Below are 72,089 nucleotides of genomic sequence, written 5' to 3' on the forward strand. Positions count from 1 at the left end.
AAAGATGCTGTGTGAGTCTCCAAGAGAAGGAAATACTGTGCAGGTTTTTGGATACTGCATATATAAGATGGAGTAGAAGAGTTAAGAATTTAAAGATTTTTGAGACATTTGGGGAGTTTCTTCTATGAGTTAAGAAGCACTGTGACAGTTTTCTTTAAATTGGGCCTAGTTTAAGCCTCACTCTGTGAAATAATGTCCCCATTTCTAGATGATGAAACTGACTCTTGCAGTCAAAATGCCCTTCTTGATAGATTACATTAGGGATCCACTTCCAATCAATAGAGCAAAAAGGTAAAAATATAAAATTCAATAATCAGGATATGGCATATTTTCATAATAAAATTTTTCCCTCACATGTCAAAGAACTCTAATCATTTGCCTCATCTGAAAGACTTCTAGCCTATGCTTATGTTGCCACCTCTATGCTCAGATTTATCTAATTGTGCTTCTTGTATCAGAATATAACATCACATTGCTGAGATTTGGTAAGCAAGAAGTGCTGTCAGCAGCCAATATACTGCTAAGGGAGCTCTACTCAAAGCCTCTTCGAGGTGGTAGATGTACAAGTCTCAGACAGAAGGTAATTTCTTTTTTAACATAGAAGGAATTAGGTTGCATTTTGCTAAATTCTCTTTGAGATCCTCTGAGAAAAGGGGCGGGTGGTTATTAGAGCTAAACAGATGTAGGAAGTGGGGAAGCTATGCGAGGTAAGTTCTGGGGTGGAAGTCTGACTCTTTTAGCAGGCCTGAGCCTCAGGCTTAGACCAAGTTTTCACTGCCATCATTTTATTCGTTTGGGGACATATTTTCCAGTGACATATTGGATCCTTTCTCTGCCAACTAGTGATAATGATATTTAAAATCCTGTAGAGAATAGCAGACATCTCTAGAGAAGCAGTCCTTTTCTTCCAAAATGTCTTGCCTTCTGGAATTGTTAAAAAGAGTCATCATATTTCTTCTTCCATTTTGAAAAATTGGGACTATCCATAGAGCTAACCTCATTTGAACTTTGAAAGTAGACATATTGGGGCGCCTGGGTGGCTCAGTCGGTTAAGCGTCTGACTTCGGCTCAGGTCATGATCTCGCGGTCCGTGAGTTTGAGCCCTGCGTGGGGCTCTGTGCTGACAGCTCAGAGCCTGGAGCCTGTTTCAGATTCTGTGTCTCCCTCTCTCTCTGACCCTCCCCTGTTCATGCTCTGTCTCTCCCTGTCTCAAAAATAAATAAACGTTAAAAAACAAAATTAAAAAAAAAAGAAAGTAGACATATGGTTTTGTACTTTTATCGTGTGTTTAAAACTTTTTTTTAAAATATGTTGTTTACTTTTCAAATTCAGGTGAATTACTGTTAAGCAGGTGTGGTAATAAAAGACTAAGCTGATATGTATTGCAGACATAATTTTGTTTTGTTTGTTTTTGGTGTTTTGTTGCTCTAGCCTTTCTACAATCCCTCATTTGAAAAAAAAAGATATTATAACATGATAATAAAAATTTAGGAAAGCGGAAGAAGAGGATCACTTATAGTTTCACTACTATAACAGTAAAGCTATTTTCACTTTTGCAGATTTCCATCTGTTGGTCTCTGAGGGGAGCCAATAAATGGCACTCTTCTTTTCTGCCTGGGCTTTGAATAATTTGAGAAGTAAAACAAAAGAGTGGCAGATGGAGCCAAAATATTACCTCTATTACTGATAAAGCTCAGGTTGGAATATGGAGCTTTTTATGAGAACCAAATGGTCTGCTAACTAATCCTTGGAATTAGCCAGACTCCTTCCCCTCGCTACCCCCTCCCAGTTGCACCAGAAATGAACCATGCCTAACCTCAGTAGTGACAAAGATTATACTCTTGGGGAAGAGGTGCCTTCTGTGGCCCATTTCCTCCCCAAAGGAAGAAGGGTACAGATGGGCCCCACATGCCCAGTTTATATTTTACCAAAACTGATAGGTCAGCCATCCTTCTTCCCCATTCAGGATAGAGTGAATTAATAGGCAGAGAAAGGCCAGAGTTTTATCAATTAGGATCTTACCACAAGAGCAATAATCTTGCATGGGGAAGAAGTTATGTTCCATTTGGTTAAATTTTGTAAAAATATAATTAAATGGTTATAAATATCTTCATGAAAATAGTAGTCTTTTTTAGATTTCATTTTTAGGAGATATTCTGAGAAATGGGACTCCTGGAAATGAGTCTTTTTTTGTTCCTTGGAAAATATTAAGAAATTACTCCTCTGATGAGTTATATATACACTTTACCTTGTCAAATTCCTGGTTCATAGAGAAGAGATAGAGTAGTGTGTTTAGGTTAGAAGCCAGCGAACTGGACTTCTCTGATGGTGCCATAAAGATTGTGATTGTATTCAGTGTAACCCCTCATCAATAATTAGTTAATGAGTGTTTTCTTCTAATACTCTGGGGTTATAGAAAAAGGTTAAGATAAGAATTCTGACCCCAAGGAGCTTTCAGTTTAATCAGAGGAATAAATATCATGCCTAGGAAACTATAGAACCAATTATAATTGTGAAATTGTGCCAAGTATATCAGATAGTCTCAAGACAGTTAATATTTATAAGTAAAACCCACTCACAAAAGTGTACATTATAAGGATAACTTGAATCCTCTTAATTTTTGGGAAGGGCAAATCATCTATCCTGTAGGCAGTTATAGTAGGAGGAGACGTAAAAGTTAGTAGGCAATTATGATTCAGTATGATGAAGAATAAGCACAGGGGGTGTAGTAGCACAACATGAGAGACATCTAACACATTCTTGTGGTGTGAGGGACAGCTTTGCACTGGGTATTATATCCAACAAAAACTGGAGATACAAATAAGAGCTTCTAGTTAAACAAGAGGGCTGAAGCAGAGTAACAGCATGTGCATTGAAGTCCAGAGTAGATAGAACAAGCAACATTTAGAAAATTGCATAGTTTAGTATAGTCCCTAGTACAATGCCTGGAATATGCTCAGTGTTCATTAAAAATATTCTGAATATATAACTTCCTCACTGAACTTTGATTTTGATTTTAAAACATTAGTCACCAATGAGTATGTGTTAACTGGTAGAAGGAAGGGTAAACAATATTGGAGATAGTGTTTGAAAAAATTGAATACTCATTTTCATTCTGTAGTGAACCAATACTTTAAATGAATTTTCCACTAAAAATTGAGCTTTTATATTTATAAAATGCTTATTTATTTATTTATTGAGAGAGAGAGAGAGAGAGAGAGAGAGAGAGAGTAGGGAAGGGTCAGAGAGAAAGGGAGAGAGAAGAATCCCAAGCAGGCTTCATGCTGTCAGCGTAGAGTCTAATATGGGGCTTGATCCCACAAACTGAGTTTATGACCTGAGCCAAAGTGAGATTGTGACTGGAGACAAAATCAAGAGTTGGACACTTAACCCACTGAGCCACCCAGGTGCCCCCTAAAAATAGAGCTTTTAAAATCAGATTTGAAAAATTATTTTAAAGTATTTTATTAAAAACTACTCAATCCTTTGTGACATTTCTAATGTTTGTTTTTGTCATTGGCAGGGAATTGTAAAAAAAAAAGCCTAACATTTTTTGCTGTGCTAAAGGTATATAAACTGGAATTAAAGGACCATACATCTAAACAACATTTCACATGTCTACATACAGTTCATTTTACTTTTAAAGTAATTTATTGTGGATCTTCTTTTGTTATATATTTATGATGATGTTGTCTTCTTTGTGAATTTGATTTAATACATTGAATGGGTTAAACTGTGACAATAATCACAATAATTATTTGGTCAAGTTTTCCCATCTAACTCTCTTGTGAGTGATGTTAAAGACCAAAATATAGAGATAGAAATAATGATAGCGATACAGAGAGAGTGAGAGTGAGAAAGAGAAAGATATTTATAACAGTATATGTATAATGCTTTACAATGGTTAATAACTCTAATGTTCAATAAGAAGGGAATGATTAAATAAATTAGAGAAATCTATTAGGAATAAAGTCATAGTTTTGAAAAGACTGATAAAATAGAAAAAGACTTATGATGTGATGTCAGGTTTTAAAAACCGAATATGAAAATATGCGTTTATGGGGTACCTGGGTGGTTCAGTTGGTTAAGCATCCATCTTCATTTTTTTTCGACATTTATTTATTTATTTATTTATTATTTTTTTAATACGAAATCTATTGTCAAATTGGTTTCCATACAACACCCAGTGCTCATCCCAACAGGTGCCCTCCTCAATGCCCATCACCCACTTTCCCCTCCCTCCCACCCCCCATCAACCTTCAGTTTATTCTCAGCTTTTAAGAGTCTCTTATGGTTAAGAATACAACTTCAGCTCATGTCATGATCTCATGGTTCATGTTTTCAGGCCCTGTGTCTGGCTCTGTGCTGACAGCTTGGAGCCTGGAACCTGCTTTGGATTCTATGTCTCCCTCTCTCTCTCTGCCCCTCCCCCACTCGTGCTCTGTCTCTGTCTCCAAATAAATAAACATTAAAAAATTAAAAAATATGTGTTTTATATGGTTTCAGTTATTTTACAGAAAGTTCTATGTATAGAAAACATAAAAGAAATATACTAAACATCAAAAATGTATAAAAATATGATTTTGCAGTGGAGATATGGTTATTTTCCTTCTTTTCTGCTTTCTAAAATGTCTTCCATAAATACCTTATTTGAAGCATGTGCATTTTTTTTAGTTTTTATTTAAATTCCAGTTAGTTAACATTGTGTAATATTAGTTTCAGGTGTACAATATAGTGATTCAACGCTTCCATACATTACCTGGTGTTCATCACAAGTGCCGTCCTTAATCCCCATCACATATTTCACCCATCCCCTTACCCACCTTCCTTCTGTTCTCTATAGTTAAGAGTCTATTTCTTAGTTTGCCTCTCTCTGTCTCTTTTATTTCCCTTTGCTCATTTGTTTTGTTTCTTAAATTCCACATATGAATGAAGTCATATGGCATTTTTCTGAGTTACTTATTTCATGTAGCATTATGCTCTCTAGCTCCATCCACATTATTGCAAATGGCAAGATTTCATTCTTTCTTATGGCTGAGAAATAGTCCATTAAATATATATATATATATATATATATATATATATATATATATGTATATGTATATACACACCACCTCTTTATTCATTCATCAGTCAATGAACACTTTGGCGGCTGTTTCCATAATTTTGTTATTGTTAGATAATGTTGCTGTAAACATCAGGATGCATGTATACCTTTGAGTTAGCACTTTTGTATTATTTGGGTAAATACCTAGTAGTGTAATTTCTGGATTGTAGGGTAGCTCTATTTTTAACTTTTTGAGGAACCTCCATACTGTTTTTCAGGGTGGCTGTACCAGTTTGCATTCCCACCAACAGTGCAAGAGGGTTCCTTCTCTACTCCTTGCCAACACCTGTTGTTTCTTGTGTTGTTGATTTTTGCCATTCTGACAGGAGTGAGATGATATCTTATTGTAGTTTTGATTTGTGTTTCCCTGATGAGTAATGTTGAGTGTCTTTTCATGTGTGTGTCCCTATGTGTCTGTCTTCTTTGGGAAAATGTCTATTCATGTCTTCTGTCCATTTTTAATTGAATTATTCATTTTTGGGGTGTTGGATTTTGGAAGCATTTACATGTTTTTACTTTTTATTTTATTTATTTATTAAAAGTTTTTTTGTAATGTTTATTTATTTTTGAGAGAGAGAGAGAGAGAGAGCAAGCAGGAGAGGGCCAGAGAGCGAGGGAGACACAGAATCCAAAGCAGGCTCCAGGCTCTCAGCTGTCCGCACAGAGCCCAATCCAGGACTCAAACCCACAAACCGTGAGATCATGACCTGAGCCGAAGTTGACTCCTTACCTGACTGATAAGAAGTTGGATCCTTACCTGGATCTACCCTTCCTGGGTGCCCCTGAAGCGTGTAAATTTTTAATCAACTTTGAATCTATCTTTAAACTACTTAGCAATCTAATTGGGATGATAAATATTTGCATACAGAAAGATATTTAAATATATAGTATATGACAGATTTCTTGTAATAATATGATCAATTCATTGACTTTACTACCTACCTTAATAAAAAAAAAGCCATAAAATACCTGTAATTTACAAGTACCCCATGTGTGTCAAGCATTTTTTTTTCCTAGAGATTCAGATGCCTTATTGAATCCTTTGTCAGTTCTTCTTGTATTATACTAGGGTATTAGTCAGAGAGGGAAGTCCTGCTCTTCCACTTATAACCTACATAACCTTATGCAGTTCACTTAACCCATTTAAAGCTTTAGTTTCCACTAGAACAGAAAATTGGGTTGTTATGAGGATTAATTCAGATAACCTATTTAAATAATTTAACATAATGCCTAGCACAACGTAAATTCCAAGTAAATATTAACAACTTTTAAAACAACAGTTTGAAGTTCCCAGAACTTGCTCATAGTTTCTCTTTTCAACGTATTTCTTCCTTGGGAAATTTCATTTATTTTCATGGGCAACAATTTTTTTTTATGTTTATCTATGTTCTGAGAGAGAGAGAGAGAGAGATGGAGTGTGAGTTGGGGGAGGGTCAGAGAGAGAGGGAGACACAGATTCTAAGTTGGGCTTCAGGCTCTCAGCTGTCAGCACAGAGCCTGATGTGGGCTTGAACTCACAAACAGTGAGATCAGACCTGAGCCGAAGCTTGACGTTCAACTGACTGAGCCACCCAGGTACCGTCCAACAATTCGTAAACATATGTATCTAGTGGAGATCTTTATCTCTTTTGAGCTTCAAACCCATATATCCAGTGGCCTATTTGCCATTACCCCATGATTGGCTCAAACCTAATGGGTCCCTAACTGAATTCTTAGTCTGACTCTCCCTCCTTACTTTTGCCCATGACACCTGCTCTTTCTTCAGTCCTCCTAGTGTTAGTAACTGGTAGCTTCATTTACCTATGTCAGAAACTGAGGCCTTCTTTTCTTTTCCCTATCCCTAACTTGCTACACTCAGTTTATCACTAAATGTTGTTGATTCTACAACCAAATGTCCAACTGAATATCTATTCATTTCACCCTCCAGCTTAATTGCCATAACCCTTCTGCAAATCAGCATCATCTTTCACTGAGACCACTTATCTTTAAATCTGACTCTTCATTTCCTGTATTATTCCTCTTGAATACATTTTCTCTGTGGCAGCTCAGAGTGATTTTTTAAAATGCAAAGCTGATCATGTCAGTCTCCTGCTTGAAACTCTCCACTGCCTTGTTTAATCCTCACAACAACTCCATGAGGTTGACATGACTTTTTTGTATTTTTTGGTGAGTAAAATAAAGCTGAGAGTCAGAGTGCCATGTCCACTGGATTGCATTAGTGACAGTTAGTCAGATAGGCTGATGGGACAGAAACTTGGAAATATAAAATCCAGCAATGAAGAAGCATTTATTTTCATAATGCATATCTTCTCCTTACAATGAAATCTAATCAGTTGTCACATCTTGAAGAGTTTGGATCTTTTTACAAGTTTTAATACCTCTCCTACTACACCGTTGTTACACCAAGAAAGTCTTTTAAACCCCCAAAGTTCTACATAAAGACACAGTTAATTTTAGCAAGATAATATTAAGTAATTAAGAAACACTAGGTAAACACAAAATAAAATTAGGGATATAGAATTGCGTGGATGAAAAGACCACCCCTAGCCCTGAAATGTAGGCTATGAAATAGAGAGAAAGCACAATAAATAAGAACCCATACCTGGTCTCTATTACTGCTGGAAAGTTGTAGTCAAGTTTTAAATTTTCTCTCCCTCTCTCTCAGTTCCCTTATCTGCAAAATAGGGATAATAGTGGTATCTACCTAATTGTACTAACTAGGTTTCATGCACTGTACTTAGGACTTTTATAATCCTCTTAGCAAGTTTGTATGCTGAGAGGAAAGATACAATGGAGATTGAAAAAATAAGGATTAAATGAGTCAAAATATGTAAAGTACTTAGAGTAGTTCTGACACTAGTACTTCTATGTTTTCTGAGACACAGCCTGTATATTCTCTTCTTAACAGCTATCAGTCACAAGATTCATAGTGTCCATACCACAGTAAGTTTATAAAAGTTCACGAGGCAGAGCAACAGCTTTGAGATGTGTTGAATAAGCTTTATAGCTAGAAGTATCTGCCAGTTGCTACTCATGTTAGGAGGTTTTCCTCCAGAGAAAGCATCACTCTCTGGACACCCTCTAAAATGCTCTTTTGACAAAATTGTTGTATTGCAAAATTATCATCATGTCATGAATAGATATCCTGGTTTGAACCATACAGTCAGATGTGACTTTTATTTCAGTCTTGCAGTGAGCATAACATCATATTACATGGTGCAATGGGCAATGAAATAGGTATTTGTGTTATGTTTGTGTTGTGTACATTTGTTTGTGTTGGTTCACTGTTTTTTGAATTGAGTATGTTACAAGAAGTGGTTAAAAAGTATATTAACATTGACCTTTTTAGGAGAATTTAATCATTCTTTTCATCCTTGATAGATTTCAAAGGGAAAATTCTACCCAGTTTTTGAGAATTAATCTATTATAGGTTTAGAATTTACGAATTTTTTTTTCAAGTAAAATGACCCAGGAACTGCAATGGATTTCAGAACTACAAGAACACACAATTATAGAGCACATTTTGGATTTGAGGTATATAGCAAAATTCTGCCATGAAATTCTGATTCAGCTGCTTTTCCCCTTTCCCATCCCTTTCCTCAGGTGTTCTTGCCATCTTCCAAAAGAGGGAATTCATTCAAAAAAAAGATGAATTTTTCTTGTTCTTTGAACTGCTCAAGGTGAATTAGTTGTCTGCAAGAATTCACTCATTCAGCATTTACTCACTGCCTACCAGGTTCCAGGCAGTATGCTAGATGCTGAAGAAACAAAGTTACATACCCTTCAAGGAGATTATAGTATGTTGATAAGTTCAGATGATTAGGAAACCCACATATTTGTATTTTTTCCCATTTTTACCACTCTTTGATGTAACATCTCTTTCTTATGCTAATTTATACATCATCATCATAATGGTTGACATTAATTTAATCTTACAGTGCTACAGACCTCATGCTTAGAGCTTTGTTATATATTTTACTTCATTTAATCTTCCTAAAAACCTCCAAGAGATAGATGCTATTAATATCCCTCTTATATAGATAAGAAACCAAGGCTTAGAAATGGTAAGTGAGCTACATTTATACCATTAAGGAATGGTAGAAAAGGAATTAAAGCCCAAGATCTTGTTCATAATAACAATGCTATATTGCTTCATATTTGGATGTAACTAGTAAAGAACTATTTTTGTCATTTGGCTGGTGCTGATCAATTACCTAAACTGTATATAAGACACTATAGATTAATTGTGAGTAATGGCAAACTTTGGAAGAATCATGGCATTTGAGTGTTTAAAAAGGTTTTTTTTTTTTTTTAATGTTTATTTACTTATGAGAGAAAGAGCGCAAGTAGGGAGGGGCAGAAAGAGAGACACACACATAGAATCTGAAGCAGGCTCCAGGCTCCAAGCTGTCAGCACAGAGCCTGACACAGAGCTCAAACCCATGAACTGTGAGATCATGACCTGAGCCAAAGTCAGATGTTTAACCAACTGAGCTCCCCAGGCACCCCTGGGCAGAACTTGTTTAAGGATAAAAATGGGTCTTTGGCTGTGGTTTTGAATGTCCCTAAAGGTTGTGGAGGAGTACCAATCATTGTAGGAAAAGCCCTGTGCCAAGACCCTGTTGCTCTGAATACTAAAACATGACAGATGCGTTAACCAAAAATTCCAACAATTTGGGACAAAAAATATCAGACTACTATTAGAATGTGAAATGATTATTTCAAAATCACTTTACGAGTGATGTTAAGAGTGGTAAATAAGACCAAAGTATATATATCTAAGCTTATTTTTTTTTACAGTAATATTATCAAAGTAAAAAGTACTGATTGTCAAGTTCCATACAATCCCCAGATGTGCCAGGATGTGTTGGGCAAAGCAAATGCTGTTTTTAAAAATTGTATCAAGCTCTGTTGTTTTAACCGAAAGGAAACACTAGACCCTGCATTGGTTTCTAACCATCTGGCAGGTGTCTAATTTAATTGGACATTGTCCGAGTAGGATCCACAACTTTTGTTCAACCTGAAATTTATAGACCAACAGCATCTACTTTGTAGAAACTCAACATAGTTCTCTTGTTGCTTTCTTTACATTTTTACCTCATTGACACATTCTTTTTGAGATATTAGGGAACTGTTTTAAATTAATTAAAGCAATACTTAAAAGTGACAGTGTCCCCAAGCAATATCTGTATCTATCTATATCTACATTTGTATCTATATCTATACCTATCTATATCTATATCATCTATATCTATATCTATCTACATCATCTATATATATATAGAGAGAGAAGGGTTGGGGGGAGAGGGATGCAGTAATTATAGATAATGCATAATTTAGAAACATGATGTGGAAAAAGACACAAGTGGATATAAATCTTCATTCTTTTTTCTATAAATATATCAGAGTCTCAGTTGCCCTACCTCTAAACTGAACCTAGCAATACTATGCTCACAAGGTTGTCATGAGGCTTACATGAAATTATCTGAGTGAATATGTGCACACAATCCAGAAATAGTCAGCAACTACTATTTATACTAATTATAATATCTTTCTTTGAAAATGTTTTTCTTCTATGACAAAAATTGGGATTAAGTGATTTTATATAAATTACATCAAGGATCTTCACAAAGACAAGGTCCAGTATTCCTGCAGCTCTCTAAATGGTCAGTAGATATCACTTTTCCTTTTTATGTGTATCTTTACTCTTCTTTAAGATGTGGCTGATGGCTAGCCTGGATTCCCAGGCTGTTCCAAGTGTGAACTGAATTGGGTCTGGAATACTTACATCTCATGAGCATTCCTGTTCTTGAATTTGCCTCTGTCATTAATATGAAAACTCTCTATATAAAATATTTACCTGCTTTGGCATGATCTTTCACAAGCAAGTAAGAGAACCGAGCTTCCTCTTTGGAGGGGTTTGTATCAGAGCCGTGAGGTTTTGTTTCATGTATGTTTGCTATCTGAGAACCTGGTTTGACTCATTAACCAGATTATATCCAATATGCCATATACCCAGAGAATGACCCATATTATTGTTTGACATTTTCAAATCTATTATGTATTTAGAAAGAAATGTACAATCTATATTAATGAACAAGGTTAACATGTCTTGACTTATTTTAGAAACTCCTCTCCCTCACCCCTAAATTTAGGTTAATTTTAAGATTCTCACATATTTTAAACTGGGTTAAAGTTATTTTTCCAAACTGCTTTTGTCAGGAATGAATGAACTTCTTTAAATAAGTGCCCAAAATAAGGCATTTTAATTTTAACAGTTAAAGATGGCTTTAAATTTTAAGATACCACCTCAGTTAGTTTTTCCTGCATGTGCTGTTCAAATAGTACTTGTATAATAAGACCTCGTGCTAATAGTTTCATGTTGTCATCATACTTTCCTGAGGTCACGTCCATACAGATGAATCTTTTTCTGAAGCAGTGGGAAAGCACCTGACAAGGTTCACCCCATTAAATTTAAGTCAGCCATCAGACCCTTGTTTAATACCTACAGCCCCTGAGTTAAGCATTTTAATCCCCAATTTACAGAGGAGGAAATTGACTCTCAGAAAGGTTAAAACTTTTATTGGTGGTCAGGTACATGATGGAGCTGGTACTCAAATCCAGGTCTGCCTAACTACAAACTCTGTTCATTTTTCACCACACCAGGATTCTGGAGACCTGGTGGAATTTAATGGCTTATCCAGTGAATGCAGCAGGGCAGCAAAGGTCAGGAGTTGGTAGCATGCTAAAACCATCATGTGAATTGGCTGATAGTAAAACCAATCTTTTCTCCTAGCTCTAAAGGGCTACTAACATCGTCCAGAGTTGTTGGCAGTCATGCACTCCTCTGCTTTAAGCCTTCCATTTAGTAAGAAATTGAGTGTTTACCACATGCCATGTGTTAGTTGAGTCCCGGGGGATACTTCTGTGAACAAACAGAAAAGAGCCTTTGTGGAGTTTGTATTATTGTCATCCTTCTCTCCTATCCTGTCACATGTCACTATCTTGTAGCTGATCAACACTTCCTCCTCTCCAGAAAATGAAATAGTTTGGTACATCCTTCTGTTAGATTGCTGAGCCTGGTTGTAGGCAATCAGAACAGAAAATGAGGCCAACGTGGAACTTCTGTTTTATATAAGCCATGTAGAGAACAAGGAATGCTATTTCAACAAATTCTTTGTTTGAGAAGAAAGATATTATGCTGTATACAGAGTAGGCACAACATACTCTCTGAATAAATGAATGAATGAATGAATAATAAATGCATGAGAATATTTATAGAACTAGTTTTATGTAATGAAAACTGTACAACTATACTTTGTTTCTGAAGTTGCTACTGGTTATTATAAGCATTTGTTTTTCTTCATTTATGCTGTGTGGTAGAACTTTATAGAAATATAGTATTTCTACATGTGGCCTGTCACTTGATGAAAAATATAATATTTATAATTATCAATAGCTTATATTTGATTGCTTACTATGCTCGACGACTGTGTTAGGTACTTCTCACGTTATTTCACTTACTTAATACATTCAACCAGAAGGTATTTATTGAGATGATGTGCTAAGCATAATCTTACTCTAGGGCTATGGCAATGAACAGATAGATGAAGTTCCTAGTGCTTACCTTCTGGTTGCCAGTAGTGAGGAGACAGAAAACAAATAAGTAAATATGTATAATGTGAATGTTACAGAGAAAAATAAAGCCAGAAAGAGGCTAGGAAGCACAGGTGTAATTTTAAGTGGGACAATAAAGAAAAACTTCATTTAGAAGGTAACATTTGACTAAAGACCTGAAAGAAAAGAGAGAGTCACTTGCGGATATCAAGGAAAAGAAACTTCCAGGCAAATGGACAGACAGCACTTTGAGGTAAGTGCCATTCTTCTCTTTCATTTTATGGGTAAAAAAGCTGAATCTAGGTAATTTTCTTCAGGTCATACAACTAGAAAAGGGCAGAAAGGTGCTTTGAGATAGTAACCTGACACATATTTGGAAGCCAGATATGTATGGAAGGGAGGAAGGGCTTAGCACAATTCAAGATACACCTATTGCTTGTTAGCTTAACCAAAGCCATTGAGCTGACAGTAGCCTCATCGAACCCAACCAAAAAATTTTTATGATGATGACCACTTTGAGGTTTGCAGGTCCTGACTGACTTTCTAAGGACAATCTATGCAAACTGCTAAAGAGCATGTTTGCGTAGGGTGGTTGGTTAGTGACATTTGTGAAGTAATAATACTCTTTCAAAGGGTTAGCAGTAAGCTTCCCTTCTCCACCTTCTACATGCTATCCCATATTTGTAAGGGTTTAACATATTTCTAAGAGTCTAAACAGAAATAACATCAATCAGGCTAGCCAAGTATTCTAAACAGGTCAGGTCAAACAATTGTTGGGTTGCCTGACATTGGCTGAAGCATCAGACAAAGCCAAAGGGCCAGGATTACAGGAAGAAACAGAGATACCACTATTGTAAAGCAGCCTTTGTGTTTTGTGGGGACGAAAAGGAAACTATCATATCAAAAGAGAGCCTTCTGTTATTGTTTATCTAGTGGCAAGAGCACTGAGGTTGAGATTTTGGCTTGGGGCCCAGAATTTTACCTTAACTCAAGTACAGATGTTCCAATATATGTAGAGTTCCAATGATAATAAGAAATAAACTTATGGATAGCAGAGGAAAATGAATGGTTAATCAGAGACGGGAAGTCCTTTCCAAAGATACTGCAAGGGATATTTCTGCTTTAGCTTGGAAGTAGGAGTATATTGATGGACATAAAAATCACCATAAGACAGCTCTGCAAAGAGGAACCAGAGGGTGCAGATCATGAGGAAGCTCAGAAAAAATTATACTGTATTGCTGTCAGCTGTGTTAATCTTTCCCCAGACACCATTCCTCTCCATGCTCAAGCACAGACTTAGGTTTTCACGAAAAACTCCTCTCAGTTCTTATGCTGGAGAATGAATTCCTTAGGAATTCTGTCAGGCCTTGACTTCTTTTTGTTTTCAAAATACCTGTTTCTGCCTAGACTTCCTTATTAAAAATGCCCCTGATATTTCATCTTGGTATATCTTTCTCATCTACCACATTTTTATTTGGTAATGAGGCTCCAGACTGTTTACCTCAGTATAAGGACCTGAAAACTCTAGAGTATTTGCTTCTGATAATCATCTTCAGCTCTATACCTAAAACTAAGGACATCAGATACTCTCAGGACATCATTATCTGGATCCCATAACTTTCTCCTGTGCGTGGAGATGGAAAACTCCCAAATCCTTCACATAAAGTAGACTAAAACTGGTGAAAACTAAAATCTCTGATGGAATGGGAATTAGAATTTCATGCCCCTGTAAAATATATCTGATTTTTTTGAGGAAAAAAACCTTACTGCTATCTAATGAAGAAAAAAAAAGATTCTTATATTTCAGTGAAATAATACATCATTTAAGCATCAGATACTCACTAAAGGTTGCTTTAAACTTACATTCTTGTTTTCCATATATTCCTCTCTCAAGCAAAATATTTCAAATGGTTTTCCTCTCTTTATTTCTCTGATATACCATTGCGAACAGAGACTCCCAATGCTTTGTTTTAATCATGGGAAATCTTTTGGAAATTAAATCTCAGGTTTTACAAAGTTATTTACTATTCTTTACCCTTCCAAGATGCTTGTATGAATCTTTTTCTAGGATCCACCATTTGAAATGCGGTAAGGACCACATACTTCCCTTATTTCCTGGGTCAATGTCTCTGACTATGAATGATTTTCAAAGGATATTCTCTATAGTTTCAGCACAGTCTTCAAATGAAATCTTTTAATGAGAAACTTGCCTCCCTCATTTGAAAAGATTAAAATTTAAAGGAGCTGTATTTCTTTACAATAATAAAGTAGCTAACCTCAACTGTTTGTAAATTTTATAATTTTATTCACAGCATAGTCACTGTTTATCTGTTGGGGAATTTGTACACTGAAATGCACATAAATAGTATTTAATTCTTTTTGTTGTTTTTGCATTTGCAAGATTGGGTATGATTTGCTTTCCATTTGGCATGCAATCTGTAGAATTTAGAAAGCTTTCTTTTCTCAATTATTGGCATATTTGGTAGGGCATGAGATGCCAGATGCTCTTAAGGCATTAGAAATAGCCTTGTGAGGAGTTTGAACCTGAGGAGGCTGTTGAGGCATCTCTGCCACCCATCATTTTCTGAATTCAAGTCATTTCTGGATACAATTTATTAGTAGAGGCTGCCTCCTTCTGACTGTTTTCACTTGGTAAGTTGCACATTGTGTGGTCTCCATCCAGTTTTTCTTTTCATCTTTCTTTTCTCTAAATTCAGTTTTTAAATACATTCACATAGGTGGTTAAAACTAGAAATGGTGAAGTAAGATTTATTTTCATCACTTAAGTGGATAACTAATAATAGTAACTCCGATGAAATGAGTATAATAATTTCATGCCTCTTTAAAATATGTTTAAACTCTTGGGGGCACCTGGGTGGCTCAGTCATTTAAACATCTGACTCTTGGTTTTCGGCTCAGGTTATGATCTCACAGTTCATGGGTTCAAGCCCCATATACATCATACTCTGCACTGATAGTGCAGAGCCTGCTTGGGATTCTTTCTTTCTTTCTTTCTTTCTTTCCTTCTTTCTTTCTTTCTTTCTTTCTTTCTTTCTTTCTTTCTTTCTTTCTTTCTTTTTCTTTCTCTCCCTCTCTCTCTCTCTCTCCCCTCCCCTGTGTTCTCTCTCGCTCTCTCTCTCTCCCTTTCTCTCAAAAATAAATATGCTTAAAAATATGTTTACACTTTTGAATAGACATTCTTTATAAAATGGAAAAAATAGAAAAATCCTAATACTCTAGTGAAATAAAACATAACCTGAGCATTAAATTGTCATTGAGTATTGCTTTAATAATACATTCTTATTTGCCACGTATTCAAATTCTTTCAAGCAAGATATTTGAAATGATATTCCTGTTTTCAGAAGTTATAACTTGCAAAAAGATGAAACATTGGCTTTGTAAAAATTATTTATAATTCTTCTCTCTTTATAGTTAAGGGAAAATACTCAGCAAATGCATAAAACATGGCAGACAAAAACAAGTAAAATGTTTGGGTACAAATGACTGATGAGCTGAAAATTTTCAAAGAAATTGTCTGGAATATTCTTTTGTGCCGTCGCCTGGATTATTACTGTTGGGACAAAAATGAATAAATATTGGTAAAGAAGTTAGGCTTTATTTCAACATTGGTGAACTTTGAAGGCATTTCTTAAAACTATAGCAATTTTTGAAATCATATCTTAATTTCAGAAGTATATGTAGCTACAGGATTTGCTTCAAGTATTTCTCAGGCATTAAAATATAGAGACTCCAATTCTAAATTATTTTAGCAAAATGAGAGTTTGGTGGGAATGGGCTGAAAGAATAATAATAATCAGTAATGGAATGGTGTGGTTATTATTTTTTTGTGACTATAGGTTAATACTTGAATGAGATGTATGGCAAAATTCCTAGACTACTATGGAGGATGGAAGGAATCTTGAGAATAAGAAACAAAAGCAAGGAAGCAGAATATAGAAAAAAAATAAAAATAGTATATGTAATATGAGAAAAATAAAACTGTCATATGTTATAAAAATTAATATGAGTAGGTTGAGTACCCTCCGCAAAGACAGGCTAAAAAATAAAATGCACTGATGTACTGTTGTTCATAAATAAATGTATCTAAATCAAAGTGATAAATTATCCCCTCCACAACAAAAGTGCGGGCAAATACCATATCAGGCAAAAGCAAGCTACATGAAAGCAGAGGAAGCAATATTAGTATCTGATCAATTAGATTTCAAGGCCAAAAGAAAAAGCAAAATAAGCAAAACTAAATAATGAAAAGGCCAACAAAGAAATAGAGAGGCTTAGGCATTTGGTAACAACACTCTTTTAAATAGCCACTGTATATAAAAAGGAAACATCTGCAATGCTAGATTGCCCAGAAATCAATAAGAAGTAGGGTGCTTCATATAGAAACTTAAGGGTACAGCTAAAACTGCATTCAGAGGAGAGTATAGACGAAAATGCTTTTTAAAATTATTTCCAATGTTTATTTATTTTTGACAGGAGACAGAGTGAGAGAGCACAAGCTGGGGAGGGACAGAGAGCAAGACAGAGAATTCAAAGCAGGATCTGTGCTGGCAGATCTCACCAACCACGAGATCATGACCTGAGCCAAAGTCAGATGCTTAACTGACTGAGCCACCTAGGTGGTCCTAGACAAAAATGCTTTTATTGTTAAAAAATAAAAATGGAAAATAAAATGAAGTCAAACTGAAGGAATTACAAAGGAAAATGACAATAACATGAATCAAAAGAAAATATGAGGAAAATTAGTAAATATCAATGCAAGGTAAAATTAAGAAAAAATGGAAAAAGTAAAAAAAAATATAACACATCATAAAATATAAATAATAAAACTGGTAAGTTTCTTGGAAAAATATGTAAAATATAAAACTGCTAGCAAATCTTACAGGATAATAATAATAATGTATACTATTAAGGACAAGAAAAGTGAAATAACTACACATTGAATATATTAAAAGAGCAAAAAAAAAAGACCCATTTGTGATTTTTAAAAAATCTGATGTACTATAGGATTAAATGAAACATTTGGACTCGATAAAGACTATCTAAACACAATAACTAACAATAGAATCGACAGTAAAACTTTTAGAGCATTAACAGTAAAATCTGAAAGAAATAAGTTGACCACTACCCTTACTATTATTAATCAGCAGTACTTTGATGATTCTAACAAATGGAGTAAGACATAATAATGGCATAAGCAGTATAACTTTTTAATAAGATAGGAAATTTAGCAGTATTCATTATAGAATACTAGAAATACAAAGAAAAGCAAAGTAATTCACTGAGACTAGTGAGATGGCTGGATGAGTCAATAAAAATCAGTAGAAATGTAAAATCAAACAAATAAGCAAAAAGAAAAAATCCAGCGTGCTCCATTATTGACATAGTAAACCTATGAAAAAATTTAAAAAAAAACAAATAAGCAAACAAAAAACTCTTCAACCTCCTTGAACCACTAACTGCATCTTTAAAAAGAATCCAATGAGAAGATGAAAATACATCAACAGCACAGTGCCTCACACATTGGTGAAGCCCAATAAATGTTGGTAACTTAAATTTCATTTCTGATATTTTCTAATGCTTAGTCTGCTGAATCTCCTATTTAGACAATTCTATTTTGTTTTGGAATATGTCTAACAATTTAATAGACTACTGTCATCTTACCATTTAGACCAAAAAAGAAAAAAATGTATTGGAGGTTTGAGTACTCCTGTCTGTGTTTCTACCTCCCATTGCCAGACATGAAATGTGAACACATTGTAGGACCTGCATTTTTTTGCCTGAGATATTGAACAGGTACTGATTCATACATTTTTGAATCATCTGTCTCTTTGACAGACATTACAAGAGTTCTGGCTTTAGCCATGGCACTTCACAGAGAGTGTTTCCTCAATGTAAAGTTATCTCAAAATTGTCTTGCACTTCATAAAAAATTAGTGGTAACTTGGTGAATTCCAGTTATCCCAAGCTTCTTTTCCTAGTAAATGTTTATTTCTCCAACAAATTGAAAGTTATTAAAACTAGTTGCTTTGTACCTTCATATGCTGTGCCGCCAACTCTCTGAGAATTTAAAAACCTTTTAGCAAATACTAATGTATTTGCCGCCCCTATTAGGCTGGAAGAGTAAACATTAATACCTTCATGTTACATTGTAGTCTACGGCGTCTAGATGAAGAATAAAGAAAAATAAATATATGACAACTCAATACTTGGACATTACTAGTGTTAATCTATTAATTAAATTCTTTTTGATATATGTGTATATCATTTGTGTAATCAAATTCTATACAGTTTTGTATCCTAGCTCTTTACTAAATATACTTTTAGCCAAAAAAATAATAATAACATAAGATCACACTGGATATGCTATTCTATAACTTTTGTTCATATATTTTTTAATAGCATGGACTTCTAAGTAAATAGTTCTATTGGTTTCTTTTAGCGGCAGCTACATATTATTTTATAATATGGACAAACTAAAGTTTGTTCAACCATTTCTCTACTAGTGAAATTATTTATAATTATAAATTATTATTTATAATGCTATGCTCTTTGAAATATTGTATTGAACATTTTTAGAATTAAAGCTCTGTGCTCATAGACAAATATTTCAGAAAGCAGATTCCTAAGAGCAAAATTGCAAGGTTGGAGTGTGTTTATTTTAAATATTAAAAGATGCTATCAGATTGTCCTTCGGGAAGATTTTAACAATACATATTCCCACCAAAACTCCATGAAATTTTCATTTCTGTACATTTCTCAGAGTGCTAGATATTATTGTTTTTAAGATTTTTGTTAAGTATGGGAAATAGTATCATAGTATTTTGATGTGTTCATAATCTTTGTCTCTTTTTCTAAGTTGTCCTTTTTTTTAAACTTTTTTTTTTCAGCATTTATTCATTTTTTTGAGAGACAGAGCATGAGTGAGGGAGGGGCAGAAAGAGAGGGAGACACAGAATCCAAAGCAGGCTCTAGGCGCTGAGCTGTCAGCACAGAGCCTAACATGGGTCTCAAATTCACAGACCTTGAGATCATGACCTGACCTGAAGTTCAATGCTTAACCAAGTGAGCCACCCAGGTGCCCCTCAACTGTCCTTTTGTATTTTGTCTTTTTCGTAGTAATTTTCACGACTCTCCCTATTTGAGACCCTTTTGTCTACTATAAGTTTGATAAATATTTTATTCCAGTTTATTATTTATAGTTTGATTTACTTTTACTGCCTTTTATTTTTAATTAAAAAAGATTAAATTGTATGTAGTCAACTTTATAAACTCTATATTTATTTTAGCTTCTGGTTGCTAAATTATGTTTAAGAAGGTATTCTTTGCCACCAAGGTTATCAAAATATGTTCAGGTATTTATCCCTGAATAAATAATTATTAATTATATTGTCTTATTGTTTGCATTTAGAACACTAAGACATCTAAAATTTGTTTTTGTGTAAAGTGGGAATCTAATTGTATCTAACACCAATTAGATAGCCATTTATCTTTAAAACATTTACTGATTAATCCATCATTTTCCCTTTATTTATTTTTTTTTTAATTTTTTTTTTTTCAACGTTTATTTATTTTTGGGACAGACAGAGACAGAGCATGAACGGGGGAGGGGCAGAGAGAGGGAGACACAGAATCGGAAACAGGCTCCAGGCTCTGAGCCGTCAGCACAGAGCCCAACGCGGGGCTCGAACTCACCGACCGCGAGATCGTGACCTGGCTGAAGTCGGACGCTTAACCGACTGCGCCACCCAGGCGCCCCAATCATTTTCCCTTTAAAGTGGAATGTTAGATTTATCATATATTGAGTTCTGATGTATTTTTCGAACTATTTCTAAACTTTGTTCCATAGGTGTGCTCATTTCATACTAGTTTAATTAAGATGACTTTTGAGTGAGATTTAATATCTGAATGGGCAAAGCCTTCTTCTTTGTCTACTTTTACAGAATTCCTCTGCAATTACAATAGAGTTATTCTTCTAATGAATTTTAAATTAATTTTGTCCAACATTTTTGTGATTCCAATTAGAATTGCATTAACTTTTATTATTAATAAAAATGTTAAAATTATTAATGTGAAATTGGGGATGATGGACATTTTAATTATATTAATTGTTATTATATAAGAACATATCTTTATGTATTTTGTGTCCTTCAATGAAGTTTTATGGTTTTCTTCATTCAGAGGAACTAAATTTCTTCAATTGCTATTATTTTGTATCAAAGTGGTTTGGCCTCAGTTATAAGCATTAGCGTCTATTAATAGATGAAGCTACCCTAGGCTTTTATGATCTCACATTTCATGGAGGAATGCTAAACTCCAACAACACTTCTCTCTGTTAAGAGTTCTGTTCAGAGCCTGAGGCCAGATATCAACAGTGTTGTGCATTCAAAATTGAAACAAGAATAGGAAAAATTTTATTCTTCTCCATGTTAAATGAATTTGCCAGTGTTCCCTGTACACTCAAAGGTACAAAAAATATAGCACTATCATGGTATGGTGGGTATGTGTATATGTGTGTTTGCTATACATAGTAGAAAATCTGTCTACAATTACAGAATGCATTTAATTTTAAAATGCTTCTCAATGGTCATTCATTCTGTACTACATATGGACTTAATCTGTCTTGAACAGAATAACTTTGAATGCTGCATGCACATGAGTGCTGTGGTAATCTTCAAAATAATAAATTAATGGAATTGAAAGAGCATTCTTTTTTTTTCAATCAGTAGGATATTTTACTAATTTTTTTTATTTTTCTAGTTTCTGGCATAAAATATGTTTTGACGGAATGGTCTTACCCCATGGAAAGAATAATTGCAAATCCCTCTGAAGACATTTTGGGAGTCTGAATTTATGAAAATGTGTTAGGGAAGTCTAAAACTAAACTTAGAATGAAATGTTTGCAGGAAAGACAGGGTCCCAAGAAGAGTTCAGTTCATGGAACTGAAGCCAATGTATGGAGAGTTATAACAGTGGGAATGGAGACAAAAGAGCACTTCTAAAACTCTAGGATGGTTTTCATTCTACTACAAATGGCACTATCCTTTCCACATGTTTAAAGGCAGATGGTAGCTGTGTAGACAAAATGCAATGAAGAGTCAAGGCAATTATTCATTTCCTTTGGGCTTCAGGAATGTGCTGTGGAGGGAAAAAGTTGCTTGGGGGCTTGCATTATGCAAATTCCTTGTCTGTGTTGATTGAATTCTGAGAAAAAAAATTGCATAGTTTTCTACTTGGCCTGTGTTTTAATTGTTACTCCAGCACTAATCAGATAGAAAAACAGTTTCAATGCCATTTACCTTAAGGTTGTTTTGCAAGGGCTATAATGTTTAAAATATTTTAAATATATAAAATTGTTTCAGATATGTTTCCCATGCTGTATTAGCTCCTGTTTCTTTGGTTGCTTGGCCTAGATTCTAATGCTGGGGAAGAGCTTCTTTTCTGTAATTCTATATCTCATTTTATAAATGGCTTAACTTTTGTCTACTTTTTAGTAACTTTCTCATAAATTATCATATTTAATTTTCCCATCAACCCAGTGAAATTAATGGGACCAGTTTAATTACTGACAGCTTTCAGATGAAGAAGCTGAGACATGGCAAGATTTAGAATCCAGTACATTTTTTTTATAATTTCAAGAGCTGATAATTCCTCAGATGTCTCAATTTAACAGGAGCAATGTAGTGTAGCCAAAGGTATGAGTTTCAGAGTCACACATGTTTATTAATTGTTCCTTCAACAGTTTACCAACCTAAACTCTAAAAACTTCAATTCTATGTTTGTTAAATGAGCATGAAAAATTCTTAGCATGAAAGAAGTTAGTGAGGATGCAAGTAGTATAAATAAAGCACCTAGAAACCTATCTCAATGCTCAATAAATTACTAGCATATATGTTTTCACTCTTATGTGGATCCTGAGAAACTTAACAGAAACCCATGGGGGAGGGGAAGAAAAAAAAAAGAGGTTAGAGTGGAAGAGAGCCAAAGCATAAGAGACTCTTAAAAGCTGAGAACAAACTGAGGGTTGATGGGGGGTGGGAGGGAGGGGAGGGTGGGTGATGCGTATTGAGGAGGGCACCTTTTGGGATGAGCACTGGATGTTGTATGGAAACCAGTATGACAATAAACTTCACATATTGAAAACAAATAATAAAAAAATAAAAAATAAAAGAATCCCGCAAATATTATATATTACATTCTCATATTTATGATATTCTCAGGGGTCAAGAAAAATAATTTTGCTTCCTTTAATACAATAATTTTTATAATATTTTCAAAATTTTTTCTTCTAATTTTGAAAAGGTTAGAACTTGTTTAGTTTTATTCCTCTGTATTATTAATTCCTGGTTTTAAAGCACCATGGTCATGGGGCACCTGGGTGGCGCAGTCGGTTAAGCGTCGGACTTCAGCCAGGTCACGATCTCGCGGTCTGTGAGTTCGAGCCCCGCGTCGGGCTCTGGGCTGATGGCTCGGAGCCTGGAGCCTGTTTCCGATTCTGTGTCTCCCTCTCTCTCTGCCCCTCCCCTGTTCATGCTCTGTCTCTCTCTGTCCCAAAAATAAATAAACATTGAAAAAAAATTTTAAAGCACCATGGTCAGAGAATTGTGTCCTCATGAGTTTTGCATTTTAAACTCTACTGATTTTTTGGTGGCGTAATAAGTGATAACATTTTGTATAGTTCCATGAATAAGTCGAAAGATAGCATATTTTCTGTGGAATAAATTTTTTATTGGCCTAATTAATAAATTCTTAACATCATAAGTGTACTTGCTTGGATCATCAGAGCATGAATATGCATATTAATAAATCCCTTATTATAATTTTGTGGGATGAAGTTGTATAAAGCAGAGGTATAAGGAAGGGGTAACTCTGGTATAGATCTGAAAGCGTTTTCCCCTATTAAATTTGTGACTGCTAAGCTGTTTACTTAGAGACACAGATTCCACATATACAGATTCAGACGAGAAGTTGAAGTACATTTTTCTACCAATTTTTTATCTGATTTTGTTCTGTTTTAAAAACTAAAACATGTGCCCAGTAGAAACAATTAGTATATCCTCAGCATAATAGAATTAAAGAGGGTATTTTCCCCCTAGCTAGATGCAAATTATTGATTGGTATTACCAGTGCTTTGTCTATCTTGTTTGCTTTCATGGTCATTTTAGTTGATAATTTCTATGTATATATCCTGTGCTGCCATCATTATGAGAAGTGAAAATTTTCATTAATCATCTGGATCTCCCACCATAGTTACCTTTCTATCCTAAAAGAAAGCAGATCATGTTCCTTCAATATTACTGTACTTCCTTTCATTAGTGTGATAGCTTTCAACTTCAGGAATATGGAAATTACATATTAAATAAGTAAGCATGTGTTACTGGTTTGGAGATTTAATTTCTATGCACATATCCTGTGCCAACCATCGTTATGAGAAGTAAAAATTTTGATTAATCATCTAGATCTTTTGAAGGGTATCTCACACCTCTTCCAAATACATTTATGTCATTAATACATGGAATATCAATTTTATAAGAGAAATAAAGTCTCTTTGTTCTTTATATAGTTAGTATTTCTCATTTCAAAAGATAACTGAAAGAAAAGAAAATGAAAAAGAAAAACGTTATACACCAAAATGTCCTGGACTCCCTTTGGTCAGTTTCTCACTAGTGAATGGATGGTGATATTCTAGAAGAGAGAGAAGAAAGGGCAATGGGGTGGACATATTCTGCAAAGGCAAGTGTTTGCCTCCTATATGGTGAGGATGAATATTGTATATTGACAGCTTATTAGACTAGGTATTCTTCTCTCTTTTACCACAGATGCTTGATTATTATTAATTTTTTCCAGTTAACTTATTTTCTCTCTAATTGGGGTGATACTGTTATTTCCTCATCTGAGAGGCAACAAAACTTAACAGTATAGAGCAATTCTGATGGCTAACAGAGGGGTGAAAACTCTAGAGATGATCCTGTTATGCATTCTTTGCTAAGAACATTATATTACATAATTTTAAGGGGAGAGTGCCTAAAAATGGGTCAATTAGTTAAAGATCACAATTTTTTCTTTAAACCTCAAAGATAGGAGGCTCTCATTAATTTTATGAGAGTAATTTCAAAAAGGTAGTAGGAATAAAAGTCAGATTACAGGGAAAAAGGAAGGAATAAAAAGCACAATAAAGAGAGAAGGTGCGATATACTTCCTGAATGAGTTCTATGAGGTGGGGAAGAGAGAAATTGGTCTGTAACTATGGAGCCAAAAATCCCCTCCAAGCAAACATTTTTAGACTAGAAAAGAGATAACCATATTTTTAGGCTTAAAAAAAAGAACTTGGCAAAGTTAAGATGTTGGCAGTATAGTTCATAAGGTAGCAATTTTTTGTTGTTGGCATAATGCTGGATAATAAATATTTTAGGTTTTCCATGGCATATGGTCTCTGATGACACTACTCAATTCTACTATTGTAGCATAAATGCCACTATAGACAATATGTAAGCACATAAGCATAGCTATTTTCTATAAAATTTTATTCACACAAACAGGCAGCAAGCCATAGTTTGTCAACTTCTGATATAGATGACGGAGAAGAACTGAAGAGAATAGGGGAGAGAATGGGGTGAGGATGGCTGTGGCATTAGCTTTCCAGGACTGGGTATTATAATGGAAAGTAGGAATAATGGTCTCCAGTTTTCTCATGGAGAGAGGGCTACCTAGTCTGTCAAAATGAAGAATTACATAAGATTAAGGAAGGAAGAAAGATGATAATGATTTAGACAAACTTTTTTGAGGGAAAGAAGAGAGGAAACTGATAAAGGACAGTATCCCACTGAGTGTGGAAACTATGACTAGGTAGAAGCTACTATTAGCATGAATATGAATATATGATTTCCTTTCCCACAGAACTTCCAGTGCCTTGGTGGAAATACCTGCTGTCATATTGATCTCAGGGTTTGGGTTTTGATGAGTGGGTACACCTGAAGGATTGGACTAAAGGAATCAAAGTTATTGCCCAGACAGTATTTGAAATGAACAGCCCTTAGGTTCAAGCTGGATAAAGAAAAAGAAGATCAAAAGAAGCCTATAAACTGAGAGCAAACAAAGAAATTAAGGTGCTGCATATTTATCTCTGTGGGATTGAAGAACAGGAGTTGAAAAAGGATTTAACAACTAGTAAGACATTGAGGTCAAAAATACAGTAACACAGTAAATGTTCAACACACATTTTTTGATAGATTATTGTCCTCAGTAAAGTTTACTATGTGAGACTACAATGAAATTCATGTGAAAGGAAAAATCATACCCAAATTATATTCCTAACTACTAGAATTTTTATTATTAAGAATAGAAATGAGGGAACCTGGGTGGTTCAACTGGTTAAACATTGGACTCTTGATATCAGCTTAGGTCTTCATCAAGGGTTGTGTATTCAAGCTCTTCACTGGGGCTGTGCATGAGCCTACTTAAAAAAAGAAGAAGAAAAACAATGAAAACAGGAGTTAGTTTTTTTTAAAGATCAACAAAATTCATAGACTTTTAGCCAAACTCATCAAAAAAAGGAGGGGGGAGTAGGAAAGACTCAAATACATAAAATCAGAAATGAAGGAGGAAAAATAACCAACACTACAGAAATATAAAGGAGTAAAGAGAACATTATGAAAAATTATATGTCAACAAATATGGACAACCTAGAACAAATGGAAAAATTCCTAGAAACTTACAACCTTTCAAAACTGAATCAGGAAAAAATATGCAATTTGAACAGACCAGGTACTAGCAAGGAACTTGAATCAGTAATCAAAACATTCCCAATAAAACAAAAGTCCAGGACCAGACAGATTCACAGGTGAATTCTATGAAACTTTTAATTATTTAATATCTAGTTTTTTCAGAACTATTCCCAAAATATAAGAGAAAGGAAAGCTTCCAAATTCATTCTACAAGGCCAAAGTTATCCTGATACCAAAACCAGATAAAAATGAAACAAATAAAGAAAGCTACAGGCCAATCTTTGTGATGAATATAGATGCAAAAATCCTCAACAAAATATTAGCAAATTGAATCCAACAATGCATTAAAAAATTATTCCCCAAGTGAGTTTTTTATTCCAGGGATGCAAATTGGTTCAATATTCACAAATCAATCAACATGATATATATTTTTTAATTTTTTTTAACATTTATTTCTTTTTTGAGAGACAGAGAGAGACAGAGCACAAGCAGGGGAGGTGCAGAGAGAGAGGGAGACACAGAATCAGAAGCAGGCTCCAGGCTCTGAGCTGTCAGCACAGAGCTCGATGTGGGGCTCGAACTCACAAGCCATGAGATCATGACCTCAGCTGAAGTCAGATACATTTTTTCTAGATATGTCTCCTCAGGCAAAAGAAGCAAAAGCAAAATTAAACTATTGGGACTACACTGAAATAAAAAGCTTTTACATGGTGAGAGAAAAAAATCAACAAAATAAAAAGGCAACCTACTGAATGGGAGAAGATACTTGAAAATGATATATCTGATAAGGGGTTAATATACAAAATACATAAAGAACTTACACAACTCAACACAGACACACAAAATCCAATTAAAAATGGGCAGAGGACCTGAAATGCAAATAATTAAAACCAAAATGAGATAGCACTTTATAATGGCTGAAAAACAAAACAAAACAAACAAAAAAAATAAAAACAAAAACAAAAAAAACCCCACCACACAAGAAATAAGAAGTGTTGGTGAGGATGTGGAGAAAAAGGAATTCTTATGCACTTTTGATGAGAAAGCAAACTAGGGTAGCCACTGTAGAAAACAGTATGGAGTTTCCCCCAAAACTAAAGAATAGAATTGCCATTTGATCCAGCAATTCCACTACTGGGTATTTACCCCAAAAATATGAAAACACTAATTTGAAAAGATGTATTTACCCCTATGTTTAATGCAGCATTATTTATAATAGCCAAAATATGGAAGAAATCCAAGTGTCTATCCATAGATGAATGGATAAAGAAGATGTGTGTGTGTGTGTGTGTGTGTGTGTGTGTGTGCATGCGTGTGAGTGTGTAAGACAGTGGGCTATTACTCAGGGATAAAAAAGAATGAAATCTTGCCGTTTGCAACAACATAGGTGGACCTAGGAGGTATAATGGTAAGTTGAATAAGCAAGCCAGAGAGAGACAAATATCATATGATTTCACTCAAATGTGTAATTTAAGAAACAAAAGAAATTAACAAATGAAACAAAAAAGGTAAACAAAAAAACAGACTCTTGGGATACCTGGATGGTTCAGTTGGTTGAGCATCTGAGTCTTAATTTTGGCTCAGGTCATGATCCCATTATTGTATCAAGCCCTGCTCAGCGTGGAGCCTGCTTATGATCCTCTCCCTTCTCCCTCTGCCCCTCTCTCCTGCTTGCAAGCTCTCTCTCTAAAAAAAAAAAAAACAAAACAAAAACAAAACAAAAACCAAAACAAAACAGAGAACACACCAAAAAAGCAAAAACAAACAAAAACAAACAAACAAACAAACAAAACAGACTCTTAAATACAGAGAACAAACTAGGTTGTCACAGGGTAGGTTGGTGGGGGGATGGGTGAAAAAGATTAAGAGGATTAAGAGTACACCGCCTTGATGAGAATTGAGAAATGTTTAAAATTGTTGAATTATTATATTGCACACCTGAAACTAATACAACATGGTATATTAATTATCCTTGAATTAGGAAAAATAAAATAAAAATAAATTTCTCTGTAGAAGTCATACATATTTTCATAAATATATTCTTGAGTACTTTATGTTTTGATACTATTGTAATGATATTACTTTAAATTTTATTTCTTGTAGGAAGACAGTTTTGTTGATTTTTGTGTCCAGAAACTATGCTAAATTCTTGTCATTAAAAAAAAAAAGTTAGGTTTTTTCAGACTTGTATATAATTTTGTTTTGCAAATAATGACAGTTCTATTTCCTCCTTTCCAATTCCTTTCCAATTAACCTTGTATATATTTTTCTTAACATACTGAAACTGATTAAAACCTCAAATGCAATGTGAATCACAGTTCTAACAGTGGGAAATTTTGTATTGTTCCCATCTCAAAGGGAATGGTTTTACCATTAATTGTGATAAGTACCAATATATTTTATAGATAGCATCTAACTCAGGAGTTGGCAAACTATGATCCATGGGCCTAACCTGACCTGACATTGTTTTTGTAAATAAAGTTTTATTGGAACACAGAATGCTCATTAATGTAAATATTGTCCATAGCTGCTTTTGCACTCCAACAACAAAGTTGAGTAGTGTAACAGAGATCACATGGCTTGCAAAACTGAAAATGTTTATTATCTGGCTCTTTAACAAGAAAAAGTTTGTGAAACTCTACTTTGCCAGATTAATATTTGTCTTCTATTCTTTTTTTGCTCAACAACTTTTTACTATTGGATACTATTAAATGCTTTTCCTGCATTGAGATAATATAATGTGGACTAAATTAGTTGTCTTTCTCATGTTAAACTAAACATATTCTTGGAATAAATTCTCCTCTGTTAAAATGTAAAAAAAAAAAAAAAAAAAGAATAGAAATTAGACAATGTAATTATTATATGACATTGCCCTGAGTTAATTTTAGTTAGAACAACACGGGGGTCTGACAATGACTACATGACTTATAGTTCATTTTTAAAAATGTTTTTTTACTTTTCAATTTACTTTATCTGTAATAAAACCAGTTTTTTAAAAAGTTCAGTTTATTTCATTGAGGTATTATATGTTTCAGTGCTGCTCTCAATTTATAATTCTAGTTTATTTCATAGAATCAATAAAAAACAACATTGATATTCCCTTAGTATTATTTTTATGAGGTAAGTTACCATTAAACGTTAAAAAGAGTATTGAGTTTAAGATTATTCAGAGACAGGGCACCTCAGTGGCTCAGTCGGTTGAGCATCCGACTTCGGCTCAGGTCATGATCTCACAGTTTGTGAGTTTGAGCCCTGCATGGGACTCCATGCTGACAGCTCAGGGCCTGGAGCCTGCTTCAGGTTCTGTGTCTCCACTCTCTCTTTGCCCCTCCCCTACTCATGCTCTGTCTCTCTTTCTCTCAAAAAAAATAAATAAACATTAAAAAAATTAAAAGATTATTAAGAAACAAATTCATGTTACAAAATTCCATATAACATTTGATCATAATTGGGGAAAAAATACTTGAATAGAAGAAAAATAGCTATAGTTATTTAGTACGGCTATTTAATAGTTTCCAAGTGCCAGACTCTGCGTTGTGAGCTTTATACACTTATCTGGGAAAGTTTATTAAAGCTGGAAATCTAAATTTTGCCAAAATCCATATATTGTGTCTTTTTTTTTTTTTATTCTTAAGAGACAGAGCACAAGTGGGGGAAGGGCAGAGAGAGAAGGAGACACAGAATCCAAAGCAGGCCCCAGAGTTCGAGCGGTCTGCAAAGTCTGATGTGGGGCTCGAACCCATGAACATGAGATCATCAATCCTCACCTGAGTTGAAATTGGATGTTTAACTGACTCAGCCACCCAGGCGCCCCAAATATTGTGTTCTTTTCATCCTTTCCAAGAATGGTATCTCACCAATCTGTGAATTTAAAGCACCATCTTATATATGTCTTCAGGTGAAGTAATTAATGCTCTAATTTATGAAAGGTTGGTAATTTATTTAAGATAATAAAAAAAAACACAGTTTGCTTTAGCAGGGAGAGGCATTTTGTTTGCTCATTTGTTCCTTTTAGATAGCAGTTTTTTCTCTCATTGAAAGAAACATGTTTTCATTAGGTAGTCTAGTGTATATTGGACAGCAACATACTCTGTGTTAAGTTATATGAGTATAAATAGAACAATGTTTTCAAAAGAATCAATCTATCAACTTATAAAATACTAAATGAATGTGTCTACAGTAAACAATTAAGGCTTTTCAAAGACAAAATGGATCATGTCACAAAGGGGAGATGCTTTCAATATGCCACTTTAAAGAGCAATGTCAAGGAAATATGATTTGGGCATTTACTATTTTTGTAAATTTGATAAATATTCACTTCAATGGTTTTTAGTCTTATCAGTGGTTCCTTTAAGCATTACTAGTATCCTTTGACTAATGTTATTTTGACTACAGCCTAAATATGATCAATTTTCCAAGAGGGAAGTTTTCTGAAAACAAAAGTTTTACCTGCTTTTAATGAGAAAGAGAGAAGGTGGATAGGTGTGTGGGTGTGGAAGCAGGAGATTTCCTTTAGAACTTAAAGAGTGAAGCTTATCTGGTGAAAAATGCAGAAGAAGGAGTGAAGTACAAGACTGAGGATCATTTGTCAGTGGTGGGGATCCTACTGAGGTTGGAGGTCATAAATCTGGGGTAATGACCAATTGTTGAAGTCATTTGATTTTTTCCAGCAGCGTAGAGCACTCTTGACACAGAGAAAGAGAGTGCTAATCACAGAACCAGTACAGGTTTTGGGTTTACCAAGAGACGTATATGTTGCTGACAGATATTAGAGGTCAGGGTGGGGCTTTGAGTATGAAACCTTTTACTTACCCAACCTAAGCTGTAGAACCAAAGAAAGCAAGAAGTAAATAAATACTGTGCTACTAATGTCTGTGTAGAAGTCTCTCCCCTACCCATGGGCAGAGCTAGAAATTTGGAGGAAAATTTTTCTGTTAGTTTATCTTGTCCTTCATATTTTACTTACATATCTGGTCATCTTTGATTCTTTTTTCTTTTTTCTTTCTTTCCCCCTCAACTTTACTCCCATATAACTGATATGTAACATTGTGTATGTTTATAGTATAACATGTTCATTTCATACATATACCTTATAAAATTATTACCAGTGTAACATTGGTTAATTACCTCATATTATTGCCATTTCATTTTTGGGCTGAGAATGTTTAAGGTTTACTCTCAGCAACTTGCAAGTATATACTACAGCATTGTTAACTATAGTCACTATGCTGTACATCAGATCTTCATTTATTTATCAGATCTTCTTATTTATTTATTTAGGTCTACTTAAAACATATTAATCTTAATTTTTAAATTTATTTTTATTTTAGAGAGAGGGCACGTGTGTGCACACGAGCCAGGGAGGTGCAGGAGGAGAGAAAGAGAATCTTCAGCAGGCTTCATGCTCAGCATAGAACCTGATGCAGGGATCAATCCCATGACCCTGAGATCATGACCTGAGCTGCAATCAAGAGTCGCTTGCTAAACCGATTGAGCCACGCAGGCACCCCTAACTTATTATTATTATTTTTTAAATTTACATCCAAGTTAGTTAGCATATAGTGCAACAATGATTTCAGGAGTAGATTCCTTAATGTCTCTTACCCATTTAGCCCATCCCCCTTCCCACAACCCCTCCAGTAACCCTCTGTTTGTTCTGCATATTTAAGAGTTTCTTATGTTTTGTCCCCCTCCCGGCTTTTATATTATTTTTGCTTCCCTTCCCTTGTGTTCATCTGTTCTGTATCTTAAAGTCCTCATATCAGAGAAGTCATACGATATTTGCCTTTCTCTGACTAATTTCACTTAGCATAATACCGTCTAGTTCTATCCACGTAGTTGCAAACAGCAAGATTTCATTCTTTTTGATTGCCAAGTAATACTCCATTGTGTGTGTGTGTGTGTGTGTGTGTGTGTGTGTGTGTGTGTGTGTACCACATCTTCTTTATCCATTCATCCATTGATGGACATTTGGGCTCTTTCTATACTTTGGCTATTGTTGATAATGCTGCTATAAACGGGTGCATGTGCCCGTTTAAAACAGCATATCTGTATCCCTTGGATAAATGCCTAGTAGTGCAATTGCTGGGTCTAGGGTAGTTCTATTTTTAATTTTTTGAGGAACCTCCATACTGTTTTCCAGAGTGGCTGCACCAGCTTGCATTCCCACCAACAATGCAAAAGAGATCCTCTTTCTCCACATCCTCACCAACATCTATTGTTCCCTGAATTGTTAAGGTTAGCCATTCTGACAGGTGTAAGGTGGTATCTCATTGTGGTTTTGATTTGTATTTACCTGATGATGAATGATATTGAACATCTTTTCATGTGTCTGTTTGCCATGTGGATGTCTTCTTTGGAAAAGTGTCTGTTCATGTCTTCTGCCCATCTCTTCACTGGATTATTTGATTTTTGGGTGTTGAAGTTTGTAAGTTCTTTATAGATTTTGGTACTGACCCTTTATCTGATATGTCATTTGCAAATATCTTCTCTCATTCTGTCAGTTTTCTTTTAGTTTTTTTGATCATTTCCTTTGCTCTGCGGAAGTTTTTTTTTTTTATCTCAATGAAGTCTCAATAGTTCATTTTTGCCTTTACTTCCCTTGCTTCCAAAGGCATGACAAGTAAGATGTTGCTGTGGCTTAGGTCAAAGAGGTTGCTGCCTGTTTTTTTCTCTAGGATTTTGATGGTTTCCTGTATCACATTTAGGTCTTTCATCCATTTTGAATTTATTTTTGTGGATGGTGTAAGAAAGTGGTCCAGTTTTATTCTTCTTCATGTTGCTGTCCAGTTCTCCCAGTGCCATTTGCTAAAGAGACTGTATTTTTTCCATTGGATACTCTTTCCTGCTTTGTCAAAGATTAGTTGGCCATATATTTGTGGGTCCATTTCTGGATTCTCTATTCTATTCCATTGATCTATGCTTGTTCTCTCCTTTCAACTCATTCTTGAGAGAATGCTAAATAGCATGCTGGGGAAATCAAATATTTGTATCAATGTAGTGAGATTATGTTTTTATTCCAGTTATATCTCTGTGTAGAGCCAATGACATGGATATCTTGTTGAGATATCATTCAACTCTATGTATTGATGATTTTATGAAATAGCTCTTTATGGAGAAAAAATAGAACACTAAATGGAGAATCACAATCTTGACATTTACTAGCTCTGTATCATTTAGCAAAGCATTGAATGTTTCCAAGACTCTATTTTTTCATTGCAGAATTTGATAGGTGTAGTGGTGCTCAACTTGGGTCCTTAAAGCCCTATGTGGTTTGTTTGAAATGTGTATATATGGGATGGAGGGTTGTTTTGTTATGACTGGAGACATTCGTGGTAAATAGTAGATAAAACCCAGGGGAAGATAAATATCTTTTAAATGTGTGGGATTAACTCACACAGTGAAACATTTTCTTGACTAAAATGCCAGTAGTGTCTATGTTGAGAATCAGTGGAACCTTTTTCTAATTATAAAATTGAATTTTCTAATTCTAAAACTTCTTTGTGAGGCAAATTGGTTGAGAAAATGTGTCTTAGTTTCAATACATGATTAAAAGGTGAATAGATTATTTTTTTGCCTTGGGAAAAATTAGCATCTTTGTTTTGTTTTTTCAATGTGACTGTAAACTATCTTGTAAAAGTTTAGATTTTAAGGAAGCCCATAAGTGAATTACCTTGCAAAATAGATCTCTGAGTCAAGTTCTAGGATGAATTTTGGAACAATCCACTTGAGTCAGTGTTGGATCTTCTGAGAGCACAATGTATTTATAACAGAAATTACTCTCCCTTTAGACAGTGCAGGTGAGAGAGAAAGAGAGAGAGAGAGAGAGAGAGAGAGAGAGATAATGATAGAAGAAAAGGTTTAAAAGGTACAATGTGGAGCCGCCGTACCAGCCCATTAGGATGTTTTACAGAAAGGACAATCCAAGGACATGTATATCTCCTAATGATATATAAATCCTGTTGGGACTTGTGCTTAATGGAATTGAGTTTGAACTCTGAGAATATTTTTCAGGAGACTAAGCAAGCTGTGCTATTTATGGTCATTAGGTGGTAAGGATGCTGACACATCCTTTTATTACGAGAACTTAAATATATCATGAGGGTGTCTTTATCCTATTGGGTGCACATTGCAAAGAGTGTTTTTGCCATGTTCGTAAAAAAGAAACACATTATTTTCTTATATTAAGCAAAGACATATACTAATCTTATTAATTACCTGATAAGATTATTAATTATCATAATTTCTATTATAAGATTAATATTTCTATTATAATATAGAAAGTGGAGTTGAAATATTTACTTTACTGACAATCACATTTCTAAGCTCTCAGATATATTTCTAATTGCATCAGTCTTTGTTTTATGTTTTAGCCCTTTTGCCTCAAAGGTTAAATATTTTTGACTTTGGGTACTCTAGCTTGTATTTCTTATGGCTTACATTGCTGAGAACAACGCTAGGTTGGGTATGGGTCTTGTAAGCAATAGGTTCTGACATGTCAGTTTCTCTCCTAAGTTGTGTGAACTCTGCTGCACTTAGGAAGCTTAGTAATGATAGCCACCATATATTGAGTTCTGACAGTTTAAAAATGTGTTTTACTTTTGGGGCACCTGGATGGCCCAGTAGGTCAAGCATCTGACTTAAGTCATGATGCCACTGTTGAGTTCTAGCTTGGCAGAGGGTTCGTGAGTTTGGGCTCAGCACTGGCAATGGGGAGCCTGCTTGGGATTCTCTCTCTCTCTCTCTCTCTCTCTCCCCCCTTCCCTCTCCCCTGTATATGCATGCACACACTCTTTCTCTGTCTCTCAAAATAAATAAATAAATACTTTCAAAAATGTGTTTTACTTTTAAAATGAGTTTGCCAGGATTTGTGTTATTTGAATTGATGTTCACCCAATAAATACTAGTAATAGACACTAAAATATTTTTAAAGGGAATTAATAGCTCTGTGTTCTTAAGAGCAGAAGAAAGGTTTTCTACATTAAATTTGTTTGAGTGATGTCTTCTGATGTTTAAAATCCAAATCTTGGGGCCTCTGGGTGGCTCAGTCATTTAAGCATACGACTTCAGCTCAGGTCATGATCTCACTGATTGTGAGTTCGAGCCTAATGTCAGGCTCTGTGCTGACAGCTCAGAGCCTGGAGCCTGCTTCAGATTCTTTGTCTCCCTTTCTCTCTGCCCCTATCCTGCTCCCGCTCTGTCTCTTCTCTCAAAAATAAATAAATGTTAAAAAAATTAAAAAACAAATAAAATAAAATCTGAATCTTCCCAGTTTATGTAGCTTCTCACTTTTCCTCTTATTTGTCTGAATCCTGTACCTAGTGGTCTATAATATATGAAGATGTACTACCAGAAAATTATTCTAGTACTATTGCTGAAAAAAGAAATTATTTATGGTTTGAGGGTGCTGGGTGGCTCAGTTGGCTAAACGCCTGACTTCAGCTCAGGTCATGATCTCATGGTTCATGAGTTCAAGCCCCACACCGGGCACTGTGCTGACAGCTCAGAGCCTGGAGCCTGGTTTGGATTCTGTGTGTCCATCTCTTTCTCTGCCCCTGGCCTGCTTGCGTGCACTCTCTCTCTCTCTCTCTCTCTCAAAAATAAATAAACATTTAAAAAAGTAAAAAATATATTTATGGTTTGTTTTTGTATAAAGGTCCTAGAGACCTTTTCAGGTCTTTTCATCAGAAGTAACTTACTTTAGCATTCCAAATCAATAAATAACTAATGAAATTTATTTTATGTCTTGTTGCTCTTGATTTGATTTTTCACTGGAGGTTATTGTGCTGTTGTTGTTTTTTATTGTTTTTTGTTTGTTTTTGGTATCATTGCATTCTGTTTTCATTTGAACATTTCTTTGATACAGAATAGAGGTTTTTCTCCTTCAAGATACTTATAATAGATCTGTAGAAACTAAGAGATTTTATATGAGCATTATAAGACAAAGGTTGGTTTCATGCACTCCTTCCTTTCCAGGTCCTGCAAAGCCTTGATAATCTTGTTCATCCCTGTCGCTTTCACTTCATCTTCTGCCACTATTCTCTTAGACTCCTACATTTCAGTTCCAAAGGCCTATTTCCTGCCTCTGGTCTTTTGTATCTGACATATTTTCTTCCTGGAATGCTCCGCATATAGACTTTCATAGATTTTCTTCTATCTTTCTTCTTCTTTCTTATTTTTAAAATTCCAGCTTCCATGGAGAAGTTTTGCCTAACCACTGAAATGGAAATTAACTGTCCCATCAATCACTCTCTATAATGCCATTCTCTTTTATTTCATTATAGCATTAATCAGTATTAGAAATGTTCTTGTTTACTTATCTGTTGTTATTTGTCAGTCTCCATTCCACCCAGAATATAAATTCAGCAAGAATAAAATTGTTCACCACAGAATTCATAACACACAGAAAATGGCTGACATAGTAAATTTCAAAGAATATCTAGTCATTGAGTGAATTATTTAGGTTATATTGTAGCGAAAACTAACAGTGTCTATTTCGTTTCTTTCATTTGAAATGAATGGCTATAACTCTTAGAAGGAACTCTAGAGGACATCTTACTCAGACTTTGATTTTAAGCATGTAGAAACCGAGGTTCAGAGGTAAAGTTACTAGGTTTCACAAAGCTAGACATTGAGAGTCAAGGATGGATTCAGAGGTCCACAAACACTATCTGTAGCTCCAAAATCTAAAACCTCTTAAAAACCAAAAGTTTTGTGTAACTTTGGTGTCAAAACTTATTTGGTTGCAAAACCCAACATAAACTAATACAAGGCTATTTATAACTTTTTTAAAAAATGTATTCTACTTAATATGACTATTCATATATTTCATTTCAGAAATACTGATTCTGCCCCAGATCCTGCTGGAGGCTAATATATAACACCTGGTATATACACCTTGTAACATTTCTAAAATTCAAATATTTCCTTTTTTTTAAGTAATCTCTATGACCAGCCTAGGGCTTAAACTCTACCAACTGAGTTGCATGCTCTACCAACTGAGCCAGCCATTCTAGGTACCTCTAGAATTCAAACATTTCTAGATTCCCAGACACAGCAGACCCTAGGGATTTCAGATAAGGTAGGGTGGTCATAATTCAATCATATGCTCTTTTTCATTGAGAAATCAGGAGACTAAGATCAGTTTAGCCACACAAGAGAGTAAATAATTCATTTGGTCTGCAGGTAAGAACTCTGGAAGATTGAGTTATGTAAAACTACAATTAGAAAGCCACAGAGCAGCAGACATCTTAATTATAGCCTAGAAAACTGTCTATCAAATCATAAACAGAAAATGAAATTAAAGATAACATAGTTCATTCTCTTTTCTGGACATTAAATAGGCCATCCTGGTAATCCTCATAACAACTGCCTAAAGTTTATACCAATATTATCTTCATATTTGGATAAGGCTCTTTAAGAAATTACATAGGTTGTCCAAGGGCAGATATAAATAGCATATTAAGAATTTGGACTTGGGGATGTCTGGCTCAAAAATGCTGTAGTTGCATCATGACTTTAATATGTGAAATTTTCCTAAGAATTCAAGTCATATGATTCCTTGAAATTATTTATGTATGAAAAATCCTCTTTTAATTGTTGAAGATCAATCAGGTTAAGATCTCAAAAGATAGGAAGGGATTTAAAATCCCATAGAGGTGGATCCCTTTTTTTTTTTGGAATGCTGGAGTTTCAAGATTATTTGCAGAGCTTCCACACTTGGCATGTAATAGCAAATTAAGAATATTTATACATTCCAAATATACTAATTATCCATCTATTCTATAAGATCAGAGGCTGCCAACAGCAAAAATCAATTGTTGAACAAAAGAAGACAGCACTGTTTCTCAAACTGGAGTAATATACCCTTCACAAAGGAAAAATAATTCTAGAACTCCCAAATTTGAACTAAATTTTTTTATTACTTAAATATGCATAAGATTAAACTGTTTAAGTTCTATATTCTAATAGCTCCTATACAACTATTAAACCAAAACATATTTACAACTTAAGTATAGTGAAAACTACAAGCAAATGCAATCCAAATGAAAGTCATTAATTTAGTGTGACAAATGCTGTTTATTGAAATTAAATCATCATCTTGCAATATCCATATGGTAGTAACTGCTTCTGCGTGGTTCTTTTAAATTAGACATGGCATATTATTGTGTGCTCAATTTTTCTGGAACTTTTCTGTATTGTTTGTTTCTTGTTCAAACAACTGTGAAATGTTAGTCCACATACTGGTCCTTGAGGTCATTTGGCCTGTGTTTGGCTTGAGTGCATCATTACAAAGTAAGTCTTCCCCTGTTCTTTTCTTATTATATCTGGTCAGTTAAAGGGGAACAGTTTGCATCTGTGTGGTTGTAAACACAAACAGCAATTTAGTCTTTAAAATCTTAATGCCACACTGAGTTAAAAGGTGTCTATCCAAGTGAACTAGAATATATTTCTATCAGTACTTTTAGATTATAATTAAAAGTCAGTTATCATGGGGAAATTGTGGACCTTCACAAACTCCAAGAGTCTAAGGATCCTAATTTGAGAAACACTGCATAGCCTATTATTTATTGGTTTCTATTTAAAGCATGAATTATTATTTCCAATTTATCTTTCATCTATCATCAAATCTTTATTATTTCTTCTGAGTAGGATATTGTCACCATCTTTGCAATACCTTTCTTCTACACAATCCAAATTTCTTCCCCAAAGATTAGCAAAATTTCTTTAGATTATGTGAACAAACTAGAGCATAATTTCCATGATTTATGTATTAGAAGTAGAAAATTATAGCATCTCAAAGAAGACTGCAGGTATTTGCAGGTTGGAGGGGGGAGAAAAAGTACTGTTGCCTGGACTACCCTTAGAACTTCTGAGTTAATTGGTGTCAGGTCAGAGAAAGACTATCAGTGTTTTTAAAAAGCTCTCCAGATAATTTTAACAATTCAACCAGGATTGAAAATTACTGATGGTAGAAAGATTTCTAAGCTTTCTGGGCTTAGTGAAAAAATTTAGCCCTTGTAGTATTACCATGAAGATCAAATGAGCAAAGGAACAAACATATTTTGAAAAAAAATAAAAGCACTCTGAAAATGGGAGTTATTGGTAGGATTATTATGAATATATACTCTTTACCTGATGTATAGTGCTGACTTATTTAAATTTCCAATAGTACATCCCTCCAAGCACATAGGAAAGTGAATGGACAGAACCCACTGGATAATGGTAAGTGAAAGCACAGCCTGTGATAGAAATAGGGAACATAATACTGAGTTCTCAGGAATAAGGTCTCAAGAGGTAGATCCGAGATTTATTTAAATGATAGATGTTTTACAAAAAGCCTGCCAATGTGCGTAGATTCAGGAGTCCCCTTAGGAATAGCATGCAGATCTGCCATGCTTCCCAAGACATCTTGTTATCTGTAGATGTGTGAAAGGTTTATTGCTCTGTTACTTAAGTGCTTAGGCAAATACTCATTTTTCAGCTCCAGGAATGGTTTCCTTTTTATAGACATGGGAATATCCAGTCATATGAATTCTGGAGTGCTAAATTGAAACTATATTCCTGCCATAGCCAATTTTTTGGTAAGAACCTTTCATAATCTGAAGACTCCAACTCTTCCACTCACCAATCACTCAGGCTGTTTTGAGACTTTTAATAATTAAAACAAACAAAGAAAAAACCAAAACCAAAACCAAACCCAGAGTGAACTTATTAAGGGAAATATTTTGTTGTAATTTCCATATTTTTGTTAAAAATCTGGTAGGAATAGTAATCTGTTGCTCATTCTTTGGATATCCATTCTCTATTAGAAAATCCAACTTTTGTGCCAAGAGATGTTTATTCTCTCATTTTATAAAGTATATTTAAAGTCTATATAAGACCAGATGTATGTCTTTTTAAACATGTTGTAAGCCAGATTCAGAAAATATAATAAGTAGCAAATTTGCCATCTTGATGTTTTTAGATGAAGAAATCCAAACAAAGAATAAAAACAAAAATCTTCCTTGAGGTCTCTATAATAAGAGGTATTACAGTGGTATCTGTCCAACAGTGTTATCATAAGAGTTGCCCTCTCACTCACAAAGGTAGCAGACATGTTTCTACTACATGCTGTGGCATCATTATGATTAATTTATCCAAGGATAACTGGATGGAACCTAAGCCAATCAGTCTCTACTTCCCTGTTATTTGGAATTGTGACCAAGGGATAATCAGTCCAAACATCTTGTCCAGATGGAAACTGAGCTGATAGAAGAACTATGCACTCTCACTCTGAACACATGCAAATCCCAGAAAAAAATTAAATGTAATAATAATAACAATGAGTTTAAGGAAATAAAAGTGAAATCTTCGAATGGCTAAAACAGAGAGAACCCAACTGTGAGTAGAAAGGAAAACTGGGATTACATCTGATAAATACTTTAAGAACTGGGGCTTAATGTTTTTATAAGAATGATACTTGAGGCCAAAAACCCACACATATGGGACAGCTAGACTTGGATTTTACATATAAAACATAGAAGATTCCATATAATCCAGAGAGGCATCATAAAAGTAGTCTGGTAATTCCAGTCCTCGATGGTATAAAAGGACATGCCTGATGTGTTTTCTCAGATTCTCTTGGTACTATTATTTTGGATCTTCAACAACCATTATACCACCATTGAGTAATGTAGAATCTGAGAACATATTTCTTTGTAAAGATAAATTCAGAGACAAATATTACAATATACACATCAATCTAGTATTGTAGGAGGTAATCAGAATAAGCAGCAAGTATGAACAATCATATGAGATAAATAGAAATAATGATCTAAAGAAACTTTAAAACATAAATGTCTTTAAAATTTTAAAAGCTTGCTTGTGCTTCCCACCCACCAATCCACAGATGCTTCTGAATCCATGATTGAAAGAGCAGTATCTTGATTCAGGAGGTGTTGCCTAAAAGTACCTATTTTCTGAGATGCTTAATATACTCTATAGAACCTCTCTGCCACAGTCCCTGCCTCACAGCACTCTGTAAATAATGGATGCCATCTTAAAGATGCTGGTGATCATCATGGCGGAGCTTAGGGAGGGACTGGCTGGCTGATAATCTTAACAGGGACAAGTACCCAGAGAACCACATGGCTGACATTAAAGTTAATGGAAAGCAGGTGGGGTTGCTTTGAGGGGACACAGCTGAGCAGGAAGGTCATGACCAACTGAAGCCCCTTTTCCGGCCAGACATGGATGTTCTATTGATGTGTTTCTTCATTGGTTATGTTTGTAGTATAGAAAACCTTCCAGAAAAATGGAATGTAGAAATTAAACGTTTCCGTACCAATGTGTACATCATGCTGGCTGGGAATAAGAATAGTCTTCTGAAGGATGAGTACATGAGGTAAGAGCTAGCCAAGGTGAAGCAATAGTCAATAAATCCTGATAAATTCCTAGAGATATGACAATTGGGAGTGGCCTTTTGGGTGTATAAGGTGTTCAGAAAAAACAAAGGTAGAATGAGGGAATTTTTTTAAGTGTTTATTTACTTTTGAGATAGACAGGTAGACACAGAATCTGAAGCAGGCTCCAGGCTCTGAGCTGTCAGCACGGAGCCGACCCAGGACTTGAACCCATGAACCATGAGATCATGACCTGAGCCGAACCTGGATGTCCAACTGACTGAGGCACTCAGATGCCCCAAGGGAATTTTTTGAAATGACCACAAGAGTATTTTTGAAATCAAGCTATGGGAATTAAAATGCTGTGTGCCTTGTTTTGTGAAATGTTGCTGTAAACAGAGTCCTCATGTAGTTTTTGATGTATTTGTGAATCTTAATGTATGATTACTTGCACTTTTCATTTATTTATAATATACCTAGGATTACAATTCAGAAATCTTTTTGTTACTCTGTTTACAAGCAACAGAGATTTTATTGGTGATTATTATATAATGATTCTTGAGGACTTCTATAATCAATCCATCTGCCCCACCAGGGTCTCTATACTACCATTCTAGTATCCCTTCTCAGCCCTACCACTTGACCAAGTATCAATTCAAATAATTTCTTAATTTCCCATTTCTTTTTAGAAAAATGAAATGCTGGTAAATTTTGTGAATTAGGCTGTAACTATTTTATAAATAACACGGCTTGCCTATCATTTATCAGCTTCAAGGCCCTCTGGTGAATTACCACTTCAGAGCTTTCCTCTTAATCAGATTTCACTGGTTATGTAACATTTGGAAATGTGCATAGACTGAAAGGCCTAGCCAAGTCCATGTCACTGTAGCAAAGGTAGAGGTATGGCTTCATGTTAGTTATTTTACATTTACTGTATAATCAGGACCCCTTAATTTATGAAGAATAAACAGATATGCTCCAGATTACATGTAATAGTTTTGTGAAATTGAATGCAATACTGATATTTATCATCTCTGTAGGGAATTATAAAAAGAAGAATAGGCCAACTTGGGCTAGCAATAAAAAAATACAGTTATTGAAAACAAAAAAAACAAACACAGCCTTTATTGGTTAGTTAAATACCAGGAAATCTTAATAATTAGTAAATTTAAAAAACACATGTAAGTCACTCAGAATATAGTAAAGAGATTAAGAGATAAAAAACGTAAGGGAGAATTTAAGACACGTGGATGATAGATGGAGAAGCTGTGGCATTAGTATAAATATAGTAGAAAGAAGAGAATTGAGAGAGGGGAGGAGTAATGACAATTTTGGAGGCGATAGTGCATGGGAATTTTCCAGAAGAAAGACATGATTTAAGTTTTAGGTTAAAAAGTATATCAGGGCACCTGGGTGGCTCAGTCAGTTGAATGTCCAACTTCAGACCAGATCGTGATCTCATGGTTCATGGGTTCAAGCTCCATGTCAAGCTTTGTGCTGACAGCGCAGAGCCTGCTTCAGATTCTATGTCTCCCTCTCTATATATCCCTTCCCCACTCATGTGTTCTCTCTCTATCAAAAATAAATATTAACATTTTTTAAAAGTACATCAAGTCCCAAGTAAAAAATAAATAAAACCAAACCCACACTGAAGCACATCATAATGAAACTACAAAATATAAAAAAAATAAAAAAAATCTTAAAAGTGGAAAGAAAAAAGAAATTATCCACAAAAGAGCAGGAAGCAGGCTTCCTGATAGCAACAGTAGACACCAAGAGATGACCAGTTAGGCTGGGTTGGTCAACTGAAAGATTAAACCTTAGAGTAAAATCAAATTTATCATCTTCTTGTCATATGCATAGAGAAAAAGAACAAGCCCTTCAGCATAGAGAAAGAATGAAGCAAACACCTCTGTGGAAAAGCAGAGAGGACAGATCAAGAGAGAGAACAGTTTGTGCTCTTAAAGATTTTCTAGGATTGGCTCCATCCCTTGAAAGACCTTCCTATCTTTGTCTTCCATAAAATAATCCATAAACTTCAATAAAATGTGTTCCTTATTTTGTTCATGTATTTATTTATTTATTTATTTATTTATTTATTTATTTTTTGCTTAAGTTACTTTAAGTTGGAGTTCTTATTTCTTGCTTTCTTTCTTTTTTTTTCTTTTTTTAGTGTTTATTTACTTTTGAAAGACAGAGCATAAGCGGGGGAGGGGCAGAGAGAGAGGGAGACCCAGAATCCAAAGCAGCTCCAGGCTCCAAGTTATCAGCACAGAGCCCTATGCAGGGCTCAAACTCAGATCATGACCTGAGCCAAAGGTGGATGCTTAACCAACTGAGCCACCCAGGCACTCCTGGACTCTCTTATTGCTAACCAGAATGGTACTAAGACAATCTCTCAAAGGTCCCAAGGACCTAACAAAAATTCAAATCCATATAGTATTTATTGAGTATCTATTTATATGCAAGTCTGTGTATTTCGTGGTGGTGGTGGTGATGGTGTTGTAGTGGCAATAAGAAGATAACTGAGGCCAAGTGCATGCATTTAAGTCATTTATGATCCAGGGGAGAGAGAGAGAAATATGTGGACATTGACTTTAATGCTTGACAAGATTAAAATCTTGGTAAGAGCTATGCTGAGCTCTGTTAATTGATTTCACCAATCAGCATTTCAACAGTAAGGGTTAGAGAGCTGAAGTGACTTTTCTGGGTTCAAACAAGTTAGTTAATGGTGGTGCTGAGATTTTACCATAAGTTTGTCTGACTCTAAAAACCACAGACCTATCCTGCCTAATGCCAATAATAGTATCTTCCAGCTACATGTCAGGGGCCTAGTTTTATAACATTATCTCATTTCATCTTTGCCCTATGCATGATCCTGACATTAATAACTTTATTTACAGAGGGGCACCTGGGTGGCTCAGTAGGCTAAGCGTCCGACTTCGGCTCAGGTCATGATCTCATGGCTCTTGGATTTGAGCCCTGCATCAGGCTCTGTGCTGACAGCTCAGAGACTGGAACCTGCTTTAGATTCTGTGTCTCCCTCTCTCTCTGCTTCTCTCCCGCTCATGCTCTCTTTCTGTCTCTCAAAAATGAATAAACATTAAATTTTTTTAAATAAAAAAATAACTATTTGTGGAATAAGAAAATCAAGTTTAACATTCTTTTTTTTTTTTTAATTTTTTTTTCCATGTTTATTTATTTTTGGGGCAGAGAGAGACAGAGCATGAACGGGGGAGGGGCAGAGAGAGAGGGAGACACAGAATCGGAAACAGGCTCCAGGCTCTGAGCCATCAGCCCAGAGCCCGACGTGGGGCTCGAACTCACGGACCGTGAGATCGTGACCTGGCTGAAGTCGGACGCTTAACCGACTGCGCCACCCAGGCGCCCCTCAAGTTTAACATTCTTAAGTAGCCTAAGGTCAATGGTGAAATGGTGAAACCGCAATTCAAATTGGGATAAGGTGAGATTTGTACTCATTCTCTTCTCATACACACCTCATTACAGGTCTTTCAGCACTCACTAGGATGGAATTCCAGTAGGACGTCCAGTCTTCTGAAGATTCCAGATGAGAAGAATTGATCTCTATGCTTTCACACACCCTAAGACTTCAGAGGACACCTATTAAGCTCCTTAAAATGTTTCTTACTAATATTGTGTCCATCAATAGCATGAGAGTGGCCCTGTGTTCTGTGGCTCAGCAAACTTATAGTGATGCAACAGAGAGCCAGTTCCTTCCTCATGAACATCCAATCTCTCTGAATGATTCTCTTGTAGACCTCATTCTTGGCTTTGGGGAGATGAGAGGTCTCCCTTCTTTCCTCCAGAGCAGAAGTGGGCAATAGCTTGCTCACTACAAATTTTATACTACTCGATGATCTTCTTTCACACTTACATCCGTGTTCTCCTTATTTAACTTGTACGTGATAGTGGTGGTGGTGGCCCAGGTCTAAAGGAACAGCATCACTATGCCATCCCAGTAGATAGGTATCTGCCTTACTAGTTGGATGCTCTGCAAATTTTATATGTGGTGTACCTAGAATCATTTTTCTTACCTTTACTATTGATCCATGAGTCTAGAACCATAGGTTAATTCCTACTCAATGTAGCCATTCAGTTATAACAACACAAAACCTCTGCTTCATTAAGTTTAAAAGGATAGCTATATGAGGAAATAATAGAGATGGCTAGGATTGGAGACAGGGCAGTGAAGGCTTACATTTGTATCAGGGCTAAGAGAAAGCTAACCCTCATCTGCATATCACTCAGTCCTAAACCTATCCAAAATTTTGACAGAAAAAGCCAAAGTTTTCATCTTTAGATTTTGCCACACTAGTTCTGTGATGGGATGCTGAAGTGTCAGTTTTTGAGCAAACTTTGTTCTATGGAGCCCCATTGTTTAAATAAGGTGCCTCAGGAGGTGCTACAGAGAGGGATAGAAGGAAATCCAATATCTGCTTTAACCATTTCTTATTATTTTACTAATTTACTTATTTAACAAGTATTTATTAAACAATTCCTGCATATCAGGCTAGAATCTAAGAACATTTCTGTGATAAGAGTTGGTTCATGGAGTTTATGGTCTAAGGGAGAAAACAAACAACCATCAAAAACTCAAACTAGCCAATGCATATAGATAGAACACCTAGTTAAGCCCTCTGAAGAAAGGTATATAATTCTTCAAAAGACTATTGAAATAATTCTAGAAGTACAGGTGAGAAAAACTTTTCTTGAGAAAGATACACATGAGTAAGTTCAACAAAAATGAATAGCTAACTATATAAGGTGATGATTGAGAGGGAGGACTGAAACAAAGAAGGAAATATTACAGAGAGAACAGCATGTGCAAAGGCCCAACGATAGAAAGGAGAATGGGTTCACAATTTAGACATTTATATGGCTGGAGTGCAAAGAATAGTGAAAAAAGGTATGAGATAAGACTGGAGAGATTAGGCAAAAAAGGGCTTTCAGACCAAATTAGTTTCTTTTGTTTTTATTCTAAGAATAATTTATAACCACCGAAGTATTTTAAACATAAGAAAGGATATTACAGGTTAACATTTAAAATTAAACAGTATCTTGAGATAATTCTGGATTCACATGAAATTGTAAGAAATAATATAGAGAGACCCTGTATATCCTTCACCCAGTTTTCTCCAATGGTAACATCTTATAAATCTGCATTACAATATTACTACTAGTATGCTGACATTGGTACTGTTCTAAATATAGAACACTTCCATCACTAAAAGGATCTCTCATGTTGGCCTTTTATAGTCTCATTCTCTTCCTTCTTGTTCCCACCCTGTTCTTAATCCCTGACAGGCACTTATCTCATCTCCATTTCTATAATTTTGTTATTTTAAGAATGTTATATAGATGGAATCATACATGTAACCTTTTGGGACTGGCTTTCTTTCAGTCAGTATAATTATCCAAGGAACTATTCATGTTGTTAGATACACCAATAGTTTTTATTTTGTTTTGTTTTTTAATTGCTGAGTGGTATTCCATGGCATGGAGGTACTAAGTTTTAACCATTCACTCATTGAAGAATGTATGAGTTGTTTCCAGTTATGGCTATTATGGAAAAGCTGCTATAAGTATTCATGTATGGGTTTCTATGTGAATATAAGTTTTCAGTTTTTTTGGAGATAAATGCCCATGAGTACAATTACTAGGTTGTGGTAGGTAGTTGCATGTTGAGTTTTTAAAGAAACTCCCTAAAAACTAAAAATCTAGTTTTTTAATGAAATTTTTCAGTTTTCAATTTAGATTCTTATCAGAAATGTTGAGTGATTCAGTTTTTCTACGTCCTCACCATCATTTAGTGCTGTTATTGTTTTATCCATCTTAATGGGTATACAGTGTTATCTCATCATGGTTTTAATTTGTGTTTTCCTAATGGTTAATGATGCTGAGTATCTTTTATGTGCTTCCTTTCCATCCTCATATTTTATATTTGGTGAATTATCTGGTCAAACAATTTATCCAGTTTAAATTGGATTGTTTGTTTTCCTGCTGTTGAGTTTGGGGAGCTTTTTATATATTTTGGGTGTAAATCTTTTATTGGATATGCATTTTGCAAATACATTCTCATATTCTGTAGCTTTTCCTTTCATCCTCTTGACACGTTCATTTGTGGAGCAAAAGTTTTAAATTTTTAAGTCTAATTTATGAAATTTTTCCCTTTATGCATCATGATTTTGATGTCAAGTCTAAACATTGTTTGCCTAACCATTGATTCTGAATATTTTCTCATATTTTTTTCTAAAAGTTTTATAATTTTAGGTTCTATATTTAAGTACATGATCCATTTTGAGTTAATGTGTGAGACTTAGGTTGAGGTTTATTAGTTTATCTTTCACCCTTGAATTGTTTCCTTCAGCTTTGGCCCCTTTGCCAAAAATCAATTGGGCAAACTGTGTGGGATTACATCTGGGCTTTCTGTTCTGTTGCATTTATTTATGTATCTATCTCTCCACTAATATCATAGTTTTGATTAGTCTAGCTAGATAGGAAGTCTTGAAATTTGGTAGACTGATTTCTATTTTTATTCTTCTTTTTCCAGGTCATTATTCTAGTTTCATAATCTTGTCTATTTCTATAAAACCAAACCAACCAAAAAAACTTGATGAGATGTTGATAGTATTTGCATTAAGCCTGTACATCAATTTAGGGAGATGTACTACATTGAGTCTTCTAATCCATGAGATGGTGCATCTCTTCATTGATGTAGAAATTCTTTGGTTTCTTTCATCAATCTGTATGGTTTTTAGCATACAGGTCCTATACATGTTTTCTAGACTTATACCTAAATATTTCTTTTTTTTTTCAGCAGTAAGTAGTATTGTATTCTTAATTTTTGTGTCCACATATTCATTGCAAGTATATGCAGATCCAATGGAATTTAATATATTTATCTTGTATCCTATGACCTTGCTGAACTTATTTGATTAGTTCTAGGAGGTTTTGCTTTTTAATAGCAGGCTTGGGATTTTTCATTTGGAACAATCATACCATGTACAATTAGGGAGAGTTTTATTTCTCTTTTTCTGATCTGTATTCCTTTAACTTCCTTTTCTTGCTTTGTTGCATGGCTAGAACTTCCAACATTATGCTGAAGAAGAGTGATGAGAGTGACATTCTTATCTTATTCCCAATCTTAAGGGGAAAGCTGTCTTTTAACAATAAAAATGCTGTCATCTATATGTTTCTGTAGATATTCCTTATCAAGTTAAAAAAGTTCTTCTCTAGGGGTGCCTGGGTGGCGCAGTCGGTTAAGCGTCCGACTTCAGCCAGGTCACGATCTCGCGGTCCGTGAGTTCGAGCCCCGCGTCGGGCTCTGGGCTGATGGCTCAGAGCCTGGAGCCTGTTTCCGATTCTGTGTCTCCCTCTCTCTCTGCCCCTCCCCCGTTCATGCTCTGTCTCTCTCTGTCCCAAAAAAAAAAAAAAAAAAAAGTTGAAAAAAAGAAAAGTTCTTCTCTATTTCTACCTTTTTAGAAGGAAATGCTAATGTGGTGGATTACGTTGATTTTTTGATATTGAGTCAGCATTGTATTCCTGGAATAAGCCCTACTTGGTCATGGTGTACTATTACTTTTTTGTATATTGTTTAATTTTATTTGCAAATGTTTTCTTAAGGATTTTTGCATCTTCCCAGATTAACATTGAAAAAAGATTTTTTACTTATGAGTTCCAGGTTGGATGTAGGATCCAACTGGGGTAATTGTAATACTATTGGGGTAGCTCACATGAGATATGATGGTAGCTAGAACTGAAGTTGGGACAGCAACAAGAATATGGAGAAAACAGATTGACTTGGAGATATTATAAGTGAATATGCAAGACCTGTTGACAGACTGGATGTAGGGGACAAGAGAGAAGATCATGTCAGAGAGGACTCCTAGGTTTTTGGTTTGTACACTGAATGGCTGGAAGTATCATTCACTCTTAAAGAGCATAGGTTCAGTTTAGTATTAGACATGATGTATGCCATGTGCCTTTAAGATCTCTGAATAAAGATGTCACACAGGCAGTTGGGAGCTCAGCATAGGAGCCTGTGCTGGGAGTCATTTGAAGTAGTAATCAAAGCTGTGTAAATTTGTGAAATTCCCTGGGGAGTAAATATAGAGTGAGAAGAGATTACAGCCAACACTTAATGGGTGGTTACAGGTAGAAGAACCCGCAATTAGAGAAATCAGTGGTCAGAAAAACAGGAGTAAAACCAAGGCTGTATGACATAATGGAAGGTAAGGGTAGCAATGTGGGAACTAATACCAAAAAGAAAAGAAATTGTCAACAAATAAAATAGTGTTTACAGGAGAGGTAAATGAGGACTGAACCATCCATTGGATTTGGTGACAGGGAGGCCACTAGTGAATTTAATGACAGCTCTTTGGGTGGAATGAGGGGGTAGAAGCCTGAATGGAGTGAAAGATGAGTGGGAGGTGAGGAAGTAGAAACAGTGAATATTGAAAACCATTTCAGAGTTTTGACTGTGAAGAGGAGGAGAGAGGCAGAGCAGTAACTGGGTGAGGGTGTGGGAGTCAAGGGAACATCTTTTCTTTTTAAGGTGGAAAAGGCTTATATATGTTTAAATGTTACTATATTGGGCTTCTTTATAAGTTTTCATTTATGGAAGGATTATAAGACTTTACAAAAAATACCAGCCATTATTTTACAGGCAAAACAGAAAATGTGAGTCATCCCACAGAACTTGGGACATTGAGTCTGTAGAATTCCAGTCAGAGCTCAACACACAAGAATGCGTGCTTCTAACCTGGATCTAGATGAAGCAGCTATTATACCTACCCAGAGCTAGACCTATTTAGGGTTATTCAGCATTGCTTCCTGGGCCCCGTCTTGTTTGAGTTTGGTTGACATGATCCTCCCTCACAGTTCTCAACCTTAAGGGAGTGTGTATCTAGTCTTTTACAAGATTTTTGAGTTATGCTACATAAAGTTGATTTCTTCCTGCACAGATTGTTAATGAAATCTAAAATGTGATGTTTTTCTTAAATTATATATATATATATATATATATATATATATATATATATATATACCAGAGACAAATGATAATAGTTTTCAAAGTCCTTAGTTTAATTCATTCTCACAATAATTCAATAGAACAGATAGGGCCTATGTCTTACTAACTCAACTAATATATTGTGAACACATACATCCTGATACTATATTAAATGTTGGTAATAGAGATGCATTAGGCAATAATTATTCTCTCCAAAAGCTTATATTCTAGAAGAGGAGCCCCTTATAAAACTATGTGGTGATGACTGTGAAAGAACTATGCCCAGATTGTATGAGAACGTAGAGGAGGGGCACATGCCCAACCCAACCAGGTATGGGAAGGCTTAGTGGGAAAGGGAGGAGTGGAAGAGCCAAGTACCAAAGAACACACAGAGTACCATGTAAACTTTAAGGTGTTAGATGCAAATAACTAGAGCAAAAATTGGTGAAATATAGGAAACATGGCTTGACAGGTAAGTCAAGGCCAAGCTGTAAAGAAACTTGGATACTTAAAAAAAAACATTGGGGTTCACTGCCATATATAGTGAGTAAAAGAAGATGACCTCACACATTCTGAATTTTGCCCAAGTTGTCTTGGTGTCAGAATTGGCTGAAAGATATTAAGAGTCCTGTTTTGGACAGTTTCCTTAGTGGATTCTGGGCATCTATGAGGGTATTGGTTTTGAGTGGAGGGAGAGCCTTGTCTGGTGTGAAAGCTATTTCATGCTGGCTAAGGAAATGACAGTGAGTATTCTCTTTAGGGTGCAATGATGGTAGGCCTGTATGGGGTAAAGAATGTCCAAATGTTTCAAGCCTCATATAAAGAACCCTCATAAAGGCAAGAGTTCTCAAAGTTTTGTGGTTTGAAGGTGGGCTTTGTTCTTTGTGAACACTGCTACCAGGGCCATACTAAGTGCTGGGTAGGGTCAAACACTTTAATTTTTGCAGGCTCTACCCTATATCTTATTACATTAATACTCCATATGAGATGAACATTTTGTTATATAAAATTTGAAATAATAACTTTCATAATTTTTTAGGAATAAATTGTTTATTTTGGCTTTGAGTACTGCACTTGACTATTGGACATATTATGATTTATGGACATTTAGTTAAATATTTAGGATTTCAAATTTTCAGGTTTTCTTTTGTACTTTTTAAAATTGAAATATAATTAACATACAGTGTTATATTAATTTTTTTTGTATTTTAAAACCAACACAAGGTCTCCAATTTTTTTTAGACCCTCAGAACCTCATAGGCTTTCAACCCTATTCCTATAGTTCTGAAAGAATAAAATTTTCCTATATGACAGGAGATGAAACTCATTGGTAGATAGAGAAACTAAAGAATGGATTGGGGATAAAGATCTTTCAAAATTGCATAAGTATGTGTGCACTGCCAGGACCAAAGTCTAGTTTTCAAATTTATTTTTCAGTGTTTCTTTAATTAAAGAGTCATACACTTAGAGTTTCATTAGAAAGCAGATAATTTTTTTTATCCTTATTTTTTATTTTTGAGAGACAGAGAAACAGAATGTGAGTGATGGAGGCGCAGAAAGAGAGAGAGGGAGACATAGAATCCCAAGCAGGCTCCAGGCTCTGAGCTGTCAGCACCAAGCCAGACACAGGGCTCTAATTCACCAACCGCAAGTTCATGACTTGAGCCAAAGTTGGATGCTCAACCGACTGAGCCACCCAGATGCCCCAGGAAGCAGATAATTTTTAAATTTATTTCAGTATCCCTTAGTAAATATAAGGAATATCTTTGTCCCCTTCATATGCATATAAATTTATGGAGATTTTTACTATCACAGAGTTTAGGGAGGAGACAGTACAGATAAACTCCTCTCCCCATATGCCAGACTGAAGGTTTAGATCAGTTAGTTACATCAGCATTTGATTCTTAATTTTCCAGACTCTACAGAAGAGTATTCAAATGGGCCTGAACCCTCTAACACTGAAATTTAAATTGGAATTAAACCCTTAACTGATCTTTAAGAGGGTAAATTATGTAGAACTCCACTGTAGAACTTTAAGGACACTGAATTTATCAATAATTCCCTGATTAATACAAAAAGGCATCACCTTTACAAAACCTATGTTAATGGGAAAATATATGACACGAGAGGTCATTGATTGTGATCTTTAAACACCTATAGACAAAGCTGATGCTATCTTACAAACTCCTATTATCCATATACTCATGAGAAATATGTAGTATTTTGTTTCCCTATTTATTTTAGACCCACACTCTCTTTTGGGTGACCTGCTTCCTTACCATCCTCTCATTCTCTCCCTCACCTATTTAAGGAGGTTGAGATATTCCTCCTGTTCTCTGTAATTATCCCCATCCAAATAATGTTTGGCCCTCATCAAGCTCCTTTCTAAGTGGGAAGATGGATTATCACAAATTTTATCCTTCTCTCTTAGGCACCAGTATGTAGCTGAGTATCATCTGAGGTTACCATATTTGCGTTTGAATCTTTTTGAATTGATAATATGTGTTTTGTCCAGTTTTAATTGGAAGAGCCCTAGATTTGGAGGCAGGAGATTAGAATGCATTTCCCAGTTTATCACTTATCAGAAGAGTAAAATCAAAGACAGGATTCTTAAACTCACTGTATCTATTTCGTTTTATGTAAAAGGGGACACATACTTTCATGTTTATTTTACAGATCATTGTGAGACTCAAACAAGTTAATAACTTCATAAGCTATAAAACAATATACAGTTATACAATTTTTGGAGGATATTAACATTTCAAAATACCATTGGCATTGTGTTTTGAGAAGGGTAAATTGGATAAGTGTTCATTTAGATTTATAAGTTTAAATCAACTCTTTATTTTTTTTATTTTTGGTCTTTTCTTTGTACCTCCTCCCTCCTCTATTTTTGAATTACAGAAATTTCACAAATATCCAGCTCCTTCAGTTAGAAGTGGAGTCCCAGTTTAGAAAACACTAAGGGGGGATAGTGTGGGCAGGGAATGTTTATCAGCCCACAGATGTTTGACCTTTTAGCACCTTTCAGCAAAACAAAAGAAAAAGCAAAGCAAATAAAGAGTGGATTTATTATCTATAATATGTTTATAACAATATATACATAAAGATATACAAAGAAGGTGGCAGAGAAATATGGCAGTTCTTGCCATTAAAGTGAACATTTTACCTCAGATAGGAGAGGTATTTTTGTTTTTGTTTTTTAATTACAATGGTCTGTAAACTACATCTACAGGGTAAAATCCCAAAGCTGGCTACCTGTTTTGTAAATAAAGTTTTATTGAACTGCAGCCATAACCATTTTTTTTATTTTCACATGGCAATAGCAGATTACAATGGCTCAGCTGCATAGTTGAGGCAGAGACCATATGGCACCCAAAGTGGAAGATACTTGCAGTCTTGTGATTTATGGGAAAAGTTTTCTGATTCCTGCTTTATTCTCTTTATTTTAAATTGATAATTGGTCTATGATACATTTGTTAGATGTTAAAAAATCACACACTGTGTTTAATGTGTTAAAATATCTCAAACTAACGTTAAATATATATTGTTTCATCATTAAACTAGAATAAAAAGATCTGTATTAACATGAATTAACAAACATCAGGTTTTCTAAGGAGATAGAGCATAAGTGTATCAATTAGGAAACTTTCTACAATGGAAAGCTCAAATCACATTGGCTTCAAAAACAATAAAATCTCTAGCTCAGATACAAGACGTCCAGACGCAGGTGGTAGGTTATATTCCTGCATTGGTTGAGTCAGAAGCTCAAAGGAGTTATTAAGGGTGACTTAATGTCTCTTCCTTTTGCCTTCTCTGTTCTGAAAGCTGTGATCTCAGGCTGGCTCCCCTCTTGGTCTTAGGTATGATTGTTCCATCTTAGATCCCCTGTCCATCCTCAGGTCAACCATTGTTACCAGGAAAATGTCATGTGAAAATAGGCTTAGACTAATCAGCATACACTCCTTGTGTGAGTGGGGTCAGTTTATCTTGAATTACTTCAAAGGCAGTTGGATGCTTGAACAAAATTAGGATTCTGTTTAAAAAGAAGTAGGAGGCACAAGTGGTGGATAAGCAACTAACAGTGTATACTAACTACATAGGTACGTTTTAATTGGGTTAGGGAAGAATAAGAAAGGTTCATAGCTTGGAATGCTTATGGACTAGATGCGAAATCCAAACCAAGGAATGAATGTAAAATGAGAGATAAATGCTCTAAAAGCGAAGTTGTCTTCCCTTATCTGTGGAAGGTTAGGCTTAGACTTTGTTATTGATTAAAATTAAACATTTTACAAGACTATTGCTAATAGTTATAAAAATTAATATATTTCTGTTTTAAGTCCTTTGGGTACCTTTGTCAAAATAAGCAAAATCACAGCTTAAAAGGTCTGAGGTAGTTCAATAAATTTGTCAGCTGGAAACATACCAGAATATTTCCTTTACTGCATTTTTTATCATAGAAAAAACAAATACATAAAACAATTTTATAATTATAAATAGAAGACAAGAAGCCCTTTGACTTTGGCTGGAAGGAAGCCACTAACTTACTCTGGCATTTGGTAAAAGGAATATAAAAGGTCTCTTAAAAATGATATGAAATATATTCCTTGCATCATTTACCTAGTTATACATATAGATAAACTATAAAAGGCCATGAATGAAGCTACTGTAGGGATATGGTTTGTTTTCACAAGTACATGAGGTTCTGTTGCATGTGGCCCATTCATTTATTCCAGAGCTGAGTCTTATCTATCCAGAGCTCAGTCTTAAAGTCACTGGCCTTGCATACCATTAAAGAATTACTCATTTAAACTAATTAACACATTGAAAAAAAATCATTCAGGAATTATTCTAATTTTTATTTTTATCTTTCCACAAATAAATCTGTTTTGACATTTGAAATACTCAGCAGTTATTTAGTGATGAAAATCTCATTTGCCTGAGATTGAAAGTGAGGGGCAAAGGGCCCATTTTCTCCTGCCTTCCGTAAATCTCTAGTTCTAGAATTCTCATTTCCAGAATACTTTTTATCTTAATAACATAAAATCTAATCTCAACTTTTATTATCCTAACTCACAGTGGATTCATAAATGTTATGTAAATGCTAAAGCAAATTTTTAATGCATCATCCCACTTTTCCATCTTTATATATTCTTTATGAGAAACATTACATGTCTAACTTGATTGCTTACTATTTGCTAAGCATATCTCACACTTTCCTATCACTGTGCTTTTGTTGATTCTGTTTTTCTTTTTAAAGTCACTGTAGGACATATTTTCACAACATGTTTTATTGTATGTGAAAAATGGCAAAATAAACGGAGAATAAACATTAAATTTTTCAAAAATAGTGCCTCTTTTCAATTTAACATCAGTTCATCTTTCAGGTCCTAGGTCCTTAGTAGAGTCAGCTACCCTGATGGTTAACACCTAAAAGTAAATCTTCTTCCTATGCTAAGGAGTTTAAAATCTAGTGAATTGAAATTTCTGTAAATCTTAGATATTCAATAAATGTTGACAATGGTTTACTTTATGTCAAAGTTGATCGATTCTTCCTGAGAGCCTGGAAGTTCTCTCTGTTCCACATCCTTATTATTTTTATTTATTTTTTTTTTTGAGTAGGCTCCATGCCAAGTGTGAAGCTCAATGTGGGACTTGAACCCACAACCCTGAGATCAAGACCTGAACTGAGATCAAGAATTAGACACTTAACTGACTGAGCTAACCAGGTGCCCCACTGTTCCACACTCATAAATACATTTCCCTTCTCTGGTTAATATACCACCGTTGGCAATTATTATTTTTGCTAAATAGCATCTTTTCCCTAAAGCATTTATTTAAAAAAGAAATGTGCAAATTGACAAAGGAATACTTTAAGGGAAGTTAGATGCTTTCCTGTCTGATTATCTGTCACATAGGAAGCTCTCAATAAAAATTTGTTGAATGAGTGAAAAGAAGAAGGTAGATGAAACCCTTTAACATCTGGGGAGAATTGGTTTTTCTCATAGGGAGCAAAGAGAAAGGAGTTGAGGGAGTGTCCAGATGGGATGGAGAAGCTCTGAAAGAAGAACTAGAGAGGTTTGTCTTCAAGTACTTTACAATTATGTTTAATGTTGACCAGAGGGAATGGAAAGAAGACATATTTCTTATTGGTGCATCTAAATCTGATTAAATATAATTTTTCAGCACGACATAGAATGTATTCTTTCATAGACAACTGAGTTTTTCTGGACTCTCAAGGAAAAATAAAAAGATATTTTCTGAGATGACAGTTTGCTCTGTGTTCCTTAGAGAACAAAGTGAAATAAAGTGAACTCTCCCATGGAGTCTGAAATTCTTGAAGCTTTTGTAATTGGTAGAGATTTTCAAAAAGAGATTTTTCTCTGGATTTCCTTATAATACATTTCTCATGTAAAGTACTGGAAGATAAAAAGAATAGAATCAGGGTCTCTCAGGTTTCCGTGAGAAGGTAATCCAGAATTTGGTATTCAAAAGTAGAGATAAACGATGATCTCAGATGTAACAGCTCCAGTCCCTTCCCTGGGACTTCCCTGGCCCTGGCAATGCTTGTGTGTTCACTTTAGGTATTGGAACAGAGGGTGAGGCAGCAAAGGTGACTGAATCTTAATTCTTTTTAGGTGGTGCTGCCTAAGGAACCTTAAATAAATTAAAACTCAAAAAATCTTGAATAATTTTTACTTTAATAAAATACCAAAAATCTATTAAGTTGTGGGTGATCTGATTTGTTTTAAATCAGAACAACAATAACAACAACAAATGACAATTCTGCACTTTTTTTTGCAAGTAAGAATAAAGTTTCTTTGAGTTTTTGATTTCCAGGCTTTAAATAGGGAGACTTTCAACTGAAGCAATTATTGTGTATATACTGCTCTACACATATAACAAAGACTTGCTCCAGCAGAGAACTATTTTTCCCAAAGAACTAAAGATTAAAGGTAAAAAAAAATGTTTTGGGAAATGTCTAAAGTACATTTAAAATTATAACTTTTTTTAGTTATTGCAACTCCGTAGGCTAATCAGAGCCTAGAAAGCAGTGTATTGTAATCTCGATTCTGCCAGTAACATGATGGGTGGCCTTGAATAAATCAGAAAATTACTCTCTGCCTTAATTTCCCCACATATAAAACAAAAGATGTAATAACTTGCTAGCTTGCACTAAGAAATAACTGGGAAAATTTTTTCCAAGCCTTTTAACATTTATAAAATGCTACTGTAGTAATTAAAAAAAAACACATTTTGAGGTTGATTTCTGAAAACCAAATAAATTCCAATAGAATTGTTTTTACTGCACAGAAATACAGAAACTAAAATAAGAATCTTCATAATACTATTATTTCTAAAAGGCCCATGCTGGGGTTCATGAACAAACCTCAGAGAATCCGTAAAGACCTTGGCTCTTTAGGCAAATTATACATATATTGGCTTTGCATGAGTTCAAGACTCTCATCATACTTACAAAGGGGTACTTGACTCCCTAAATTAAGAACTACTTCAGCACACAGAAATAACCTCTGTTATTATTTTGATATATGTGCTTACATCTTTACTGCAAACACTGACACACATACAAACACATACACAAATATTTATTACAAAATATTCATTGTGCCAAATCTAATGTTACATACTTTAGTTATTATAACTATTGTCCTATATAATTGTTTTAAAAACGTGATTTTAGTGGCTGCATTGTATTCAACTATGTAGATATCCTATGACTATTTTCATTGGTTCCCTTTTTATAGACATTTAGAATATTTATATTTTGCTTTTACAAAGCTTTTATAGACTTCTATTTGTAAAAATATTTGTGTATTTTTTTTCTTAATTCTTTAGCGTGATTGACAAAAATTGCTTCTTTGATGATCTTGTAATCATTATTGTTCTTATTTATTGGCTTTCCTAAATGATTGCATTGGAGTGCAGATTGCTTATTCTGAAGAATAGCACCTTTTAAAAGCTTGTGTTCTCAGAAAATATCATTTAAATTTAATATGGCTGTTTAGTTTATATGTTGTCTACTAAAACAATGAGTTTGATGGTTGCAGAAATTAACTTACGGTGTAATTTTTCCAAGTTATGTAATTTTCAGTCTGTGGGGATTGCTTTGTGGATTTACCAATCATGAAAATCTCACATTGGAAGGAAGCCAAAATGATCTGACTCCTCAATTTGAGGCCTTATCTGTCTGCATGTATATATATTCTTCTAGTAAGATTTATTACGATGACCATTTATCACATCAAGAATTAGAAGAGAAATAACTAAAATAAAGGTGCAGTTTGTGTTCATCTCTTCTATGAAATAAAATAGAATTAAACTGTTATAGCAACACATCTTCTATCACCCACATTCACTTGCTATAAGAAAAAAAAATTCTTTTGATGAGTTTCCTGCTTAAATACATTTGTCAGCACTTGCCCCAGAGAACAACTTCCATTCATTTTATGTTTATTTTTTAGTCTCTCCTACCAGGGCCACCTTGGCAGTCTTTTTGACCTTTTCAGGACTTGTGGATGGTCCATTCTTTAGTAAGTAATTTTTCACTGGCAACCAACATATTTCATTTATGAAGTGACCTTTCCAATTCTTGTTTTTTAATGATGTGTTCCCAATAGTTGCCTTATTCTTTGTAAAGAAAGGTACAGTCCTTTCTTTGCAATTTCTCTACCACAGTAAAAAAAAAATATGTTGATTCCTTTGGAAGTTATTTAAGAGGATATTTTCTTTCTGTTTTCCCATTTTGTAATTATAGCTACCTATGTATGGGCCTTTTGGCTCAATAGGTCCTGCCATTGTCTCAAATGTATCATATCTAAGACTGATAGAGGGCAACCCATTACCTTCTTCTACTCTTCTATTTCTCTCAGTTGAACTACTGAGCTTCCAGTCTCCCAAGCTAGAAACCTTAGCCTCTCTTTTATCCTTTATACCTTTGATGATTCTCTGCCCCAGATTTTTAGAATGTTTAAATTCCTGTCCTGTTTTTCCATGTACCATAGAGAGTCTCAGAAATGTCAGAAATGTGATTTTTTTTTCTAATTTCTGATGTCATATCCTTTATTTATATGTGGCATAGAAATCTGTAGACCATGTATGATCCCAGTTTTTGGTCCAGAATAAAACTGTAACTAATCTACATAGTGTCTGTCACCAAACCTGCCTGTCTAAAAATATATTCCAGTTTCAATTCCTAATACCATCCCTCCTCTTAACATGCCAGGAGTATACCATAACCTTCCAGATGGTCTTCTTATCACCAACAAATTTATCTTCCAATCCTTTCTTCAGAACACTTTCTAGCTAATCACTTGAAAGAACCACTTAAATCACATTTTTCCTTCTTTGGAAATAAAACTATCTATTACTATTTGTATTGCATGGTTTTAAACCATGGTCCCATGAGTCCTAATGTTCTGCTTCTGTTTATTCAGGAAGCACATCATGTGAGAGAGAGAGAGTGAGGAGAAAGTTAAGCACTGGTTTTTTTATCAGATTACATAATGGGGCTTGTTGCTAAGGCATATACTGTGAAATATATATTATATATATCTTGTCTTTTTCAGTTAAGTTAATTATGATGAAAAAGAGTAAATATTATTGCTATCAGGTGGGGTACAACATATACCTGTTAAGTGCTTCATAAATAAATATGTGTCTAGTTCATTTAATTGGGTGAATGAACTAATAATATTTCTCTCACACAGTCCTGCAAAGAAACATATACTCTCCCATTTTACTAATGAGCAAACATTTTAGGAAAGTGAATTTGAAATGAAGTATGCCTTATCCGTAAGACTCCTATCTTTCCTGAGACAGGTTAATTGGAGACAGGAGAGAGCAGGATGGGAAATCTCCCATGTTTCTTTCCAGTTTTTAGACCAGAAGTCCTCTTTAAGGCACTGACCTTCTCACACTTTCCTGTTTTCTTTTGCTACAGATCCAAGACTCTTAGCATATTTTCTCACCTTTAGTAACTGGAGAGACTACATTTAGTATTTGAAATATATCAGTTCACAAGGCTGGCTGGGGAATGGAACTCAGTTTCCTGGCTTCTCATGTCCCATAGCTCCTTTGCCTTTAAGGTTTTGTTGCTGATCACTGAAGAGAAACAGAAATTAACAGATGAACAAAATGGAGATGTTCCAAATTATATAATCTTATATATTCCTTCAGTTCTAACAACCCCTCGTCCATACTACTTGAATGCCTCTGAGCTGGGGTCTTTTGAGCCCAGCACACCAAGGCTCTACTTGTCCTTTATTTTAGTAGGGATATTGTATCTCTTCCCATGTGATGGCACCTCTTACCATGTTGAAGGTGCAATCCAGAGAGGACGTTTGATGTCTCCTTGTGTAGCATAAGTAGTTTATGTTTCTGAAAACCTCCAAGAAAACAAATCCACTGCATCTCTTGCCTACCTAGAATTTCATCCATTAATGAATTCAACAAACATTGTTTTTGAATAATTATTATATATCAAGGACAGCACTAGGAATTCCCATCAAAACTTGAAAGGATGCAGCCCCTACCTTCCATAAGCTCACAATGGACTGAGGGAAACCAAAACATATACAGTAGATACAACATAATTGCTATGCTACGGTTTCCTGTGGGAGAATTGGAAGGTATGGCTTTGATTCTTTCAAGAGAAGAAGGGAAGCCTTCATGGAAGAGATAGCTTTTGAGATTTGAAGGATGGTGAGACTTGAGGTGACAACTGAGACTTGGAAGACAGGTAGGTATAGACAGGTGCTCAGAGGGCATCTAGACACATGTGAACATAGAAGCCTGGAAATCATAGAATAATTGGAGACCTTAAGTCACTCAGTGTTGCTGAAACCTAAAATTTGAGCTGGGGAGTTAAAGGAGATGTAGTTTCATGGGTAGCAAGGGCAGGGGAGAAATGGTGATGTGAGCATATTTGGGTATTTTAGGAAGCTTTCTCACATACTCTTATGATAATCATGTGATCATGTAGTGTGAGTAATTGAACAGTACCAGAAGTTTTTCTAAAGTTTAAAAACGTGGACTGAAAAAGAAACAATCATTAAAGAGATTCAAAAATCTGACCCTGGACCCCACTTGAACTCACTTACTACCGTATTGAAGAAAATTGGGCTTAACATTTTCCTCAAGAAGCTGTGATGCAGGATGTAGTCCTGGAAAAACTTGCAGAGCTTGTCTGACAATAGTGGATGCCTTACTACAATATCATGAAAGGTTTAGGCATCTTATGATATATTTACATCATGCAAAGAGTGCTCCAGTTTTGCTGTATAAATAATACCAAAATATATACATCAAAGTTTCTTTCCAAAAATGATTACAAATTGTTTGGGCTAACTGAGGACATAGATATGAAAACAATTTTCTCACTTCCCTTGGGGAATTAATCACACTGTGGTGGGGTGTGTGTGTGTGTGTGTGTGTTTTAATAATATTTTGTTCATATATCTAATTATGACACATTGGGTTATATTTATTTTATTTGTGGTTTAAATCCCTACCTATGCATTAATTTTTAAATCAGAAAGACTTGGAGTAGACTTCTACATCTATTGACTGTTAACCTGAGTCTCCATTTTTATATCTGCAAAATAGATATAATTTTACCTCATATGAAATATGCAATGATTAAGTGCAATAAAAATATGTGTGAATTTTTCAGTCAGTACCTGCACATTTCATATTCAATCAGTGACTGTTGAATGAAAAAAATCTTGAATGCACTGTGGCAAAGGGAATGTTGTCTTATCTTTCACTTGCTCCACATAGAGTAAAGAAAAGCATGTTCTTGGGTCGCTCTTTCATGTAGTAGTTAGAAATGAATATTTTGGGGACATGGAGTAGATAATAAGTGGAAATGGACCCAATAATAGTGCCTATATTAAATTGCATTTTTCATCATTGTCAACACATTTACTAATAAAAATTTAGTTATAGTAATGCATATTACTTAAGAACAGGAGAAACAAACTTCAAAAATCAGTTAACGTAAGTACTACTACTACTTAGAAGAAGAAATTCAAAATAGATGCCAAGGCTCACATATTATTTAGAAATTGTCTTTAATATGTACATGAATTTTATTTTAGTGGGCAAACCAAACAGGTCTCAAAGATGAATTTCAATCATATTTTTCTGTTTTTTTTTCTTATATATGCCAGAGGGAGAAAAATGTACAAATACAAAATAAACTGAATTTTTTCTTTGAATTACAAATTAATAAATGAAGCTGAGCTTTCTTAATTTTTCCTCATTCTCATAGCCTAGTTTTCTATTATGAGTGATTGCAGAAAGGTTTGATGGTACACTTACCGTTAGCTCAATTCAATGGAAACATTCTTTGCATAATTGATATATTTTAATTAATGCAGTTTAGAGATGTGAGAAGAACAGAGGTCTTTAATTTACTGGTTGACTTTCACCAAGGCATCTTCCTGTTTCTCCTCTGTAAAGTTAGGGGCCTACACCAGGTGATATTTGAGGTTCCTTCCAGTTCAGATACTCTCTGATGTTAACTTACCTGAAAGTAAGCAGCTTAGATGCAGGGATGATGGTGATCATGAGGATGACAATGGATGCCTTTGACCGAGAACTTACTATGTGCTGTAAACTGTGTTAAGTATAATCTGTGGTCAGTGTGCCTTCACCTGAATCCTGAATCCTCTGAACATATAGCTCCAAGGCAATCCATAAGCTGTTAAATATAGCTATTCTCCTGTCTTTCTTAAAATTCACATTTTCTATTTTCACTAGGAATGTATTTTTAATCTAAATGCGAAGGGGATTAACATAATAATTTAAGTTTTCTCTGGAAGAGCTAATGAATAATGGCCTTGGAGTTCCTCTGCTGATACCTATTGAAGCAGGCTCTAGATTGGGCTAATGGGTTATTCTGAGGGCTTTACTCCCTTGCAGCTTTGACTAATGTGACCTTGAGCAAAATGCTTAATTTGAAAGGGCAGATCTACTTGTCTTTGTTCTTAAATCACAATATAGCACAGATATTTTTCCCTCCAATTTGATTCTGTGACTGAATTCTCAAGAATTAACGTGGGTGTTCAAGGTTTCCAATAATAGGCCTATGTTACCATAGACACGTCCTTTAAATATGTCAGTGGTGCATTATTGCACAGCAATACTTAAAGGCTTTCAGAAAAGTTGTATTTTATGAGATCCTGAAATTATTTAGTTGTGAAAGATAATTAGAGATTTGACTTTCAGCTGTGAAATGGTCCTCAGATGCTTTTTTAGAGTCTTGTGGCACATTATTATGGGAGTCATTGCAATTTACTATAGAGAATATTTAGAAGGTAAGGGATAAAAGATAATGAGTCTCTCTAACTACACCAAGGTAGTCTTATGGGTTTATTAAATATGAGAACTTGACAAGGCAATTTTAGTTGAAATAGATAATTTTTAACCCCTCGCAGTTTGGGGGAAATAACTTACCAACTACTAGATTATTTTTCTTTGAAAGACCAGTATTAAAGAAAGAAATAGAAGAATCTTTGGCCATTTCCCTCATATTCTTTCAATTTATTACTGTTGCTATCATCTCTTTCACCATACTATAAGAAATATTAAAACAGATGACTCTAAAATATATTTCTGGAAGGAAATTCTCTGGATGAGTGGAAAGAATATTTACTAAGCATATCCCCTGTGCCATGCCCTGTGCTAAGCAGTGTGATGTTTCTTTTGAAATATTTATTGAAACGTTTGCCTGGTGCTAATGCTAGCGATGTTAGGAACACAAGGATGAAATGACAAGTTCTCTGCAGTCAGTAAGCTCACATGTATTATCTCAAGTGATCTTCATAGCGAACATAGAAATTTAGTATTTTTTAAATGTTTATTTGTTTATTTTGATGGGGATGCAGAGAGAGAGAGAGAGAGAGAGAGACAGAGACAGAGACAGACAGAGAGAGAGAGAGAGAGAGTCCCAAGCAGGCTCCATGCTATTAGTGCAGAGCCTGATGAGGGGCTTGATCTCATGAACCATGAGATCATGACCTGAGTCAAAATCACAAGTAGGACACATAACTGACTGTGCCATCCAGGCACTCTGAGATTTGGTATTTGAGTACTTTTTTGACATTAGGGAACTGAGGGTCAGGAGAGCAACATAATTTGCCTACGTTTATCTATCCAGTAAGAGCAACGTAATTTGCCTAAGTTTATCTATCCAGTAAGAGGTGGAGTAGGACTTGTATTCAAGGTCTGTGTGGTGATCTTTTACTATATCATATTGTTTAGTTCATCTCTTTTATGTCCATGGGAATAGAAGAGTTCAATCTATTGAGTTTAAATCCTGGCTCCATCTTTACGACTGGTGTGACCTGGAACAAGTTATTCTACCTCATAGAATCTCAGTTTTCTTCTATAAGATGAGGAAAGTAATATGCTGCTGTCAGAGTGGTTAAGGCAGGATTGTATGAGTTGATGATTGTAAAGCACTTTGTATGTGTTTGATTGGCATATTGTGGGTCCAGTAGTTGTTGTTGCCACCGTGGGCATTAATAATCTAAGTGGGAAACATTGGAAAATTTTGTGGTTCTCAATTTGTTTGTTCATTTGTTTTCTCAGTCTGAGGTTTGTAACTTCATTTGTCCATCTCAGTGGCTATTGCAGCAGTGACGGAGTGGGAGTGGAGCTAGGTGTGGTTGGTTGGGATTGAGGGATTAGTTGTACTAAAGTGCTCTTGGAGGATCTGACTGGGGGTGGGCTGGGCAGGAGCAGGGCTCTGGACTCCATTCTTCCATTTCAGCTAAAGACCCCTTACTTTTATTGTCATGATAAATGACTAATCAAATGCTTTTGTTTGCAGAATGTCTGAAAAACACTACCTTTACATGAAAGTTGATTGTGTGTGTGTGGCGGGGGGGTGTGTTTAAAGACTTTCTAGTTCTTTTATTAAAATTTATGTCCTTATCATTTAACAGTATTTTTGCCATGTGGTAGGGGTTCAATAAATGATGATGGATTGAATGAATTTATGAATAAACAAACATGTACTTACAAAGTATCTGAGTGTGTGTGTGTGTGTGTGCATTTGTTTTTTTTTTGTTTGTTTGTTTAGATCTCACATATAAGTAAGATCATATGGTATTTGTCTTTCTCTTTCTGACTTATTTCATTTAGTGTTTGTATACACACACACACACACACACACACACACACACACACACCTTGGATTAGAATGTAGGGTTAGAGATAATAGCTAAGCAAGAGCCAGAACTGAGTGAGTAGGATACAGGAGAAAGGTTGGAATTATATGTGGGATTATGGCTGGATGCTAAAACCCAGGTGTTGGATTAGGCTGATCAGTCTGCCTTGTATTTACAAAATACATTTTTGCTACAAGCAGCTTTCACAATAAGCTAGTGAGTTGGGTAGGGCAAGCATGAGCTACACTGGTATGAGACCCTAGCTGTTGGGATTTTTACCCACCTGCACTATCAATTATACATTCTATTCAAACATCCATGCTGAAAATTCTTTTCATCTAAGCTTGTGCAGATTGTGGGGCAGGCATCTACCAAGCAGAGCACCACAGAACTCCTATAAAAAGACTTTACTCACCTCCAACCAATTAGGTGGCATGGAGCCTGAGCCTGCTTTCCTCACTGCTGCCGAGTCCCATTTCAATATATCTTTCACCAAAGAAACAGAGCAAATTCTCAACAAGAAAAACACTGCTTCATAAATATTGAATAGTGCTAGTTATATCTGACCTGAGAGAAACCTCAACTTGTTAGAAGATTGTATTTATCAGCCCTTAGCTCCAGAGTATTATTTTTTCTGGAACTCTGCAAGGTTTGTGAACAGTGAGGAACTTGAAAATGTTGTCATTGTCCTAGTTATCATCTTCATCATCAAAGAAGCAGTATTTACTATAGGCCCTTCTTTTCACTATAGTGGAAAGAAGACATGAAGGGTGAACAATTGAAGGTTATGTTCTTTGAAGAAATGTTAAAGTAATTGACATTTGGGTAGAGAAATAAATGAAAAGATTATGTTTAAATGTAAGGAAAATTGGAATTTAGAGAATATTCCATTATCTCTGTGTGCAGGGAAATAACGTTAAAAATGTCTTGATTTCATTTGGGGAGGATGCAGGATTTAGAAGATACCAGGAGGGAGTCATAATAGTGCAGGACCCGAGAGGAAGACTTGTCAAGTTTATGAGAGAATACAAGACACTGTGGGGAAATAAAAAGAGCATGGAGTCAAATAGAATCTGGTTCGAGTCTCCACTTTGACATTCACTCACTGTGTCCTAAGAAGGCTATTTGTCTCCCTAAGATTAGTGTCTTCATCTGTAAAATGTGGACAATAAAACTTTCCTTAAAAATGGGATGATATATGTGAAATCCCTTATGAAAATCTGGCAAATAGTAGATACTCGTTAAATGCTTGTTCTTTTCCTTTGCAAATATTTCAGAATCACCATGCCTACAGAACCAGTCTTTAAATCCACTAATTTGTAAACCTTTACTTAACCAGTCTCTTCTTTCCATTTCCTTCTTTTGTTTTATTTTGTTGCCTTTATTCTACTTAAGTTTTCTTTTTATTATTGAGACAAAATTGACATGTATCATTATATTAGTTTCAGGCATACAGCATCAGGATTCAACATTTGTATATACTGCAAAATGACCACCACAAATAAGTCTACTTAACATACATCAGCACATGTCCTTACAAATTTTTTTTCCTGTGATGAGACCTTTTAGGATCTACTCTCTCAGCAACTTTCAAATATACAATACTATATTATTAACTATAGTCACTTTGCTGTACATCCCAGTGACTTATTGATTTTATAATTGGAAGTTTGTGCTTTTTAACTATCTTTGCCCATTTTGCCTATTCCTACCTCCTACCTCTGACAAGTACCAAACTATTCTCTGTTATGTATGACTTCAGTTTTTTTTGTTTGTTTAGATGCCACATATGAGTGAGATCATACAGTATTTATCTTTCTCTGTCTGACTTATTTCACTTAGCATAACTTCTTCAAGGTCCATCCATGTTGTCGCAAATGGCAAAAATTTCTTTTTTATGGCTAAGTAATATTCTAGGCTGTGTGTATGTGTGTGTGTGTGTGTGTGTGTGTGTGTGTGTGTGTGACATTTTCTTTATCCATTCATCCACTGAGGGACACTTAGGTTGTTTCCATTTCCTAGCTATTATAAGTAATACTGCAATGATCCAGTATTTCTTCTTTTGTTCTTTATTTTCCCCATACTCAAAAAACATCCCATGTTTTTCTTATATAAACAGGACTTCTCTCACAAGTTGATTCAGTTCTCCTTTATCTATGACCCTTTCCTGGACCCTTTTCCAAGTAATATTATCTCCGTGCTCTGAACATCCATATAATGTATTATTTTTACCTCTTATTTATACCATATTACTATACAGATTTTATTATCATTTGTTCCTTTCTTTAACAAATATGATACCAGGCACTCTGCTAAGCTCTAGGGTTCTACAGATGAAAAAGACCCAGACTGTGTACTCAATAAGCCAAAGTCTTCCTCGGGAAACGAATACAAAGACAAATAATTACGAATAAGTGTAAGTGCACTAGGATGTTTTTTCAAGGACTATAGATGCATGTCCTTTCATTCAATTAAATTATATGGTACTAAATGGCAGGGCCCTGATGTGTTTTCCTCCTTTTTAAACATTCTCCCCTAGAACATCTAGCTGAGTTGTAAGTAATTATTACATACTTGTTGCCATGAATTCTTCTGTGGAAAGTTTTAATATTATAGATGATTTTTATTTTTGTTATTTTTTTAAATATCAGTGGCTTTTATTTCTTGAATTTTTCTTTTTTCCTTTTTTCTTTTTTTTTAATATGAAATTTATTGTCAAATTGGTTTCCATACAACACCCAGTTATAGAGCATTTTTAGATGCCTGAGATGGAATATTACCCCAAAACAACCACCAATAGGATTCTGTATAAAGCCTCCAAACCCATGGAAACCCTTGGAATAGAAGTAGACCTTGGTTTGTTTAGAATCCATCATTTGTATTTGTGAAGCGAAACTTCCCAAGAATTTAAGCACAGTCAGGCTCTATAAAACCCAGTCTCTGGTGAGGAGGCTGTGTGATCAGCCAGGCTCAGAAGCCCAAGCCATTGTGGAAAGTAGTTGCCTGTAGTGCTAGCCAAAGGTTAAACATCAAAAGTACACCAAAGGGAACATAGTACATTAAAACTCAAATCTGATATAGACTTGTCAAACAAAACTATCTTGGAGACCAGTACTTGGAGCTTGGGTGTGTAGTCATTTAGGAAGGCCCATGAATGTTTTTTAGAACTGTCAAAATTTGTAGTGTAGTACAGTATGGTACTAATTCTGTAGCTATGAATATTAAGCCTATAGAAACCTAGATATTGGCTACTGGAATTTTGTAGGTAAGGCAGGGCCATATAAAGACACGTAGATCAAATAGCCAACCAGAGCTTGCAAAAGAGAACTCTCACTGGAGTTTCTTCCATGAATATCACCCTGGTGTTTTATTGACATGGAATTCCTACTTCCTCCAAGACACATCTGTGTCTTTCTGGCTGCATACTGAGCTAACTTTGGGAACTGGAAATAATGGTGATTGAAAGATCACAGCTTATTAGCTTAATGTTTGCTTAGCCTTTTGCTGGAGCCAAGTATAAACAACCCAGAGGCAAATTTGGAAGCCCTAAGTTCCAAGAAAGAGTTTTTGACCAATGGAGTTAAATAAATGCTGTGGATTCATATGGGATTCTACAGTCAGCAAGTGTTGTTACATGATCACAGAGCCGGTCTTCCATGTAAATAGTATAAGTATTTTCCTTTAGAATCTGATTCAGGGACTCTTCAACCATTATTCCCTTCTAGAATTTATTCCTATGGGTTTTTTGACTGATTAATGAAGTAAAGCTTGGGAATGGAGAATTGGAACCTGCTGGGATAGAGCAAGGGAGATGAATAAAAGACCAGTACAAAGATATGGAAAGGTAACCAAAGCATAGTTTTTCCAAAAAGCAGTCCTAATATCACTAACTACTTATATATGTTGAGTACATTTTATGCTTCAAATACAATAATAAGTAAATTATACATTTTTTAAATTCATTTTTTACAACACCTCAGTAATGAGGGTGCTACTAATATCCCAATACCACACATCTATTAGGTAACCAAGTGAGACTCAAGGAGAAATTTGTCTTGTTCCAAAGCCTACTGTATTCTATTGACCCCCTCTGCACAAATATGCTATGTGGGGTTCACAGTTCTACTCAGGAAGTTAAGGAACTAAAGTCTAGTGAGTATAATTTCTCTTGATGATATGTAGCTTTTCAGAAATGCACACAGCATTCATACCATGACAACATAGGTCTTAATTGCTAATCTTTACATATGTTTTATAATTTAAAAATGCATACATTTACTCATTGAGGTAAAGAATACCGACTTTCTGCCAGTCCTGATGCTACATGCAAAGGACTAAGACCTTCTTTTGATGCGAACAGATAGATATGTAAACAACACAATGTAATGAAAGAATACAACTCCTTGGGAGTACAGAGGAGAGAGTGACCCATTTTGCCTTGAGAGGATGAGAAAATTTTCAAAAAGGAGGTAGCAGGTGAGTCAGACTTCAAAGGAATTGGCCTCTGCTTTCTAAGGCTGAGGAAATCAGCTCAGAATAAAGGTAAATTGAGGTGGCCCCATATAAATTACTGAAAGGTAGACCATAAAAGTGCTTTTTTGTTTTATAAAGCTCCATTTTATTTTTATCACGTATGATGTAGACTAAATTATGTATAAATGCTAATAAATTAAATGAGGTAAGAAAATGAATACAATTTACAACCATGAAGTTGTAATTAGCGATCATTTAGTGATATAGTAAAATATACTAAAGCCATGTAGTATAGCACTGAGATAATATAGTGTAGTTGTTAAGAGCATAGATTCTGGATCTAGAGAAGCTAGACTTGAATCTTTTCCTATCTGAACCTGGCCAAGTACTTAATCTTTTTGTCTTCATGTTCTTTATCTGCAAAATGGAAATCATAATTATATCTTTCAGAGTTATGAGGGTAAAATTGGGTAATTCATATAAAGGATGGTGCTTGGCTTATAATTGACATTCAACAGATGTTGACTGTTAATATGTTTGAAAGAGGAAAATTAGTATCTGAACTCCAATATAAAGATACATGAAAAAATCCCTTATTTTCTTGAGCCACTGGTTTGAAATACAACCGATTTTAGACTCTGCCTTTCTGAAGACTATTGTCTTTTAAATTTTCAAAAAAAATTACTCTTGAAATTTTACTATTTGTAATTATATATTCCATAGAGTAGCATGTTTTTTGTCACATTGGGTGAGTCAAATAACCTATTTGGTCATGATTTTCCCTTATCTATTGGGTGAACAAATTGTGCCATAAATACCTTTTAGGCCAAGGTTTTATGATTCTCTGAGTTATGTTTCTTTGTTTAGTACATATCTAGTACCTACAGTAGTGAAGGGCCAATATTACCATTCTCATTTTAGAAACAAAGAGCTAGAAACAACAAAAAGCCAACTTATGTCCGAGAAAATTGAAGGCAGAGATAAGATTTTAACACAGGTTTAGCATGTGAAGTTGGCCAAGACCCAAGACAATGGACAATGGACATTAGTGTTTAATATACTTCAGTTGAAATTTGACCTGGGTACATGTCTAAGCTGTTATTTTTCCTACTGGCAGAACTGTGAAAATTTACACATATTTAGTGAGCTTCTCCTCCTATGTAAAAAGAAGGCTAACAATACCCATGTAATGCTTAGAATAGATCCTCCCTAAGTGTGAGTTTCTCTTTCTTTCTTTCTTTCTTTCTTTCTTTCTTTCTTTCTTTCTTTCTTTCTTTCTTTCTTTTTCCATTTAGAATGCTTCCCTTGTGAAAAGCTTGCTATTTGAGTTTTCTATACAAACATCCACCTATGTTGATTTTCAGGAACATTGTTCATATATATATATTTTTTTTTGCACTGCTTGAGATTATTACCTGACTAAAAGAGACTTTAACTGAAGTGTCTGAGATTGTAAAATCATCAGGCATAACAGGGAGAACCATGCAGATAAGTGATGACAGGTAGTATTAAGAGTTGCCTCAAGTCCTCAACCACAGC

Source organism: Lynx rufus, unplaced genomic scaffold (genome assembly GCF_022079265.1).
Source record: "Lynx rufus isolate CCGP_SWC_20201006 ecotype Redwood Valley unplaced genomic scaffold, mLynRuf1.p SCAF_9, whole genome shotgun sequence".
NCBI classification, from domain to species: domain Eukaryota; kingdom Metazoa; phylum Chordata; class Mammalia; order Carnivora; family Felidae; genus Lynx; species Lynx rufus.